This window comes from Setaria italica, chromosome V, assembly GCF_000263155.2.
Source record: "Setaria italica strain Yugu1 chromosome V, Setaria_italica_v2.0, whole genome shotgun sequence".
In the NCBI taxonomy this organism is placed as follows: domain Eukaryota; kingdom Viridiplantae; phylum Streptophyta; class Magnoliopsida; order Poales; family Poaceae; genus Setaria; species Setaria italica.
The window spans coordinates 15,220,016-15,290,892 of record NC_028454.1 but is presented as its reverse complement, the minus strand read 5'-3'; the positions used below and the strand labels follow the sequence as shown (position 1 = coordinate 15,290,892).

The following is a 70,877-nucleotide window of genomic DNA, read 5'->3' as shown; positions in this document are numbered from 1 at the left end:
TAGTTGCTTGGATTATCACAGATTGGTACGCAGACCATTAAATACATTAAGGTGACAACACATATGACTCCAGCCGTGTTGCCATACGCGCGACACACAGGTCACGAATGAGTTACACACATGCATCACACACACAAGGGGTCATACCGATCACAAAATCATAACATCGTGCAAAATAGAGTTAGGCGTTCTAACGTTCCAAACTTCAGAGGCCCGAAAGTCCATCTTCCAAGCCAAATTTGGGAAATCTAATTTCATCGTAATCATGTGTAACTTTTTCTGTAGATCAATTTTCATATAAAATTTGTCTCGATCCGAGATCGTACTGAAAAGTTACGGCTGTTTTACCGAAGCACACGCATACGACAAAAATTCAACCCGGTAGTAGATCCAATCTACTATTGCGCATCACATGCACCTGGCGTATGAACTTGGGTTTCGATTCGATCAATCACATTGATCTTCGCTCACTACAACTAGCATTACGTGTATCACTTAACTCCGATGGCAGAAATCCGACCGGTAGGAGTATGTCGTTACACAACCATTGCAGCAAGAATATGAAACCAGGTCATAGATCAATCTGAAACTTGCATATCTCCATATGCACACATCCCGAATCCATAACAAAACAGCTACAGCTCTGATACCATTGTAGGACTATGAGGTAGGCTATGTGTGGCGGAACCGCCCAAATTAACCTGACTAAAATGCATTAAAGTCGCCTGACACGCGATTATGCACTTTAAGCAAGTCAACTTGGTCGACTGTCAGATTTCGTCCGATAAAACCACGTAAACAGGATCGAGAAGCATCGCTCGCGTGAAGGTGAGTAGCACAGAGATTACAACATTCCATACTGACAACATAGTTCAACAATTTATTACATCAGAGTTTTTGGAAATTCAAACCGAAATTTTTGCAGGGTCCGAAATCACATTAAAACTAGCGGAAGCTTAAACGTCGAAACAAGACATCATGACGGAGCCGATCATGACATCAAAAATTCCTTCCCTCGCCGTCCGAGGAAGGATCCCACTCGACGGTCCAGCATGAAGGAAGCTGGGTCGGCCAAGTGGTACCAACTCCCAAGCTACTGACATTACCTGAAAAAGATTAGCCACAACAAGGCTGAGCAACTAGTACTCAGCAAGACTCACCCGTCGGAAGGACGCGACCGAGACTTAGACATGCAAGGCTTTCTGGCTCTGGGGTTTTCTTGCCAAAAGCGTCTAAAGTTAGTCCTTACTTTCAACATTTTAGCTCATGTTCTATGTTCTTCACCCATTCTAGATTAGCAACTTATACTAAACAAACATAGTTTCCAAACAATTATTTAACAACATCAAGATTAAAATCATCATCCGGTTCCATCTTTACTCAGTGCAGAATAGCGATCAAGTAGTCCCAAACTGTGAGAGGCAGACGAATCGATTCGAATTTATTAACCATGCATGGCAAACCTAATCTCGCGACATCCGCGCACCACGAAGGGTCGCTTCATTTGTCAGCCGTCCCCATCGATCCCTTAGGCACGTGTCAAGGCCAACTTCCTTTGGCATGCAATGCTCCACAGTCCCGGCCTAATGCTGCACTGTGACCGCACTTGCACCCACATGATGCACCATGGGAACAACGTTCCAAGGACAGCTGGAAGGTATGCCACGCCCCAGTTCAATCAGGTACTAGGCTTCCCCATCCCATACTAGGTATGAGATTAGTACTTTCAAACACTTGATCACGAACGCCGACACGTTTCGACCTTAGTTCATTTTCATTTAGATAGCCGGGGCAATCCACCCTGTACCAACACAAGCCTGACCCCGTCCGTCGTCCTTATAGTTTCGGCAAAACTGAAACATTCAACTCCAATAACTCGCGAGTGACCGGAAATCACTCGACTTTTACCGAAACCTATTAAGCAATGCAACTATACGGCCTTAGCAACTAGTATTCAAATCAAGGTACTAAGCTATGCAGCTAAGGTTCCATTACAACTCCTCGAAATGTAAATGCGCAATCAAGTAATCCATAAGTGATATGAAAGTAAAACAGGGGGTTCATGCATCGGGGCTTGCCTTCAGAAAAAGCTTGTGGGTCCTCGGGGTCTTGCGCTGGCTCGGGCTCTCCTTCGCCGGGATACAGCTGTTCCTCTGCGGGGTCTTCTTCCGGTGCTGGATGAAGCTCGTACATCCCGTCGGCGAGATTCAACTCTACACGGAATGCAATGCAGGGTTAAACATTTTAGATGGTTATTTTGACACACTCATGTTTTAACACGGACGCTTGTAGCAAAGCTACAGAGAAGGTGGGGGAGTTTACTTCAGTTGGTGGAGAGCAAGCGGATAGGGTCGGATTGAGGAAAACTTAGGGTCTGACCCTCAGGTTTAAGGAAAAACCGTACCGAGGTCCTCAGACTCAACACAGAGGAAAACCCGAAAACATTTCACCTATACCCTCGGATCAAAGAAAAAGAATTACAACCGAGCCCTCGGGCGAGGCGGAGAAAGGGTTGGCGAACTTGGCAGGGTCGGGCGAGGCGAACGGGAAAAGGTCGGGCGAGACGAAAAGAAAAGGGGTCGGGCGAACCGAAACAAGGGTCGGGCGAGACGGAAAGACAGGGGTCGGACGAACCGAACGGACAAGGGTCGGGCGAGACGGAAAGATAGGGGTCGGACGAACCGAACGGACAAGGGTCGGGCGAGACGGAAAGACAGGGGTCGGACGAACCGAACGGACAAGGGTCGGGCGAGACGGAAAGACAGGGGTCGGATGAACCGAACGGACAAGGGTCGGGTGAGATGGAAAGACAGGGAGGTTAAGTAGCTTACCTCCAGGTCTACCGGTGAAGCCTTAGGGCCGAGCAGGAGCAGGCTGGGGCGGGAAGGTTGTACGCACGAAGGCTTGGGTGGCGGCGAGACTTCGACGGTGGTCCGGCGGCGGCGGTGCTTCTGGTGGACACAAGCAAGCTCTAGTACCGCGCGAAGGAGCGGGCGGCGGGTGTGTTGGAAGGAGCGGCTTGCGGGTGGCGGCGAAGTCGTCGGAGTGTGGGGGTGGCGCAAGGGGGTGAGCTCCACGGAAGCTTAGCGGCGGCGCGGGGAGAAAGCGGTGGCTCAGAGGAGAAGGCAGGGCGCAGAGGAGAAAGCGGCGGCGCAGGTGCAGGCGGTGGCAAGAGGTGGCATTGCCGGTGAGAGGGTCCCCTTTTATAGGGCCGGGGTGGCGCGGAGGGTCGAGGCGGGGCTCCGGTGGGGAAAGGATAAGGTCGGGAGCGGCGAGTGCTCGGGCGAGGCGGCCATTGGCCGACGACGCCATTGGGCAGAGGAGGCGGAGCTCCGGATGGTCTTCGGCGGCGATTGGCCTTGGGCGGCGCGCGTCTGGGGCTTCCGGTCTGTCGGGCGGGCAAGGCGGAAAGGCTACCGCGGGGGTTGGACGAGCGGGCGGAGACACGGGACGTTGGGGGCATCTCAGCTTTCTCGGCGAACGGGTGGAACCGGGTTGGCGGAGTAGAGCCGTGGCAGGCGGGAAGGCGACTTGCGCTCGGCTGGCGATTGGCTGGCCCTGCGCTTGCTCCGTCCTGTCGCGGGTGCGGGTTGGGCGCCGTGGCTTTCGTCCGGTCGCTGTCGCGCTGGGGATAGGGCGACGGCGAGCTGCTGGTGGCCGGCGGCCACGTGGCGTGTGGCGCGCGAGCGAACATGCCCGGGCGCGCGGGCATCGAGGCTCCCTTCGGGCAGCAAGCCAGACCAGCTTTGGAGCGATCCTTCTCCGAATCTTTCAACACAACACCCGAAACTCCCTTAAACAAACTTGTTCAACTCTGGTAGTTCTTCAAACTTTGTTTAAGGTGTCGGTTCAGATTGTGAAAGGATTCAAAGATAATTCCACGCCAAAGTTAGCCAAAAATCTGGAATTCCAGACTTTGGATTTCTAAGCATCCGGGGTGAGTTGACCGGTTTACCTCACTTTGACCGGGATTTTGAACAAGCTCGGGTCCGCTTTGGATCTGGGTCAGAGCAACAGGGCTGGAACACTCTTTAGGTATTACAACTTCTATTAAGGCTTTGACTCGAGCTCAGATAGGAAAACGGGAGATGAAAGCTTGCAAAGATGGAGGAAACTCGAATGCCAGGACTTAAGAAATTTTTAGGGTCCTTTAGGAAAACCGGTTTTGGTTGTTGTTTTTGACTGCTTTCCACTCTGAAATAGAGGTGCTTTTAACAAAAGTTGTTGTAATTTAAAAGTTTTAAAACTCTTATTTGGGCAGAAACGTGAGTTTATATAGAGAATTTCAAGCTTTAAAAACAAACTCCAAAAGAGAGCTCCTTAGGTTTAAAAAGGTTATTTCAATTCTTAACTCAGGGATTTCTCACTGGTTTAGAGTTAAAGCACTTAATTTAGGTAGAGTTGTTACACTATGCTAGCACAAAATAAAAATTTTCTACCACGTAAACCAGGAAAACTACCATATATGGATCACAGGATTACCACTCGACGCACTAGTGCGGAAGATGTAGAATCGTGTCAAGGCAGCGAAGTCGATCAGTGTAGTCGAACACGTAGTCGATCACGTCAATGTCGAGCAGCTCCTCAGCAGCTCGTCCACGTGCAGCAAGGTCATCCTCGTGCCGTGGCTCGTCGTCGGCTCGTCCATGTGCTGCAGATGCAACACCTCCAAGGTATCCACACGTGCAGGGAGGAAGCGTCGCAAGCCGGACTGCTAGGTCTGCGAGTTGCAACAGGGCGAGGGCATGGGATGCGCGGCAGATGTGTTTCGGCCAAAGGGATGAAACCCTAGGGCGCCCCACCCCTCTATTTATAGAGGTTCCTAACGGGCCTCTAGGTCTGAGGCCCATTAGTACTTCTAAACCTGATCCAACTGGAATCACATCCGAATTGGGCTTCCAGCCCCTTAAGTGTGTGACCCTATGGGTTCGGATACGTATAGACATGGCCCGAGTACTCCTACTCGATCCAATAGTCAGTAGCGGCCTCTAGCAAGACGTGCCAGCTCCTATACGCACACAAAGATCATATCAGACGAACCATCACAATATCATGTACATGCTATTCCCTTTGCCTCATGTAACAACTCTACCTAAATTAAGTACTTGTACATCTAAACAAGTGGTTAGTCACTAAGCAAAGAAGTGAAATGTCCATTTTAACCCTAAGAAGCTCTTTTTGGAGTTCGAAATAAAACTTGAGATTTTATATGCAAACTTAAATTTTTACCCAAATAAGAGTTGTAAAACTTTTAATTTCAAACAACGTTTGTTAAAGGCACTTTGTCTAATTCAGAGTGGGAGGAAGTCAAAAACAGGAATCAAAACCGGAGTATTAAAGAACACTATAAACCACCGAAGTCCAGGAATTCAAGTTTTCCTCCAACTTTGCAACCTGTTATCTCACGACTTCATATCTAAACTCAAGTTAGGCCCTTAATAAAAGTTGTAGTCCCTCGAGTGTGTTCCAACTTTGTTACACTGACCCAGGTCCAAATCTTGGTCAAAGTTGGGTAAAACAGTCAACTCAGCCGCTGGGCGCTACAATACTAAGTCTGGAAAACTGCTCAGAGTGCACCTCTTGGCGAGGGCGTTCCTCCAAATTTTTGAAGTAAACTCAAGAAAAGCCCTAAATAGAAGTTGAAGTCCTCAGTTTGGAGAGCAACTCCTTCAATAATGCTTAAGTCTAATTCAACTCAGAAGCTCCCCTAAAATCGAGTCAAATATAGCTAAACCCCTGAATTTCCACCTCGCCAGCTAAATTGACTAAGTCTGGATTTCCAAATTTTTGGCAAACTTTGGCTCGAGGTATCTCCAAATCCTTTCCAAATCTGAACAAATACCTTAAACCAAGTTTGAACTACACCCAGAGTTGAACAAGTTTGCTTAAAGGAGTTTTGAAAGTTTAGTTGAAAAAATCTAGAGAGAGGAGCTCCCAAAGCCGGTCGGGCTTACTGCCCGAAGTGACCTCGACGCCCGCGCGCCCGGGGCATGTTCGCCCGCGCCCCACGTGCCGCGTGGCCGCCGGCCACCATCAGCTCGCCAGCGCCCTATCCCCGGCGACACGGCGATAGGGCGAGAGCCACGGCGCCCAACCCGCGCCTGCGACACGACGGGGCGAACGCCGGGCTGGCCAACCGCTAGCCGCGCGCGTGCCTTCATCCTGCCGCGCATCTGCTCCGACCAACCCGCGCGTCGCCCGCCCACCGGAGAAGCCACCACGCTGTTGACGTCCCACGGCTCCGCCCGCTCGCCCAACCCAGGCCGTGGCCCTCCGCTTCGCCCGCCCGACAAACCGGAGGCACATGACACGCTCCGCCCGAGGCCAATCGCGGCAGGAAAGCGCCCGGAGCTCCGCGTCCCCAGCCCAATGGCGCCGCTGGCCAATGGCCACCTCGCCCACGCACCCGCCGCTCCCCGGCCTTATCCTCCTGCCACCGGAGCCCCGCCTCGACCCTCCGCTCCACCGCTGCCCTATAAAAGGGTCACGCTCGCCGTTAGCGCCACCCTTTGCCACCGCCCGCAACCACGCCTCTGCTTTTTCCTCTGCGCCGCCGCTAGGCTCCCATGGAGCTCACACCTCCATGCCACCCTGCACTCTGACGACTTCTCCACCCACTTTGCCACCCCTCCGCGCAAGTCTCCGAGCAGCCCGTGGCCTCCCCGACGCCACCGGTGTGCCGGAACGCCGCCTGCACCGCCGCTCGCCAAGCTCGGTCACCGCCGCCGCATTCGGACCCCCATTGACCATCTCCGTCGCCCCAACCCCACCAAATCGAGCTCAGGTGAGCCCCTGAGCCTCTCTGGCAACTTGTTGCCTCATCCCCACCGGCGAACCGCCGGGGATTTCCTCGCCGCCGCCGCGCGCGCCCCCGGGGACGACATTGCGTCTTCCCCATTCTTTCCAGGGGCCTAGGCGCAAAAACTCAGGGACCCCTGCGTGTTTAACCCGTAGACGCAGGGGGTAGGATGCAAGTTTGCCTCAGCTTTTTAGTTTAATAATAGGCAGAAAAAGGGTTAAACTTTGTAAATGCCCAGTAAATCGTAGAAAAATCATAAAAATGCCAAACCAATTTTGTTGGAATTCTTGCTCTGTCTAGTTCCTAAGAAAAATAAGTTTGCTCATGTTACTATTGTAAATAATATCCTATGCTTTTAATCATGGTTTAGGCCTTTTAAATCCTAATAAACAGAAGAAAAGTGAGAAAAATGTAAAACCAACTCTGTGATGCTTGTTTCCATGTGTAGAAGCTCAGAAAAATGATTCGGGCTCTGGTCTAGAACTTAATGTCACTGATTTAACTTTATTTTGGGGATCTAAGATTAAATCTCCCTTTTTGCATAAGTTTTGATCCAGAGCTCAGAAAAATGTGAAACCAGTTGGGTTAAGTTTGTTTTGTTGTATAGTTTGCAGGAAAAATATAAGTTGTGGTGCAAATCATAAAGAAAAACACCTTCCTTGTTAAGCATGTTTAATTAGAAGGAAAATAGGGAAAATAGTTTCCCCTCTCCAAAAATCATGAAAAATTCACCAAAGCTCCTGTAACACACCCTTAACATACTGGTAAAAGTTCATCCTCAGTTCCACTGTAACTTTGAAGATGGAAAAAGATAAGCTCATGCTACCTTTAATAATGAAATGCATGTAATTCCTTTTTGAGTCATCCAATGGCTTCCAAAATTTTACAGTAACTCATTGTTGGCTTAAGTAAGGTGCTGTTATTTTCTCAGTACCTTTAGCTACTGTTTGTTTATGAAATCTTTTTGGTTAAGTTAATCGACCTAAAGGAGTAAAAGGAAACACAAATCCTAATACACCAAATACGTGGAAATTGGAAGAGGTGCGTAAAAACATTCAGAAGTAAGTAACTATCCTAATGCACTTGAACCACCAAACACGACCTTTCACTCTCTTTATGCAACTCTAAGTTGTAAGAAACTATATATGTACACAATCGCCATCAAATTCGAACTCAAGTTTAAACCGACCACACTCGTTTGAAGTTAAAGAAAGTTAAACCTTGTTGAAGTGAATGTGGCTGTTGCAACTCCTTTTTCTTTAAGCCATGCCTTGCATCGTTGGGTACACACGCGAATACAACTAAACTCTTGCATGTGCATGTCGTATAGAAGCAAATCTCGCCGACGGAACCTACGAGCTCCACCCAGCACCGGAGGAAGAATCCACTGTGGAGCTTCATCACTTGGAGGGCGAGCTCGAACTGGATCAAGACCCCGAGGAACCGCTAACTTTTCCTGAAGGCAAGCCCCGGTGCCTGAATTCCCTGTTTTACTCTTATGACAATTGCGATGCTTATGATTGTGCATTTACGTTTGTAGGAGTTGATTGAAACCATAGATGCATGAATTTAGTACCTTGATCTGAATACTAGTTGTTAAAGGTTGAGTAGTTGCAATGCTTAATAGGTTTCGGTAAAAGTCGAGTGATTTCCTGTCACTCGCGAGTTATAGGAATTGAATATTTTATTTATGTTGCAACTATAAGGATGACGGACAGGTCGGGCTTATGTTCGATACTTGGTGGATTGCCCCGTCTGTCTAAATGAAATTGATCTAAGGTCGAAACGTGTTGGTGTTCATGATCAAGTGTTTGAAAGTACTAATCTCATACCTAGTATGGGATGGGGAAGCCTAGTACCTGATTGAACTGGGGCGTGGCATACCCTCCGGCTGTCCTTGGAACGTCGTTTCCCATGGTGCATCATGTGGGTGCAAGTGCGGTCATAGTATGGCAAAGGTCGGGATTATGGAGCATTGCATGCCAAAGGCAGTTGGCCCTGACACGTGCCTAAGGGATCAATGGGGATGGCTGACAAATGAAGCGACCCTTCGTGGTGCGCGCATGTCGTGAGATTAGGTTCGTCATGCATGGTTAATAAATTCGAATCGATTCATCTGCCTCTCACAGTTTGGGACTACTTGATCGCTATTCTGCACTGAGTAAAGATGGAACATGATGATGATATTAATCTTGATGTTTATTCTTTAATTGCTTGGAAACTATGCTTGCTTAGTATAAGTTGCTAATCTAGACCGGATAAAGAACATAGAACTTGAGCTAAAATATTGAAAGTAAGGACCTATTTTAGACGCTTTTGGCAAAGCAAACCTAGAGCCAGAAAAGCCTTGCATGTCTAGGTCTTGGTAAAATAGTTTACCCGACAGGTCAGTCTTACTGAGTATTAGTTGCTCAGCCTTATTGTGGCTTAACTTTTCAGGTGATGTTAATAGTTTGGCTGTTGGCACCACTTGGCCTACCCAACTCCCTCCGGGCTGGACAGTCGAGTGGGATCCCTCCTCGGACGGCGAGGGCAGGGATTTTTGATGTTATATCAGCTTTGTCATGATATTATGTATCAACGTTTAGCTTCCATTTGTTTTATTTGACTGTTCGAACCTTGCAAATTTGCTTGAATTTTAGAAACTCTGATATAATAATTTGTGGAACTAAGTCAATGTGATGGGAATGTTGTAATCTCTGTGCTACTCACCTTTGTGTGAGTGATGCTTCTCGATCCTGTGTAAGTGGTTCATCGGATGAAATCCGACGGTCGACCAGGTTGACTTGCTTAAAGTGCACAATCGTGTGTCAGGCGACTTATATGCATTTTAGTTAGGTTAATTTGGGCGATTCCGCCACACCTCACAATATTTTGTCTTGCTTATGCCGACCGCTCTCTCTCGATCCTATGATTCGGAATCCCTTTGTAGGTTAACTCTTAACCGTACGTAGCATGGCCATGCATTTTCTAATCCGATCACTCGAGGGGCCTAGAGATATCACTCTTAATCAGAGAGGGGCAAATCCCATCTTGATTGACCATGCCTCACAGCATGCTTCCTGACAAACCCGTAAGCTACCTTTTTAACTACCCTATTACGGTGTAGCATTTGATAGCCCGTAAGTAAGTCGATCCACATCTTGAGTAGATGCGACAATCTCAGGTCTAAGGACAAAGCGTACTTGTTGTGTAAAAAGAGAACTACTTCTCACGTTGGGTCAGTCCTAGCACATGTCTCTACATATGCCTACATTATTAGTTTGACATCTCCATGTCCATGACTTGTGAAACATAGTCAGCAACTAATACATGTACTAGTCTAATATTCATGTGTGTCTACACATGAACTCCAACTAGGGACAACTTTTAGAATAACCATACAAGTAAAGAGTTCCACATGCAATTCATATAATTGCAGATCAATTCAAGTAGCCTTTAATGGATATTCAATGAACACAGTATACAAATCATGGATACAATCAGATATCATCATCTCTATGATTACCTCTAGGGCATACCTCCAACAATTGCGTGGGTAATAAGATCAATGGACGCGATGGTGGCGAGAGGAGTACGATGGTGACGCGATTGAACTGCTTCAAACGCATTATCTAGGTTCATGATTGGTTGGTTTGCTACAAGGCGGCGGTGGCGCTCTGCTCTTGCGGCGTTTCTTGCTCACCGTCGAGTTCTTTGAGCTTCGGTCTCTTCTCTAGCAATGTTGGCTATGAGTTCATCTTGCGAGACATCATCCGGGTGAGGTTCATGCCATGGGTTTTTATCCTATGGCTCTTCTTCAACGTCCTCTTGTCCAGCGACAAGAGCGAAGAGTTCTTGTTCCAGAGGAGTAGCTTCTCGAGCTTGAAGTGATGACCTCCATGGTGCCTCCTTCTTTGTAGATGGGCGATAGAAGAGCTCCCTCCTGGTACGGGAGGGTGTCGAGGTAGGCGATAAGGTGTGAATCATCGTCCTTGGCGAGATCAGGTGGCTTCATGTCGGCCCAGTACACCAATCTACCTTGGGGAGTTGATGTATTCACCAGGCCCTGTTGTAGACCTGATAAAGGGGTCTCCTCATCCGGGTTCTAGTAGTAGTCGAAGTCCTCAATCATGTCCGTATCGGATTGTGATTTGGATAGGGCAACCTAATAAATAGTAGCCAGGTTGCAGAGTATGAACGGGAATCAACTCGGGTAGTGGTCCGACTTGCACGATGGCTTATGTGTCAGCTCGTGGAAGTCAATTCGCCTAGCGGGAGAAGTCTAGTTGTACTCGGACTTGTCTTCCCAGCCTCTGACTAAGTCAGAAATTGAAAATTCGTTGAAATTCTCGACGAGATCCTCAAGAGCTTGACGCTGGAGCTTCATGGTTTGCTACTTCTCCGAGGTTGACGCATTGTGGCAGTGGAAATTTCCAGCGCCGTCTGCGACGCAAACCCAGGAGTCAAAGATGAATGCTGCGCTTGCTTCAAACGCGATGATTGGTTTTATGATGACTTGTGCCATCGAGTTCGCCAGTGGATTCTCGGCGAGAGCCCTTACCTGGCGCACCAGCTATTGGTGTTTACACCCGGCAAACTATCAAGGGGGGTGCCCGAGGTAGTGTTTTGGTTAGTGGGGCTCGCCGAGATCAGGAACTCGAAGGTGAACACAGACACACGATTCAGATAGGTTCAGATCGCTAGATTGCGTAATACCCTACATCGTGCGTGTTGGTTGAATTGAATTGCTTTCAAGGGGGTCCCTACCTTGCCTTATATTGCCAAGGGAAGGGTTACAGGTCGGCTGATTTACAAGAATACTAGTCAGATTCGACTAGACGAGTCCTACTCTGATTGCTACGAGTACTTTTTCTAATCCTCGACTAGTTCCTATCTTGCCACGTAGACTACACTGTCCTGCACCATAGCCTCCATGTCAGATACATCTCTGTGTCCAGCCCTGTATTTAAGACTGTCCAAACCTTCTGGTGGGCCCATAAATGTATGTACAACACTACATACTCAGACAGCTCCGACGCCCATTTGGTGATTCTCCCCGAGGCTTCCCTATTGGTGAAGAGGTCATGGAGTGGCTGATTTGTGACCACCACTAATCTGTGGCCCTCGAAATAATGCCTTAGCTTACATGCTACCATCACTACAACATAAGCAATTTTTTCTAGCTCCGAATAGAAGATTTTTGAGCCTGACAGTGCTTCTGACACAAAATACACTAGAATTTGCCTTGGCTTTCCCTCGATGTGTTTCTCTTGTACTAAGGTAGCGCTGACTGCGGAGTTCAAGGCTAACAAGTACAATAACAATGGAGATTTTTGCTCAGGTGGACATAGCTTTGTCATATTTGTTAAGTAATCTTTCAATTTTGTTAATGCTTGCCTTTGTTTTTCTCCCCATTCAAACTTCTTGGAGCTTCGCAGGACTTGGAAGAAAGGAAAACTTCTCTCGGCTCCTTTTGGAATGAACCTGTTTAGTGCTGCTATTCAACCTGTCAACTTTTGTACATCCTTTACTGATACTGGCTCTTTCATGTCAATTAGAGCTTGAATTTTTTTGAGGTTAGCCTCGATGCCTTTGGTTGAAACTAGGCAACCTGGCACCTTCCCTCGCGGAATGCCAAACACACATTTTTTTTGGATTTAGCTTCAAGTTTGCAGCTTGGTTGGCGAAAGTTTCCACAAGATCAGCAGTGTGATCTTTTCTTTTGTTGCTCTTCACCATTATATCATCCACATAGGCTAAAATGTTCCTTCGAAGCTGAGTTCTTAACACCAAGGTGATCATTATTGTGAAAGTAGGTCATGCATTCTTTAGACCCTCGGGCATTCTCATGAAACAGAAAGTCCCAAATGGGGTGATAAAACTTGTCTTCTTCTCATCCTCCTTCTTCATTCACATTGATAACCCAAGCACATGTCCAATAATGACAACATTTCACTATTCGTGGCATCATCTACAACCTTATCTACTCTTTCTAATGGAAAATCATCTTTTGGGCATGCCTTATTAAGGTTAGTGAAATCTATGCACATTTTCCATTTGTAATTTTTCTTCTTGACCAGCATCGCATTTTCTAACCATTGCGGGTATTGAACCTCGCGAATGACATGGGCATCATACAACCTTTGCACCTTTTCTTTGATAGCTTGCACTTTGCCTTCTGACATTTTGTGAAGCTTCTGCTTTTTGGTCTTGCACCGTGTTTGATTTCTAGCTTGTGCTCAATGACATCTCTACCGACCCCGTATAAGTCGCTGGCAGACCAGGCAAAAACATCATTGTTATTGTTCAAGAATTCGATCAACTACTTTTCCTCGTCAAGCTCGAGGTTAGCACCGATGATAACTGCTCTACCGAGGAGATGTTCATCTAGCAATACTCTTCTGGTTTCACCGTTAGCACTCATTTTTATTTTCTCCTTGTCTCTCTTTGGTTCTACATATGGTAGTTTTTTCTCCAAGGGTTCACCCTCGCTGGAATTTGCTAAGTGGTGAACATTTTTCTACCCTGGGGCAGCACCCTTTTCAATGTCTCGGGCCGTCTGTTGATTACCATAGACTGTGATGACCCCTTTCAATGCTGGGATCTTCATACACAAGAATAGTTGTCTAATTGCAGCATCGAATATGTTGATGAATCCTCTACCAAGGATGGCAAAGTATGGGTAATATATTTCCACAACATCGAACGTTATGTGTTCCGTTCTAGCGTTTTCAAGGTTTCCAAATGATATTGGCAGCAAAATCTTTCCCAAGGCTCACATTGGTTTACCTCTGAAGCCAAGCAATGGAACCTCTGCTGGTTGCAACAGATGAGGGTCAATTTCCATTTCTCTGAATGTGTTCGTGAAAATGACATCCGCTGAGCTTCCATTATCAACTCATACTTTTCCAATTCTCCAGCCTACAATAATAGCCTCGATCACCATCACATCATTATGCGAGGCTGTGTTCAACTTGAAGTCTTCCTCGGTGAAGGATATTGGCATATGGGCCCATTCTGGCTTAGCTGGTGGGTCCATCGGGGATGATTGAGTGGACTTGCTTGAAGTAATTGCGCTTTTGCCTCTTGTTTTCAAACTCTAGCGATGATCCTCTTACTATTGGCATGATCATGCCGTAGGTGGGTGGAGCTTTGGGATTGTTGTTTTGGCTATTGTTAGGCTCGACCTTAGGTATTTGATTTGGCAGGTTTGGTGGTGGTAGCGGAATTTCTTGCAAGGGCTGTGGTGGTGCGAAACTTGCAATTTGTGAGGGTGTTCTGCTTTGGGAATGAAACTGTGGTGAAGGTCGCCACATCATAGTGGGCTGATAATTGAATGAAGGGTTCACAAATGAATTGGCCAGGGTAGACGCATGAGCAGTATTGGAGTTTGTCTATGGGTACACTGAGTAGTATGGTTGTTGTGGCCAAAATGAAGTATGGTTAATGGTTTTCGGTGTTGTTGCTGCTGCGGCTGCTCTTTTTTATTTAGCTATTGTCTCGAAGGTCCTTTTGGTCTCCGAACAAAAGTCTATCCCGTGATTTGTTTGCTTGCCATGGAAAGTGCAATAAAATATTTGAGGTTGATTGTTTTGATTGTTTGGCCTCCGAGGTCCTCTACCTCGGCCTCTTCCCCTGCCAGTGTGGCCTCCTCTCTTCCTGTTGCCATAATTTGTTTGTTGTGGTGGTGGTGGTTGATTGTTTGGGTTTTGATTTTGCTATTGTGGGAGTGGAGCACCCTCGATTGGTAGCACATGTTGAGCTGAAAATGGTTGCTGGTGTTGCGCAAAATTACACTTTGGTGGTGGCCAGTTCTGATCTCTTTGAGTTTGCGTAAGGTGATTTCTCTCCATGACCCTTCTCTTGTGGTCTTCATCTGACCTGCAGTATTTTTCTAGCTCAATAAACAAAGCTTCCATGGTCTTGGGTTTCTCCCTTGATAGATGCGAGGTTGTTTGTCCTAGGTTTAGCCCCTTTATGCAAGCTACTATTACTACACCTTCATCCACATATGGGGTTTGGGAGTTTAGCTAAACGAATCTTTTGACATAGCTCTCTAGAAGCTCTTTATCTCTCTGGATACAATTAAACAAATCTCCCTCATCTGTTGTTAATCTGTGGAAACCTTAGAAATTTGGAATTACCTTTGTTTTGAGGTCCACTCAGCTGTACATTGATGGTGGTAGGAGTAAAGAATACAAGTTCAAAGATTTGGCTCAGACCACATCGTATCCTCCTGCCAAGGCTATAGAGGCTTCGTGACTCATGAGGAACTGGCGAGGGTCAGTTTACCCGCTGAATTTTGGTCGCGTGACTGTCTTGTAATTTGGAGGCTATAGAGCTATTTGCAATCCTATGGAAAGTGGAGACTTTGTGTCAGTTGCTACATAAGCCCCTATCATTACTGGCACGTTGCACCCGATGAAGCTTGGGTTTACCAGTGCATTGTTTTGTTAGGTTGGCTATGTTTTGTTGCCTCGAGGATTGTTGTTGTGGTTGTGGCAATTGACTTTGCAAATATTGGAGTTCATCCAGCTCTTGTAATTCTGCTAGCTGTTGTTTTGCTTGATTCAACCTCGCTATTTTTTGGGCTGCTTCAGCAAGGTTTTCTTTTGTTTGTTTCATTTCTTCGAGTTGCCTCAGTACCATGGCCAACTCCTTTTTAGCTGCTCCGATTACGTCATTTCTAATGCTAGTCTCGGGTTGCTCTTGGTTTGCTGCCCTGGCGTCTGCTCTATTTTTCTCACTTCTAGTTCTGAGGTTAGCCTCAACTCGTTTCAACTTTTCTCTATCATTATTGTTCTCTTTCTCAACAGTGACAAGGCTCATTTCCTGAACCATGGGGTTCTCTCTCTCACCCTCCACGGTTCCCTAGGGTACAGTTTTCTTTCTCTTTGGTTGTGGCATCGTGGGTTATTTTATAGCTAAGAACACAATGAGTGCTACTGTTGGTCTCAAATGAATTTGATACTGAACAGATTTAAGTGGAAACAATGTTCTTTTCTATTGAAAAGTAATCTCCCTTTACAACAGGGTAGGGTTACCCTTTTATAGTGCCCAATGGCCTACTTTACATTCCAAAAATACCCTTACTCAACTACTACATTCCTGAAATATGCTGTACATAAAGGTCACTGGAGTACATGTGTTCAAATTGAACATCTCCACATGGTCACATTTCTCATGCCATCCGCCAGGTACCCTTAAGACTTTGCGTATGAATTCCTCCACGCGACATCCATGATGTCACCCCTTCCTGCAACGGCACCTTCGAGGGTCCACCTGCGGTCCTTCCACTGCCTGGCGATTCGATCCTCTGAGGCTTGCAGCGAACCCGGACGCTCGAGGTATCTCTTTCGCTCTGCCTTGAGGATATTATCCCCTTAGCTACCCTCGGAGAGTCCCACGCCGCCTTATTCTCTGCACACAGGACAAAGGAAACCAAACTAACAGTTGGTGCAAATTCAAAACTTCCAAGGGTTAGTGTGTGGTGAAACTCTTGATCAGCAATCATAACCCTCAGAACATTATTGGAGTTAAGATCATGCGAGGGTAAGCAGCTATCATTCTACCTCATTCTGCCTCTAACTTGCAAGGTTAAGCAACTCTCATTTTACCCCATTCCACCTCAAACTTGCAAGGTTAAGCTAAGGTCTTAGATCGACGTTCGAGGGTTACAGGGTTTTTGGTGATCTCCAACACAATGATCTGTTTGGACCTTGAAATCGCGCATCCAGAGGTATGGCTACCAGTGGCGAACTGCCTGGACGAGCCTGATGAGCTCCCGCTCATAAGCCGCAAGCTTAGCATGCTAGGGCATGATGGGCATGCTTAAGAATGCAACTAGACCATGTCCCTGATGCAGGATGGTGCCAAACCTGGTGCCTGATGCCTTGCAATCGACCACGAACTCCTTGTCGAAATCAGGGAGCTAGAAGACCGGCCCTGATGTGAGCGTCGTCTTGAGGTCATTGAAGGCGTCGGTGGCTGCCTGCATCTAGTGGAAACCCTCCTTTTTAAGGAGAGTAGTGAGCGGTGCCGCAATTATGCCGTAGTTATGAATAAACTTACAATAGTAACCAATCAAGCTAAGAAAACCTCTAAGCGCCCGGAGTGTCCGTGGTAGCAGCCAGTCCTGCACCGCAGTGATCTTCTCCTGATACATGGTGACACCATCCTCGCTGATCTCGTGACCCAAGTAGCCCACCTGGCGCTCGCCAAAGACACATTCCAAGCTGCAGTGTAGTCAGAATGGACCAAATGTGCTGCAAATGCTCCACCAATGTCGAGCTGTAGATCAAGATGTCATCGAAGAACAAGAGGATGAAGCAATGAAGGTATGGCTGGAGCACTTCGTTCATGAGCGCCTAGAGCATGGATAGGGCATTGGTGAGGTCGAACGGCATCACCATGAACTCAAAGTGACCATGGTGCGTTCGGAACGCCATCTTGGTGATGTCATCTACATGCATGCGTACTTTGGTAGTATCCACTGCGCAGGTCGAGCTTGGAGAAGAACTCGGCACCGTGGAGCTCATCAGCAACTCGTCAATATGGGTATGGGAAAGATGTCGCGCACCGTCTTGGAGTTGAGGGCCCGGTAGTCCACACAAAAATGCCAAGAACCATCTTTCTTGCGCACAAAGAGGACCAAAGATGAGAACACAGAGGTGTTGTGTCGAATGATTCCTTGGCGCAGCATCTCCTCGCATTGCTTCTCAATTTCATCCTTGAGCAGCTGCGGATACCGGTATGACCGGACCACTACTGGCAGCACGTCTGGTAGCGGGTGGATGTGATGATCCAGCCATCTGACCGAAGGTAGCCCCACTGGCAGCTCAAAAATGTCATGAAATTCCTCCAGCAACAGCGATAGAAGGTCGTGGGCGATGACAAGGGAGAGCCATGGCGGCGACGGTGCGCCCATGCCGAACCACTTGACGTGATGATCCAGCAGCCAAAAGGACATGGATTTGGCGTTGAACTCCTATAGAATTAGTCCTAGGGTGCGGAGCCATTAGCAACCCAGAACCATCTCATAGCCGTTGAGGGGGTGACGAAGATGCCGATGTAGAAATGCTCTTGCCCGATGATGATGGGACGACCGAGCACACGCCAAACGAAGGCACGCATTCGCTGTTGGCCATGCCCACAGTCAGCCCGGGGCGCGATGTTGGTGTCAAGCCTAAGTGGGCCGCCGTCACGGTGGCCACGAAGCAATGTGTGGACCTAGAATCCACCAGCGCTCGCACAGAGCCGGTCGTGATCTTGGTTTCTAGCTGGATCGTGCCCCCCGTCCGGATGCTAGCGATGGCATGGAGGGAGACGCGTAAATTATCGAGGTCAAATTCATCACCATCCTCGTCATCCACAAGCTCCAGCAAGTAGATGCCACCATGCATCGAGCACGTCTTGGTGTGGTCAGGGGTTAATTTCTCTGGACAGTTGAAGCACCCTCCCTCGAGGTGGTGCTGGGCCATCTCTTCCGGTTTTAAGCGTGTGAATCGCGGCTGATGCGAGCTGGCCTTAATTGGCGCCCCTAGCGTTGTTGGTCTAGAGCTGGTGGCATTCGCGGATGACGTCTTGGGGGTAATTGGGAACGGCGCTGGGTGGGCCAAGGAGCGGGGAAATGGCCGGGCCAAGGCACATGAGTAGTCCTCGACCTGAGCACGATGCTCATAAGCTCGGGTGAGGGACATGGCATCCTCGAAGGTCTCAGGCTTCATCATCTCGACATCCGTGCGCATGGGATTGCCGAAGCCTGTCGTGAATATGTTGATCTGCTACTGCTCGTTCATGCCATCACATCGGGCTTGGAGCTTCTAGAATTGATCCTGGTAATCGTCGACCATTACCGTCATACTTGGGAAAGCGAAGCTTGTGCACAGCATGCGGCGGCGGCGCGAAGTTGTGGTCAGAGGAAGATGCGTCAAAGCGGCCCTTGTTCGTGAGAATTTGCGTCTGAAGATTGTTGATGGCGGCGTTCATGGAGCCAATCTCCGTCCGGACTGACGCGACCTCGCACTCAGGCTTGGAGACGAGGTCCCTGTCGTACATACATCTATGGGCCCACCAGAAGGTTTGGACAGTCCTAAATATGGAGCTAGATACCGAGCATATCTGACATGGAGACTATGGTGCAGGACGGCGTAGTCTACATGGAAGGCAGGAACTAGTCGAGAATTAGAAAAAGTACTTGTAGTAATAAGAGTAGAACTCATCTATTCGAATTCAACTAGTATTCTTGTAAACCAACCGACCTGTAACCTACCCCCAGCAATATAAGGTGAGGTAGGGACCTCCTCCAAAGCAATTCAATCCAACCAATACACAGGACGTAGGGTATTGCGCTGTTCAGCAGCCCAAACCTGTCTAAATCGTGTGTCTGCATTTACCTTCGAGTTCCTGATCTCGATGAGCCCCACTAACCAAAACACTACCTCGGGCATCCCTCTCAGTAGGTTGCCGGATTTAAATACTGACAATCCCCGATGGTCTTAGCTATCCTGTCAACTACTTCATCAAAGGTGCCCTTGGTGACGAACTCGTTGCCGATAGTGTGCGTGTAGTGCGGTGGGGTTTAGCCGCGACAAGGGCAAGGATGCGGAGAGGAGAAAGATGGTGCCGAGGAAATTCCTAGCTGATACCAATGATGACATGGCTAGATTATTGAGATATATAGAACGGGTAGATTAAGGCAAATGGAGATCTCGCCCTCACGCAGGAGTGCCCTTTTGCAGATAACAGCCGTGCTTTATATAAGAGCCCGGTGCCAACAACTAACCAATCTTATCTCTAGCAAACTCAATCTCTAACATATTTCTTAAGAAAATCAACAAACTAACTAGATATGCTCAGCCACGATCGGCTGAATCCTTCCTCTTGCGGCGCTGGAACTTATGGCCAAAGAAATTGTCTGCATTTTCTTACACAAGTAGATCAAGACAAAGTTACTCAAACCAACTGAAATGAAACAATAAAAAGCCTTTTATTATTATTTTCACCTTTTTATTTCAGAAGAGGGATGACATCTCCTTTCGATCGTCAATCCCTCACAAAGGGGCAACATCAAAGTACATACAAAAAACAAAAGAAAAAAAAGAAAAGGATAGAGAAAAAGATGTGTGGGGGAGTGAGATCAACAGATCATGGAGCCTACCACAAATCACAGAACAGATATGCTTCTGACATGACCAGGATCTACGGTACGGCGAAACAGAGGAGAACAAAGAGGATGGAGTCATTAGGTAGGCACTAATCCAACCCCATCACAGGATCACAGAATCTTGAGATAGGGCCCCTCGCCTCCCTATCTTATCCTGGTGAAGATAAACTGAGAAACTTTGTATGGTTGGATTGGAATCGTTGGCTAGTGTATGTGTGTATGTACATCGTTGATTTGGAGTTGTAGGGTTCTTAGCCATGTAGCAATGTGGATGTGGGTGAGGAAGACAGGGTCATGAGCAACAACGCAGCCTCCTCCACACCCATTAGGAGCCTCCGTTTCTGCACCGCCTGCAAGTTGCTGCTCCCACTGCTACTACTGTTGCTACTACTGTCTTTTACTTCAGTTTTTGCCTCACCATTATGTTGCTGTCGCTGTTGCTGATTCTGCTGCTGCTGCTGCTTGTGGTCTAGGCCAAGCTCTTGCCTCCTCTTCTTTCTATACCGGATCCCGCAAGCATTGCAAAGTGACTGCGTAGATAATTGAAAGAGTTAAAAGGCCGAATTCGATTTATTTGCAGATTGGTGGAATTAAGCATAGCATGCTTCTTTTTATCCAAAACCGAAAAGTTAATCTTAGATCGGTTGGCCTCAAAAGTTTTAAGTATTGTCTTTGTGCGCAATTCGGTCACCGGAAACAAAATGTTGAAAAGGTGGAGGATAGAAATGAAGAATAATCAAAGCTATGAGAATCAAAGTGGATAAAGTATCTTTCTCCCGGCAAGCCATTGGCTCGGTGGTTAGCACTGTTGCAAGGAACAGCTCACCTAACGAACAAGTTGCAACCCAATTGAATAGAGAGAAATGTCAACAAGGCAAGTCATATTAGCACAATAGACCAAAACCCAACTCACCATCTCCTGTCCTAAATCCTGCAAAACGTCTTTGTAACTACAGACCGTGAAGAACTTTTTTTTTGTAATCCCTATCTTTTTTATAAAATACTTTCATAATTGTATAATCTTATGCTTTCTTATATTTTAAAATTATGTAACTAAATTAATATTTCCATGACAAACTAAAAGATCTTGTGCCATGCATCTGAATTGCGTGCTAGCACCCTCAATTATGACAGGTCTAATTCAAAAATAAGGGATAAGGCTATACGAATAAGAGGAAACTTCGTGGAATAGAATTCCAAAAGCAAAGCTTGTCTCAGACTCTCGATGATGGTACTGTCAACCTCTTGCGTAAGGAATTCAAAAAACCTGGAAGACCTGGGGCGCACAGGTTAGATTTGGTGGAATGTGGCTCGATCATTAGCTGTCTTTGATTAAACATGCTGCTAAGAGCGCACCACGTTGACTAGGTCCTTGCAGCTATTGCCTTGATCTCATCGTACTGTTCTAGATCGAATTTCAGTTCCGCATGCACTACAAGAGATATCATGCATCCAGCTTTTAAGAAACACAAAATCCCATCCGTACTTGTACCAAGTTGTTGAGAGTAACACATGGTTTTATTGATTAGATCGCATTCATAAAAAAGAAGCAGTTCGTAAACACATACGAGAATATCAAATGTATCACTAAACTGGCGCGTTTGACAGGGCAAAAAATCCATAATAAGAAGCTTCAGTAGATGATCATGTATATCCTATAAAAAAAAATAAGACAAGTAGTATTTGCAGGAGAAGCGAGTCTCGTATCTACAGCAGCGTTGGTCAAGATCAGCACCGAATTCAGCAACTAGGAATCCGAATCCCCAATCCGATCGAACCTTATCCTGACGAACAGTGCCGAACAGCGCAAAACAAGAACAGGGAGCCTATGATGATGATGCTGATGAACTCACCCTGGGCCCCGTCGGGCCGCTGCGCCACATGGGCGTGGTGGTGGCGCGGCATTCGACGCAGCTCCTCGCGCCTTTCTCCGCCACCACGACCCCATCGATCTGCGACAGCAGGACGCGGAGGCGAGGTCAGCCAAACGATCGCAGAACATGCCGCCAAAGAGAAGAGATAAGGGAGCCGGATGGATGTACCTCACTGCGATCGGCGGAGCCCATCGGCAGCGGCAGCGGCGGCGGCGGGAACAGACGGCAGCCTCGATCCGTGGCCGGATTGGCGACCGGATCACTTGGAGAATTTTGGCTTTCGGTCTGGTCTGCGTGGGTTGCTCTGTTTCTTGGAAGCGTGTAGTAGAGAGCAGAGAGTAGTTGCGGGGAAGGGAAGGGGGGATAGAGAAATGAATGAATTCTGTGGGTTGGGGATGGGGGAGGAGGAGGCCTGCATACGCAAGTATCACGTATGCGAGCGGGAGATAAGCAGGGGAGGTGACGTGGCTTTTGCGGCTGGCCAGGGAAAGATTTTGCTTGTGAATTTTGTCCGGTCGTGTTTGAAAAGCAGGATCCGGCTGCAGAGGCCAGCATCCTGCGATTTTCAGCAAAAAATGGTGGCTGGGGATAGCACCGTAGTGTGCTTCTTCCACAGGCCCCGCTGCCTGTGAGGGTTAAAGGATCGACAAAAAAAAAATATGACTGCTAGAGTCACATCTTTAACCTCCTTAAAGTAAATTATAACTCCTATTTGGGGAATGTCAGCATCAATATCGTGTGGTGATTGTCTCGCTCGATCACCTTTCGTGCAACACTTTACCAAGCTTTCAACGGAGCAAGAGTGAATATTTCAGGTTAACAAATATTGCAACTTTAAGTAAGATTTTTAGGTTTTAATGTAACTTCAAAACTCATAACCAAATTTAGAACTTTCGACTAAAAGAATTCGACATCCATTCAACTTTCTCTATCAAAGTTTCAAATATCATAACTCAAGAATTTGATGACGCACCAGAAAGTATACAATTTTCAAGAGAACAAACATGCGTGCTTGATGGTATTGTACATAGAGGAAGAAACATAGATGATAATATATAAATGAAATGGTACTGTACATTGTTAAACCTTTTTATTCCATTGATTTGTTTGACGGCACTTTTTGACATCTATCGAGTTGGTGGTTCTTAAAAAATTACAGGCCTTACAGCCAAATTAAAGTTTCGTTAGACATTATAGATAATGTGTATGAACAAGGTATATCTAGTGTCCTGAAGTCAACAGGCCATACATTAAAAGCAGCCTCAATTTTGGGATTGATCTGGATCAAAAAGGAAAACATCGATATCCGCCTTTATAAGTAGTTACTAATATGTTTTGTTAACCTTGCCAGCCAGCCACCACGAAATAATTTCCTATGTGCAAAAATCATTTCAACAACATTAACTCGAGAGCCAAATTCGATATCACCATAAAAGAATGTTTTGCTTTAATGACACAAATTTAATTGGAGGAACTAATCTGTTAACTCATCCATGGAACACCAGAAAATCTTAGTTTCAAAAAGCAAAGAAAAGGCACCAAGTACCTTGTCGTTTTTGTTGCAGTTATCCAGTTAATCAGCTTAAAAAACCGAAGCAACTACAAGGCGCAGGACCAACAGAGTAGGCCAGCAGTAGCCATGACTGGTAAAACCACTAGAAGGATGATAGTAAGATGACGTCATGGCTTACCGGTCATCACATAAGCTTGGGGCTTACGCTATCACGAGCTAGTAGATTTTATATGTTCCATAGACGGTCACTATCTCATTTACAAAACAGAAAGATGCTAACATATATTTTTTATGTTGGCATGCTGGTCTGGTGCTCTCATTTTTGTAGAGCTTTAATTTGCTTTAACTTGCGTGTAGCACTTTCATGAACCAATGGGATATCCAATAGAGCATGAAACAGAAAAGATAAAAATTAAAAGGTCACTTAAACATAAATAACAATCAGCTTGAGAAATTTTCGCACAAAAATGTTCAACTCTAGGATAAAGTTTGTTTGGAAACTTCAAGTTTATCTGAGTGGCTAAAAACTCAGAATTATTAGCATCAATAGCTGCAAATTAAGCGAGGTTTCAAGTTACTTTGTGCAAGCATGATATTTGAAGGAATCTGTATCAGTTTCAGAGAACCAGTTTCTTTTTTTCGAAGTCCTTGCTAATTCGAGGTTCTTGCTAATTTCTCATTCTTCCATGAGGAACACGAGAGCCTGTGAAGGAATCTCACCGTCCACTTGGGCGTGCTTCTTCGCTTTTGGATCAGCATGATGTACTATTTAGTCAACTCCCAGCAGTTCTCTGTGTTGATTGCTCCATGGAAACCACTAGAGCCTCTACCAGTGTGAGTATCTCCTCTTCCCCCAGGACATATTCTCTTTGATTTTCAGCACATATTTTCCTAGCAAAGGCCCTAATTGCAAAGTATGTTTGTCCTCGGAATTATTGCCAGGTGTACTATGGGTAGATTATATAAGTTGGATTATAGGTTATGGGTACTATAGTAAAATATCACTTTGAGATCACGTATAATCTGAAATAAGCTACCCAAAACTAGCTTATTTCAAATTATTTGTGGTCCCTAGTGATCCATGATGATCTTTTACCATCCTACCCTTAGATCGTAATCCTGCTTATATAATCTAGGAGGGAAACAAACACGCCCTAATATATTAGGAACTAAGTGGGGTGGGGGAGAATAGCTGCCTACAACAGCGTTTGCAAACAGTATCTTTGTGGCGACAACAAATCCACCAAAGGAGAAACATGGTGCCGTTTTAACAGGACCCATCAAATTCTTCCATGACACTAGCGTTATGCACCGGCAAATGGAGCATCCAAACTTTTTCGAAATCTGAACTATGGAGCATCGCGCGTTGGCGATTCATCTATCCATCAGACCCCACCCCTTCCCGAAAGACCAGATCAACTCTAAACCAAACAAGGCTTGAGCAAGAGCCCTCAGCCAAGAGATTTGATACGGCGGCAGAATCCAAAGGATAAGAGGATAGGATAGCCATCATCATCCATTAAGACACGAAGCTTAACCAACAAACTGAACAAACGCTACAGCTGGACCCTCCATAGGACCACCAGGTCCACCACTCTCACCTTTCAGGTGTATAAAATTAAAATGACATGTTGAGAAACTCTTTCCATTAATAAACACAGGTATAGTGATGACCCAGCCGTTTGTACTTCGAAGAGTAAAGCAAAGAAAAGCCATCGCAACGTACAAAGCTCCCAACTGTCAGCGGCCCATATGCGCGCCAATCATCCCAGCACGGGTCTCAGAGTTTTCTAAATTCCGGTGATGATTGGGCAGGAAGAAAGGAGATAAGAGATGGGAGATGCAGGTCAATAATGGGCACCATACCAAACGCAGTAGGGCAAGCCAGGGCACATATAACACTTCACCTCCTTCCTCCTGGAGCGCATGATGTGATTAGCACCTCTGGAGCACAAGAATCTTCTGAGAAACAGGAACATCCCCCATGATTGGGATCACGCTGGAAAGATGCATCGTGTTATTCTGTTCAGAAGGTGACTTTCTTAGCCTGACAAGTGATAATCAGCCTGGGTATTGCACTTTCCATTTCACACACCCACAAAGAGCAGTTTTAGGGTACATGGCTTAGAAACTTATTGCACTTTCCATTTCACACACCCACAAAGGGCAGTTTTAGGGTACATGGCTTAGAAACTAAGCAAAGCATCTAAAGAGCATCTAAGTAAATAAGAGCATATAAAGTAGTAATTGGTGATAAGGTGCATGTAGGCATGAACCACCCACGGATTCTAGTGCTCACAGGCACTAAGTGCACTAAGTCACTACTAATACATTATTCTATCACCATCAGGACTTAACTCTAACATTCTCCCCCTGAGTCCTGAATGGCAAATGACCATCCTAAGCCTGGTTTGGAGATCTTGGAACTTGACTCTTCCTGAGTGTTGATGTGACTACCTTGACGCTCCCTTCCTCTAAGCAGCCGCTTCATGGAAGACAAGGTTCTTCGCCAGGGCTTGAGTGGACTTGCTATCCAGCATCCATCTGCATCGCGGCGTGCCAGGCCGTGTGTCCCTCAGCCTCAGCCAGCGAGACTTGCTGTCATTGTGCGTCAGGTGAAGCACGACCTTGAGGTCGTGAGGCACCCGTCACGACACCGGCTGGTTGCCGAGAATGTCCACCATGGTGCGGTATCGCAGTGGCTTGCCATCGTCCTACGCGTCGACGCGGTCCTTGTCGTGAGGGAGCAGAGTGGCAAACTCCACCGGGCTGTGCTCGTCGTGAGCTGGTGCTGGTGCAGGTGTGCCCGGAGAAGTAGTTGTCGGTGCAGGGGCATGTGGCGTGGCTAGCTGTGGTGGTGGTGGTGGAGAGCTCGTCGCAGCCGGAGTAGTACTCGCCGGAGTCGGTGGAGCCCTCGAAGTGGACGTAGTCGCTGTATGTCGAAGTTGAGCCGCCATCCACCATTTTGCCCCGCACCATCTCCTTGGTGCCAAGCTGTGCCACCTCCACATAGAGGACGTAGAGGTCAAGAAGGCGGCAACGTCGATCCCAAATACGGAGCACTCCGCTGTCGATCTCCATGCACGATCCGTTCTCATCAAACTGCCCGAGGCTGATGATCGAGTTCCTTAGCGCGGGAATGTAGTAGACACCGGTGAGGAGCCGGTGCTCGCCAGTCTTGGCGACGAGGACAATGGAGCCGACACCCTTCATCTCCATGGCCGAAGAGTCGCCGAACTTGACGGAGCCATGCACATCGATGTTCAAGTCAGAGAAGTACTCCCGGCGCCCGGTCATGTGGTGTGTGGCACCACTATCCAGAAACCAGCTGTCGATCTTGTTGTCATCGGTACCGTCACCGAGGGAGACGTGTACACACGGCTCGTCGAGGTGGAGAAGAGCCATCGCGGCCAGTGCCGCGGGAAGAAGTTCGATGGTCCTGTGAGCTAGGAATAGAACCGGCTCCTCCTCCTCCTCCGCAGCTTGCGCAATGTGGACCTAGTCGTGCCTCGGTTGGCAGCACTCCCTGGCCCAGTGGCTAGTCCTGCCACAGTTGTGGCAGGTTTCATCTCGTGCGGCCGCGCGCTCGCCAGCGGCACCACCCTAGGTGCCTCCTCATGCGCCTCCTTGCGCCTTGGGCGCCTTGCACGGCTTGCCGCGCTTGTGGTCGCCTGTCGAGGATGAAGACTCCCCCTTCTTTTGCTCCTTTTGGCGGGTGAGCCAACTCTCCTCGATGAGGTGGAGCTAACCACCGATGTTGATCTCCCCACCAGAAGAAGCCTCATCGCAATCATCGATCACCTTGAGCCGCCCCGTCAGCTCCTCGATCGACAACGATGAGAGGTCGAGCAACGTCTCGATGGAGATAGCGAGCTATAAGAACTTCTTCGGAACAACGCGTGGAACTTCGCAATGACTTTCTCCTCGTTGATCTCGTCATCATCATACTGCTCCAGCCGCTGCATCAGACTGGAAAGGTGGAGAGTGAAGTCGTCGACGTCCTTGCCCGGCTTGATAGCCAAATGATCCCACTCCTGCCGAAACTTCTGTAGAGTGGACTTGCAGGTGCGGTCGCTGCCAACTCGGGCTGTAGTGATAGCGTCCCGGGTGGCCTTGGAAGTCGTCTTCCCCAAGAGGTTCGCCGCCATCTCCATCAGGACCACATCGAGCAACGCCTCGAGTGCTGGCCAATCCTTGTGGCTGTTGATGTCACCGTACTGTACCACGTCCCACATCTCTTGCACCGAGAGCTTCACCTTCATCACCGAGGACCACTCCATGTAGTTGGTCTTCGTCAACATCTACCACTACGTGCTGCTGACGGACTCCCGGATGATGGTCTTCACGACCCTCAGGGGTCGGTGCCTGGAGTCGGGGTTAGAGTCGGAGTTGGAGTTGAGGCCAGACTCGTGGACAGAGCTCCTCCTGCTCCAAGGACACCCATCGTCCATGCCTCGATGCAGGTCTTGGACCCACCGGTCTACCCCCGCTTTTCGTTGCTAGTCCACCTCCTCTAGCTTGGGATGGTCACCCTATGCCACACGCCTCAGCTCCATATTGTCGCGTCGCGCCATCTCACGTGTCACCTCCGCCTCCTCGTGCAGCCGGTCCACCTTAAGGCACCACTAGGTAGCGGCCGCCGCTGCCGCCTGTGCCTCTGCTGCAGCGAGGCAGGCTGCCTCTGCTGCGTGCGCCGCCGCGGTCTCCATGGCCGCTACGCGCGCTGCGCAAGCTGTCAGTGTTTTAGACCGGCAACCTGCCTAGGGGGTACCCTAGGTGGTTTTTTGTGTGGCGGGTGTCGTCGAGAATCAAGGAGTCAATGGTGATGCAAGGAACACGATTTAGACAGGTTCAGGCCGCTAGATCGCGTAATACCCTACGTCCTGTGTGTTAGTTGTATTGAACTTCTTTGTTGTTGTCTAGAGGAGGTCCCTACCCACCCTTATATAGTCGGGGGAGCAGGGTTACAGGGTGAGTCCTAGTCGAACATGGTTAGAGTTCTACTCCTAATCGATAGAGTAGTTTCCTTGTGCATTCTGACTAGTCTTCAGGAGTCCATGCAGGCTACGTTACCCTGCCACGTAATCTCCATATCCTGATCACGTCCGAGTACATCCTTAGGTGGGCCGTACAAGGCCTACTCGTGGGCCCGGGGATGTGTGCCCGACAAGCCCCTGAGTACTTTGTAGTCGAGAGGAACAGCTCCGAGTACTTAAGGACGCCGCCCGAGTTCCCCTTGGTGCTTTCTGAGTTGTAGGTGCGGTCAATCCCTCGAGTACTGGTGTTTTCCCATGACTGGAAGGTACTCCCAACAGCCCCCGATGTTTGCTTCAAGTAACCTTCACCTTGAAACTTTTTTATATGGTAGTGCGATGACAATCGCACTCCATATGGAGTAGCCCCCGAGCCTTAGGTTGAATCGAAGAATCAGGCTGAGGGTCGAATTTGTGATTTTGCTCTGACTTTGTAGTCTTTAGAAAAAATAAAACTTTATCCAATGGTTATGGTACCCGTAGCCCCCGAGCACTTGGGCGATTACTTGTAGTCGGTGAAGGGGTCAAACCTTTTGGCTAGAGTATCCGTTGGAAATTATGGTGGTAAATCTAATTTATATCTGACCATTGCTTGATTGACGCTTGGAATCCGGAGATGCCACAGATATAATAGGGGGCCTAGTGGTGATTAGCGGTACGTCGTTTTTAGCAGATCTGTAATTTGCGCCCCTTTTCTGTGCATCCAGTGCCGCTGCTCTTCCTTGCACCACTGCCACCATTGTTGCATTTGCCTGGCCTTTGAGAGAGATCTGCTGCAGCTCCTACGCTCCTCCATCTTTCTCGGGATCGACTGATACACGTCAAAAAGATGGGGAAGAAACCGGAGAAGACCCAGGGGGAAGCCGCGGCCACCAGTAAGTTGAGATCTAGATCCAAGAAGGGCAAAGAGCTTGCACTGCCAGCACCAAAGTGTGGTCCAACAAACCAGACTGCGCCGCCGCCCCCTGGGATCACCTGGGAGCACTCCGTGATGAAGGAGCTGACGGTCCAGGCTTTGGTCGACACGAAGCTTCTTCAACCAAAGGTTGAACTTGAGTGGAGGCCTGCATTTGGGAATGTGTGGCAGTTTGAAGAGCACCCAAAAGAAACAGTCATGCTTGCTCATTTCGTCGAGAGAGGACTAGCAGTGCCAACTTCTGACTTCTTCAGAGGTATCCTCGGGTACTACAACCTTCAGTTAGTTCACTTGAATCCGAATGGTGTGCTTCATATGGCTATCTTTGTACACTTGTTTGAAGTGTACCTAGGTGTTCCACCTAGTCTTGATCTTTTTAGAATGTTGTTTCGCTGTAAGCCACAACCCAGTGCAACTAGGATAGAGGTGTTTGGAGGGGCTGGGTTTTAGCTGAGGAACTCGAGTGCTTATCTTGAGTATGACCTGCCAGACTCCCATGGTGGCTGGAAGAAGAGATGGTTTTATATTGGTAACCATGATTCTATCTTGCCAGTAGTCACCGGCCATGCTCCAAAGTATGCGAACAATTGGGTGAGCGAGCCCGAGGACACCCCTGAGATTACTGACCTGCTAACTCATATTGCCGAATTGAGGTCATTGGGTTTAACTGGCATCAATGTGGCCACCAGTTTTCTCAAGCGGAGGGTGCAGCAACGAGCTCACTCAGGCTCCGAGTACTCGGGTTTTGATGACCCGTCGCGAATGTCCCCTGAAGACGTATCTGATGATGATGTGGAGGCGTTGTTGGGCAAGTTGTTCAAGAACTATCAAGGGGTACCGGTACTTCCGGGAGTTCTTCGTCAGTTTGATGGTTGGTATGGACCAACAGAGTTATGCTCCTTTCTTTGCTTAATTTGTGTAGTCGAGGGCATGGTAACACTTTTTCCAGTAACAATTGTTGGCTTGCAATCCTAGGTGCTTTTCGGCTTCTTGTCATTGACTGAGGGCAGAGAGATTGTTGTGGTTGATACTGATGATGATCCTTCTTTTCCTGCCAAGAAACGGTGAGTAGTTCGAAAAAAGGCTGCTGCTCAGCCTATTTCATCTTTGTCGAGTTTGATCCCCGAGGGGTCATAGAGTACCAAGGTACATAGTCGTATGTTGTAAAGTCCTTTCTTTGCAGAAATATTGATGATATTAATCGGTTGAAAAGGCCGACAACTTGACCATCGACGGTGACGAGGCTACTTCTGATGAAGTAGTCGCGTTTGCCAAAGATGCAGCTGTCAGTGTTGCAGCTGTTGAAGAGCTGCCAGTGGGGGTGCCACTTTTGAACTCGGAAACAGCAGCCTCCGAGCAGATAGCATCGGCGTCAGTAGCCCCCGAGCAGGTTACCGAGTCATCAGTTGATAAGGTTACGTCTTCTGAACTGGCAGATGCCATGAAGACACCGGTGGTGGCTGCTGGTGCCTTGTTGTCTGATGTTATCACCAGTGGTGAGTACTCCATTTATTCTGGTAGTCGTGCATACGTAATCTCAATCTTGGTTTTTTCAGGACTCGACGAAGGAGTGGAGGTCGTTCCTCCCATGGCCCCTGTGGTGCCGAGTATCCAACTGGTGGTAGTTGAGAAGAAACATGTTCAGTTGCCGCTGCGATCATCCCGGTGAGTTTTTATGTAATCTTTCCTTTTCATTGTTTTCGAACTCTAAAAAACGGATGATGATCTCATGTTTTGATCCAGGGATGCTGAAGATACTATTCCCGTGGAGATAGGGGTGGAGGATGGTATCTCGACTACGCTCTTTGGCCCCTTAGTCGATTTGTCGATGGATGATGCACCTGAGGTTGAAGACACAAGTCAACTTGGTGCCACTATATCCATGCTGCAAGAGGTTATCCGCTTAGTGGAGGGCCCAACGGTTCCCTCAAGTTCTGGAGGTGTGCCATCTTCGACAACTGCTTCCTTGGCTTTGGTTGATGCGACTAAAGTGGGTGAAGTTGGCGCATTAGGTATGTTGCTGGAGTATGAACACTTTTGAAGGGGAAATCCTTTGTATCCATTAATTACCCATGAGTTTTTGTTGTCAGGGGTTGTTGTGGGTGAAAATCTGGAGCCTCAAGTTGCTAAGAATAATGAGGGTCCGATACTCGAGCTGCCATCAGAGTTGGAGTTTCGAAGAGCTATCCAGAACTTTCAAGTGTGTATGAGCTATTTTCTTTGATTTAATTGTGTTTTGACAAGTTTTTATGACTTTTTTTGTGTTGCTTGCAAGACCTGTATGACAGAGCCCAAAGAAATACTCGGGCTCTCCAGAAGCACAATGAAATTGTGCAACGGGTGGTGCAACTGGAGCAAGAATGTAGCCGCCTTATAGAGTCCTTGAGAGTTCATGAGGAGGCTGCAAAGTCTTTTGCAGTTGAGTGGAATAATCATGAAGTGCTCCAGGAGCAATTGGAGAATCGCTATAAATCTTTGAACAAGAAATATCAGGGTGAATACTCATGATCTTTTGCATATGTTTGACTGTAATGGTAGGTTCTGATCTGTGATGCTTGACGCAGAGCTCAAAAGAAAAGAGGCTACTGCGAGTAGCCAACTGCTTGATTGGAGAAACACCCATGACCCGGTAGCTGATAAGGCTGCCCATCTCAGGGCATCACTAGCTGAGGCTCAGGCTGACTATGAGCATGAGAGGAGCAGGAAGAATCAGAATGGAGTAATGCTTGCTATGGCAATGGTGGCGTGTAGGGATCACGGTATAACTATAGGGAGACTGCAAGGCGAGCTCCAAGAGTTGACTAGTGCTGCGCAGGACGTAGTCAATGCCATCGCTCTGCTTGAAGATGACGCTGGACCTTGGTTGCTGCTCGAGAGACTAAGAGCTGCCCCGGGTAAAGTTGCTGGACTCGGTAAGGCTGTCTACAAACAAGTCCTTGTGGTGGTCAAGTCGTATTACCCGAGGGCGGATTTGTCAGCGGCTAGTGATGCAGTTGCCCAAAACTGCACAGAGGATGCCTATGTGCAGTATCTTGAGGAGGCTGAGCCGATTGCTTCAAAGATGTCTGAGTTTGTATCTTTGGAGGAGCCATAGTTGGAGTTGTAATTTGTCGAGTACTCATGGGAGTACTCGAACAATTCTCTGTAAATTTTATTGAAGTCCGAATTGTGATCGACGATCTTATATCTTGGCTGATCTTTGTAGTCGGGAAGAACAAGTCCAAGTAATCGAGTAGTCATAGTATCTATTGCGGTCGTCAATTATTGGTGTTGCTGTTGAAGGTACTCTGACCTTGCTTTGTACTTTGAGAGGAGTGCACGGGCGAACTGTTCACTTTTGTCTGTTATGGTTGAGTGCCTTCATGTGAGTGGAGTCAGAAAAGCACCTGGCTGACCCTTGTCAGCGTTTCAAGCTGATCGTGATGAGCGAGTAGTAACTTCTGAGTAGTTGGTGGTTGTGGCATTTGGCTATAAATAGGCCCCTGGGGGCTCGACCAAGGTCATGCTTCTCTGGTGTAGAGATGGACTGCTTTAGGTTGTTGTTGTTTGATAGTAGAAAGTTTTCAATGAATGCCCTGGTGCTAGAAGATTCCTCGTAGATTAGAGCCACCTTCCCTCCACATACTCTTCTGCTCGTAGGGATAGCCGCGATACTAGAAGAATCCTCATAGGAGGGTTTGCCGCATGCCTCATCTTGCAGCTCGTGATCCAGTTGAGTTCATGCTAGAACTCGCGAGTGATGTGTGATGAGTGCCGTGATCTTTATCTGACTCTCTGATTAGAGGTGGAGGTGTGACATGCAGTGTGGATCTATGCACTGAAGCTATCAAGGGAGCAGCTCGGGTAGTGTGCTCCATCATCTTGGTATTTTTCTCCCTTACGCTGTGTTGGGGATTCATCGTTGCCGCTGTCGAGGGAGCGGCGGTGAAGGAGTTCCTAGGGTTGTCAAGGAGGAGGACCAGGATATGGCTGCGTATTGTGCAGCTTCCTCGTGTGCAGGTCCTGCCTTTTGACACTTCTTGCACCTTGGTGATCTAGTAATCGCCAGGCCTGTGTATCCTTGTGATATAGTAAAAGCCTGGGACTTCTGTGCAGACTACCAGTAGGCAGTTGCTTGTAGTCGTTGTTGTGCCATTGTGTTGTATTTTGTATACCCTAATTTCATTGGGTAGTCAAATGTAACTCTCTGGAGTTTTGTTAACACAAAGGATGCGATTAAGCTTGAGTACTTGTTCGATAATTGCAAGTCTTGTGCTTTTTTGAGAAAAAAATGACTGAATGATGTGGTCGTGGCTTTGTGAAGCCGCTTTAGTCTTGTGGAGACAAGTTGGAAACTCTAGAACTGGAGCTTCAGTGGCTATGGGTAGCTGACGAGTTGTGATAACTCGGAGATACTTGATGAAGTCAAGTCGAGAGCAGAGAGTGGAGCACGAGGGCTCGAAGAGCTGGAGAGCTCGAGTGACTGTGAATAGCTAATGAGTTGTGATAACTCGAAGAGACTTGATGAAATCAAGTCAAACGGAGTGCTGAGGCTCGGAGAACTAAAGAGCTCGAGTGGCTGTGGATAGCCAAACAGAGGCAAAGGTGGGAGTTTTGCCAAAGAAATTTGTTATTTTTAATTAACTGGTATGAAAGCCCGAGTGTATATCTTGTAGTCTACTATGGATAATAGCGACACAGTTGTTCTATATTCCAAGAGTTTGATATTTCTTCTCCCGCGAGGTCTTGTAGTCGATACAATCTAGGTCTTGTGACCTTGGATATGATGTAGGGACCTTCCCATGGTGAGTTGAGCTTGTGCAGCCCTGTTGTGTCTTGAATGCGTTTAAGGACCATGTCCCCCAAGTTGAAGGAACGCTCTTTGACATTGCGGTCGTGATAGCATCGTAGTCCGTCCAGATATCTAGCTAACTCAATTAGTGCTGCACATCTTGTTTCTTCCAAACTGTCGAGGTCTAGGCATCTTGTTTCTTCTGATACTCCTTCGTTATATTATTCGACTGCAAGAGACTGCCACACGACGTCTTTGTGTTGCCGCTGTCGTGCAACCTTTTCTTGAGAGCTTCAAGTAACATGCCGTTGGCACACTCGACTTGGCCGTTGGCCCTTGTATAAGAGATAGAGACGTATCGTACGTCAATTCCGCTATTCTCACAGTATTCCCAGAAGTCGTGATTGATGAATTTGGATCCCAGGTCGGTGATGATCCTGTTGGGGAAGCCGCAGCGATGTACAATTTCGTCTAGGAAGTCGAGGAATCGGTCTGCCTTGGGGCAAGTAACAGGTTTAACTTCAATCCATTTGGAGAATTTGTCGATGGCTACGAGTACTTGATTGCACCCTCCTGGCGCAATTGGTAGTGGTCCTATCATATCAAGCCCCCAACAAGCGAAAGGCCATGTTGGAGGTATCGTGATGAGCTTGTAAGCGGGGACATGTTGTTCCTTAGTGAGGAACTGACAACCTTGGCATTTGCGGACTAGTTGTTTTGCATCGGCCAGTGCCATGGGCCAGTAAAAACCTGCTCTGAAGGCTTTGCCAACGATTGTTCGTGAAGAGGCGTGGTTACCATAGATTCCTTTGTGTATTTCTTCTAAGATTTCTTGGCCTTCTTCTCGGGTGACACATTTCATGAGTACCCCTGAAGATGCGCTCCTTCTGTAGAGCTTGTCTCCGACTAGAACATAGCTTTTTCCTCGTCGTGAAATTTGCTCAGCTTGGTTTTTCTCAGATGGTAACTTTTGTTCTTTGATGTAGTCGATGAATGGTGATCTTCAGTCAACTTCAATCATCATGATCATTCGATTGGGTTCTGGAGGTTTGGTAGTTGCTGGAGTGACTTGTTCTGATATGGATGGCTTGTAGAGCTCGTGTACAAAAATTTCTGCTGGAACTTCTGCACGAGTTGAGCCCATTTTTGACAATACATCAGTAGCTACATTGTTGTCGCGGATGACATGATGAAATTCCAAGCCTGAGAATTTGTTTTCTAGCTTGCAGACCTCCTTACAGTAGGCATACATGTTTTTCTTGTTACGATCCATTTCATCATTGACTTGTTTAATGACGACCAGCGAGTCACCATATACCACTAGTTGTTTGATTCTAAGTGAGATTGCGAGACGAAGACCATGTAGTAGTGCTTCATACTCGATTTCGTTGTTTGAGACTTCCCAAAAGATTTGGAGAACGTATTGAGTTGTTCACCTTTTGGGGAAATCAAGAGTACTCCCACATCAGCTCCTTCAAGCTTGAGGGAACCGTCGAAGTACATGACCCAGTGTTCTGGCCTTTCGACTGGTGTTGGTACTTGATTTTCCCTCCATTCGGCCATGAAGTCGACCAGAGCTTGGGATTTGATAGCTGTTCTTGGTTTGAAGTCTAGAGATAGAGCTCCGAGTTCTACTGCCCACTTGGAGATTCTATCCATTGCATCTCTGTTGTGAAGGATTTTGCCGAGCGAGAAGTCAGTGATGACGGATATGCTGTGTTCTTGAAAGTAGTGTCGCAGCTTCTGTGAAGTAAGTAGGATTGCGTAGAGTAGCTTTTGTACTGATGGGTACCGAGTTTTGGAGTCCGAGAGTACTTCACTGATAAAGTACACAGGTCTCTGGACTTTGTAAACGTGGCTTGGTTCAGACCGTTCGACTACTAATGCGGTGCTGACAACATGAGTGGTAGCAGCTATGTATAGGAGCAAGTCTTCGTTTGGAGATGGAGCGGTGAGGATTTGTGGTTTTCACAGGAAGTCCTTGAGTTGTGTCAGGGCTTTGTCTGCCTCCTTTGTCCATTGAAACTTGTCCTGGCGTTTGAGTAGCTTGAAGAAGGGTAGTCCGCGCTCTCCAAGTCTTGAGATGAATCGATTGAGGGCTGCCATGCAGCCTGTGAGCTTCTCCACATCCTTGATGCTAGCTGGAGCTTGCATATTTGTGATGGCAGATATTTTCTCCGGGTTGGCCTCGATGCCACGGTGGCTAATGATGAACCTGAGTAGTTTTCCGGAAGGTACACCGAAAACACATTTGGTAGGGTTAAGTTTCCACCGGAATGCTCGTAGAGTCGAGAAAGTTTCTTCTAAATCGGTGATTAGATCATCTCGGTCTCTTGTTTTGACGACTACGTCGTCTACATAAGCTTCTATGTTACGGTGTAGTTGCTTCTCGAAACACATCTGGATGGCACGCTGATAGGTCGCACTCGCATTTTTTAGCCCAAATGACATTGTTTTGTAGCAAAATGCTCCAAACGGGGTGATGAAAGCTGTTTTGGTTTGATCTTCTTCTTTGAGGCTTATTTGATGATAGCTTGAGTTGCAGTTGAGGAAACAGAGCAACTCACACCCAGCTGTGGAGTTGACTACTTGGTCGATCCTGGGTACTCCAAAGGGATCCTTTGGGCAATGTTTGTTGAGATCTATGTAGTCAACGCACATCCTCCATTCGTTGTTTTTCTTGCGAATGAGTACAAGGTTGGCTAACCAATCAAGGTGAAAAACTTCTTTGATGAACCCTGCTGCGAGTAGCTTGGCTAGCTCTTTTTTTATTGCATCTCTTCTGTCTTGGGCAAACCTTTGTAGGCGTTATCTTTTTAGGGTGGCTTTGGGATCAACATTTAATGAATGCTCAATCAGTTCCTTGGGCACACTAGGCATGTTAGCTGGCTTCCAAGCAAAGATATCTTGGTTAGCCCGAAGAAAACGGATGAGTGCGCTTTTCTATTTGGGGTCTAACCCTGTTCCAATTAGAGCTGTCTTGGATGGGTCACCAGTCTTGAGATCAACGGTTTTGAAGTCTTTCTCACTTCCTGGTTTGACTTTTGTTGATCCTGACTTGTTTTCTAGGATTTCGAGTTCTATGGGATTGAGTTTCTTTGAAGCCGAGAAGACTTGTTGCATGGGGCTGGGTGCTTGAGAAGTTGCTGCGATTTCCACATCTTTGGTGTCGCACTCGTATGATCGCCTTAAGTCTCCCAGTAGCGTTAACTCGCCTTTGGGTCCTAGCATCTTGAGTACAGGGTAAACGTAGTGTGGTATTGCCATAAACTTGGCCAGGGCTGGCCTCCCGAGTATGGCATGGTAAGAGGTTTCGAAGTCGGCGACTTCAAATCTGATATACTCGGTTCAGTAATGTTCCATGGTGCCGAAAGTTACTGGTAGGACAACTTGACCTAGCGGTATGGCTGCATTTCCTAGGACAATCCCGTAAAATGGTGAGACCGTTGGGGTGAGCATGTCTGTGATGTCGAGGCACATTTTCCTTAATTTTTTGGTGAAAATAATGTTGAGTCCGCTTCCGTCGTCAACGAGTACTTTGGTCAATCTTGAGCCTGCAACAACAGGGTTGAGTACCAGAGGGAATCGACCTGGTTCTGAAAAACTTGTCCATTAATCCTTTCTGCCAAAAGTTATGGGTACCTCAGACCATCTAAGCGGTGTGGGAGCAACTGGCTCGATAGCCATGATTTCTCTGAGTACTAGCTTGTTGGACCGCTTGGATGCAGTACCCGGGATTCCACCAAAAATGTCATTAACTATCTTAGAGGCCGTCTGGAATTCTCCTTCGCCTTCTTCATCCTTATTGATTTTGCCTTTACCCTTGTCTTTTCTCTGACCAAATTCTTCGGGAGGTGGTCGTGCGGGTAGGTCTTGCATTACTCGGTGCATGCTGTAGCAATCTATCGCTGAGTGTTTGCTGTTTGGATGCCATGGGCATTGTTTCTTGAGTAACTCGGTGAAGGTGGGCCCTTTATAGCGTTTGCGGGACCCTTTCTTCCCTGAGTTTGTCATAGTAGCAACAATGTTGTCGGGTTTGCGCTTGCGGTTTGGATTACCCGAGTAGTTATTTTGAATATCAGTATTTCGGTTCCTATCTTGTTCATGACTATTGTTATTGTTGTCGCGACCGCGGTTGCGATGGGAGCCGAATCACTCACGCTCTTTATCTTCTTCATCTGCCCATTGTTGTACCATGACTTTGAGATCTTTGACGGTGGCTGGACGACATCTGCCAAAGTCTTGGTATTTTCGACGATCGTAGAGGCCATTTTGAAAGCACTCAATGACGTCTGTTTCTGAGATGTCGACTATTGTAGCCTTCTTTTCGAAGAAATGGTGCACATAGTCATGGAGTGTCTCACCTTCTTTCTATTTAACTTGGCTTAGATCGATTTTATTGCCTGGTCGAGACATGGAGCCTGGTCGAGACATGGAGCCCGCGTAGTTATTGGTAAAAGCTTTTGTCAAATCCTCCCAAGAGTCAATGGTTCTGTGCTTGAGTGACTCAAGCCATGTTAATGGTGCGGGTTCCATGCATATAGGAAAATGAATGACCTTTGTATCGTCGTTTCCTCCGACTGCTTGAACTGCTAGTAAGTAGCACCGTAACCATTGAACTGAGTCTTGCTTGCCATCGTACTTGGTGATCCCTGTTGGCTTGAACTTCTTGGGTAATCTAGTCTTCATTACCCGTGCGGTGAAAGCAGGAAAATGGTTATACTTGTCGACTTCACATTCGCGTTCGCGGCGACTATTGATTACTTCCCTTAGATCACTGAAAATTGTCGCTTCGTGATCCTTTCTGCGATAGCGAGGGATTTTCGCGGAATTGGTGCAGCTAGCGTCTCCAGCGTCCTTATTTCGTCTTGGGGCCTCGCGTTCATCTTGCCTTGGCTGGTTGACTACTTCGTTGCTTTTTCTTTGAGCTTCACGATGGCCACCATGGACCGCGACATCTCTGCTGCCGTCTTGATGGGCCGAGTTGCGAGGAATAGATGGGATTGAGGATTCTTTATCGAGTAGTTTGTAAGCTTGCTCTGCGAGTTGCGCAATTAACCCATTGCCTCGCTGCGCGAGTTGAGCTGTTAATTCGTTGTCTCTGTCATGAGGTATGAGAGTTGATATAAGATTGATTGAGGCAATTGCTGCGAGTGGAGTGTTGTGTTCTCTAGCTTGCACTGTGTCGAATGCTCTTTCGAGGTTCATGATAGGGATGTTTATAGCTAGTAGTCGGCGACGATCCACTCGGACAGCATTACGTGCTCTTCATCGATACCTTTGTTTAGAGGTTTCATCTTGTGGGGCGTTAGCTGATGACTCACCGTCCGAAATATTATCGGGTTGTATAATTTGTCTAGGGGTTCTTTAAAAACTGGTACCCACGTTATCGTTTGGTGTCGTGATGACAAAAAATTCCCTGTCTGGGTAGTAGCTTCCAGAGCTTGATGTTGCAATTTCTGTAGTGCTTTTTTCGTGGTTTGAAGTAAGTGGGACGCCTTCTTGATAGGGAAGGTTGTCTATGTGAGCGACAAGGTGCGACTCATAATCTTGAGCAAGGAAGGATGGCTTCATCCCAGGCCAATAAACGAATCTGCCTTGCGGGGTTGAAGTAACTACCAAACTTTGAGCTTGGCCTAATAAAGGAATTTCTTGGATGTAGTTCGAGTCGTAGTCGCAGTCCTTGACTGCCCCGAGTTCGGGTTGGGTTCGAGTGAGGAAACCTTGGTGGACCTCGGCTGCGTTGTGGAGTCCGCACGGGAATCGACTTCGAGTTGAAGCCACCTCCCGCCACTCGGCGTCGCACAACGTCATCGCACGCCACTGGTCCTCTCGCCTCGCGGCCTCCGCCCGCGACTCCTCCTCCTCTTTGCGCGCTACAGTCGCACGCCGTGCCCGGCGCCGCTCTGCTGCTGCCTCCTCAGCCGCAATGCGCCACTCCACCTTCTCCTCCTCCTCACGCCGCTCCTCCTCCTCGGCCGCCGCCCTGCGGCCGCGCACCGCTCGTGGCCGAGCGGTAGGAGGAGGTACGGAAGGAGCCCTTGGAGCTAGCCGGGAGTGCCAGCACCACGCCGGCCGGCAGTGGCGCACCGACCACCAAAGCCGCGGCATCCGCGGGCCTCGCACTGCCTGCGCCCTACGTGCCGGCACCGCCCGCGCCACCCGCAGCCGATGCTCTCCTGGAGCTAGCCATGGGGAAGGTGAAGGAGAGGTGAAGGAAGCCGCCAAGAAGAAGGGGAGGGACCCGCCGCGAGCACCCGCGCGCTGCCGCCTGCCGCCCGCGCGCGCTGCTGCTCCTGGCCGCCACGTGCCGCCTTCCGCCCGCGCGCGCTGCTGCTCCTGGCCGCCACGTGCCGCCTACACCCACGCGCCGCCGCCGCCAGGGTGGGCCCACGCCGAGCGCGCAATGGGGAGCATAGGAGAGAAGGGAGCTCAGGTACGGGGAGAGAGGAGAGGGGCAGATGGGAAGGAATTAGGCTCTGAATATCAATTATTGACCCAATAGATCACTTTCCATTCCACACACCCATAAAAGGCAGCTTTGGAGTACATATAGGCCAACCATGGGTAGGTGGCTTAGAAGCTAAGCAAATCATCTCAAGAGCATCTAAAGCAGTAATTGGTGATAAGGTACATGTATGCATGAACCACCCATGGATACTAGTGCTCACAGGCACTAAGCGCACACGGGTACTACTAATACATTATTCTATCACCATCACCATCAGTACTTTAACAGGTATCGTTGAAGCAACCGAGAAAGCGGTCACTCTGTGTCTGTGACCCAAGTCCGACACTCATATGAAGATTAGAACATGTTTACCATACAACCAGGTTACACTTCGACATGAACTGTTTTGCTCCAGCCTGCAGCCACGGTAGATCGCCAGACGAGAGCCAGAAACTGCCTGGAACTGGAATCACATGTGCTAAGGAAAATAATAGACTGCCATAGGTGATCGGGCTCACAAAACCCACTGGCATTTTTTCGATCAATGACTTCAGCTAGTGAACATAATCTTTTACAGAAGCAAACCAACCTTCCTCTTGTCTTCACAACATGGAATGTATAACCATAGCTCATGCTACAGGCTAGAGGTCAAAAGGAGTTTTAACATCAACAACACACAGTTCTCTCCAGCTCCTCATCTAGAGAGCCATAAAAGCCAGATGAGTCAACTGCAGGACATAGACACCAAGGCGCAAAATAGAGGTGCAGCTAATTCAGGAAAATTTTGGCTCTACTTTCATTGTGACCACCGGCCAACCATTACAGACAGACTGAATTCAGGCTGACAGGACCCAAACGTGACTGAGTAACATGATTCTTCCCCAACCTGAAGCTCCAATCCAGATATCTAGGGCACATTTTCCGAGTAATCATGTGACCATCTGTGTACAAGAACAGTACAAAACATCACTTTAGTGAAAACATAGCAAGATAGGCATACCTTCAGTTCAAACTACTAGTGATTAGGAGCATACCTTCAGGTTTCAGCCAAAGTCGCAATCCCCTGGTCCATCAAAGAAACTGAAATTAGGAGTGTTATCTTCCGCTAACCATGACACGGGATCATCCCAGGGCATGGGCATGGCTTTATCTTCATTTGACCAGTACGACTCGAGCAAACAAGCCGCCATCTCAACTATCCTGCTGTTGTCATGGTTCTGGAGATTCTCAATCTTGTCCAGCCATTCATTATCTTCAATCATTTGCGCATACATGTTGACATTGCAACCCCATGGGGACTTGTCGGCCTCCCCAGCCTTCAAGATATCATCAAGGCCCTCCAAACAAACCATTAATATACTAGTGTCAGAATAGCTAAGCAAATCACAAAACGCCTTGATGCAACCCTGGCTCACAAGATACCTAGCAAACAAAGAAAGTGTTAGTAAAGGAATGGTAATTGCTTGCATTAACGCACAGAAGCACAAAATATGATGGAGAACAACTAGCATACCTTTTCTGATCATGTGTCCCACCAGATGCTGCATTAGCGATTGCCCAAGCAGCTTCATACCTGACACCAAACTCAGCGGTATGCATCAGATGTACCAAAGGACCAACCATGTTCCCATTGATCACACTCTACAAGCAAAAGAATATGTATTAAACCTCAGGAATAATATAAGCAGCGAACAGGAGATCACTTCAAAAATAACATGTTCACATCCAACAAAATAAGAACTAATATAAAAGGTTTATTCCCACTAGGAAGTTATACTACACAACAAAAAGGATATCAGCGTTTGAATCTATATGATCTACCACCGCCCCTATCCATTCGCAGTATAGCAATATGTTGGCTCAAAGTTTACAACCTGAATCTGCTCCTTGTTTCCAGCCATGATATTGGAGATGATTCGACAAACTTCAGGTTTTATGCCTTTATTTCTATTTGTTGTCAGAAGATTCAAAAGATAGGGAAGTGCTTGAAGATCAATGATACACTGCAGCAAGGTGAACCATTAATAAGCGGGGAAAAAACACAACCTAGGTTAATCAAGGGAAAACAAAAGGAAAAAACAAATCAGCAGATTACAAATAGCAACACTATCATTATATTCGGGAGGTATACGTACACATAAGTAATCTTCCAATTTTAGAATTACAGATAGAAGTTGGATGAACATAATATGAACATTAGGAGGAAATGGTCAAATGGAAACAGATGCACATGTGATTGCTAAAACAATTTTGTTCTAGCACAAGAAAATATGGGAAAGTTCTCATAATGATCAGAACCCTACTTCTTTAACGTGAAGGAGGTTAAGATAAGTACATAACAGTGAATAAATCAAGTAGAGGTGATTATTTAAACTTTAAATTTGAACTGTTACCATAACATATACAGCACAAAATATTAATGTCATAACAGTAAACAATGGTGAACATTACTAATAAGTTGCAGATAGTAATAACACAGGAATGACCGGTTTCTAGACGTTTTTGAATGCATGTAATACCATTATATCAATAATATCAGAATATATAAGTTAGCAATTCAATGTTACTGGCACATACAACAGGAAAATATCTGTTAGAAAATAATGAATACCTGAATCTGGGCATCATCCCTACTGACAATGTTACCAATCACATGCAGCACAGGAATGAGCACCGAAGGTGAAGAATGGCTAATAAAAAAATTAGTAGCTTGAGAAACAGTTTTTCTTTTTGTTAATGCTCAAAGCAAAAAAAGAAAAAAGGGAAAAACTTACTTAAGGAGCTCAACAAGCTGAGGGCATGCTCCAGCTTCAATCACAGCTTGGATATTGTCATTACCACCATCAGACAAGTAAGAAAGGGCCCTGCATGCATTACTTAGGACCTCAACATCTTGAGAGTGAATGAGTTGTCGCAATACTGGGAGTGCTGGCTTCACCTGCTCAATCACAAACCAATCAACCAAAGTAGAATAAAATAGCATATATGGCCACTGTGATATCAGAGAACCACCATACATGCTCAAAGTCGGCCTGTGACAAGCCATGGCAGATGTTTAAGAGGGCCCAGCTGGCCTTGTGCAGCATTGAGAGTTTGGCATGTCCGCAGAACTGCTGAAGCACAGGGAAGAGTGCACCATGTGCAAGTATCAGGCCACGGCATATTGTGGTGTTACTAGCCATTTTTCCCAGGGCCCACACCACCTGCAAAATCAAAAGAAATAATCCATTTATAAGAATTCCAACTGCTACTAATAATATGAAAAGTATGCACATTACAAACTTCAATAGTTTGATTCTTTACGTGCCTGTTCACGGACATCCTCACTTGGTGAGCTGAGAAGCTTCACAAAGATAAGCATGGCAATAGTATCATCTGCTGTGCGCAAAGCAATAGTGGTGAGAACCTGCTCTACCTCAAACTGCAGCCACAAGAAAACCAAAATAAAAGGTTAAAAAATTGTCTCAAAGTGGTTTCCAATTAACACCACAAAACAGAATTTAATGTGAAATAGACCAGATAACATTGTGATCAACAAGTAAGTAAATCCACATTCTTAGGCTTGCAAAGCAACAACAGTACAACCTATTGGAAGTTTCAAACATAATTCTCAGTTGAACACAGAGTAACTCCCATTTTCTGGAATGTGCAAATGCAATTTTAAAAGGCCAGTAAAGAAATCTTAAAACATGGTGCCAATCGAAGCCACAGTCATGTTATTCTGACCTGGAGCTCAGGGCAGCCCTCCCTAGAAAGCAACTGTATAAAGACAGGCACCAGTCCAGAGCTGACCACCTCTTCGGTCGGGGGGTTCTCTGTTAGTGTTACATGAATATATTGCTAACGATCAGAGCAGCTTAGCATATACATCAATTGCAAAATGTACATATGCATTTTTTATTGGGGGTGGGTTGTTACGATGCAATTTGGATTTGGACAGTTACACGAAGCAACAAAAATAGGAAGCAAATTCATTAGAACCAGATGATCAATAATGTTATAGCATCGCAAGGACGCCCAAAAATTTCATTTCAAGAGAGCAAACGGCAGGGGCAGGAAAACCGAATGGGAAAATAGCAACGAACCGATCGAGAGCAGCTTCCTGAACTCCCTGACGGCCTCCACCTGCACGCTGATGTCTCCCGAGAGCAACCCTTCTGCCAACTGCGCCGGGATACTCCCCAACTACACCAAGGAAACGAACACGGAATGAGGAACAATCATGAGACAGAAAGGGGAAAATCCAAATTGCAGAACCGCCAGATCACAGGATCAGGAAGACAGGAACAGCCCCCAACGAGAAACCCACTCACCCTCGTCTCGGGGACCGGCGACGGCTGCTGAGACCGCGCGAGCGGGGCCGCCTCCCCGCCCGCGGCGGCGCGGCGGGTCTTCTGGAGCGCGCTGTCGCGGCTTCTCTTGCGGATGTCGACCGTGAAGCCCACGCGCCGCCGCCGCCTCTCGTCCAAGTCCGCCGACGGCTTGAAGCTGCTCCGGCGCAGCTCCGTCCGCTCGCTCGGTCGCAGCGACATTGCCTCTCGCCGGAACCCTAGCGGAAGAAACCGGTGGGCGCGAACTGCGCAACCCGGCGAAATGAGGAGGGGAGCAGAAGCGCGCCGTTTTGATTCCCGAAACGGACGCAAGAAGGAAGGAGGAGAAGCGAGCCAGGAGAGAGGCAGGCGGGCGCCGGTGCTTCTGCCGTTGACATGGTGGGCCCGCGGAGACTTTTATATTTCACATTTTCACCGGTCACCGCATACTGCTTGGGGGCACAGCTACCGGAAGCTGGTTAAGGTATTGAACTTCAAAGCCCAATAACGCTCGGCAAAAGCCCAAGGAGAAATCATGCCGCGCCCACGCGAAGACAAAATAATATCCTGGCGCCGCGAAATTTCCTATTCCGTTACAGCTTGGCTTTTCTGACTTTTTATTCGTGGCACGCAATGTTGGTGGCTTCCAAATTGACTTTTTTGCGGGGCATGTTTTGGAGCATCTCTCCAAAAATTTTTCCCCAAACTATTAAGGGTTCTTCTAAAATTTTTTTTCCCCAAAATCATATCATCCCACAGGAGTTCACCAATACTAACTTCCCCATATTTTAAATCAAGCCACGTCAGCACGATGGACCCTCAGTTGGGCGGCCTCCTGGTTAACCACGTTCCATGCCTCCTCATGCACCAGCCCTCCTCTTCTTCCCCATACCGCTCCCCTCCATTTCCACCGAAACAAGGTCCAGCAGCCGGCCAAATTCGCCAGACTTCGGCCATCCCCGTTCAATAGCCGCCGGCCGCAGCTCCGTCAGGTACACCTTCTTCCGCTCGCGCGCCTGCTGCGCCTAGACGTGGTTCTGCAACAGGCATTTCAACCGGTTTCTGCTCCTTGTCCCCCACATTAAGCCTGTGATTCTTCCCTGCCACCGCCGGCTACCCCTGCGCTCCCGCGGGCACCATTAGTTCCTCTACTTGCCGTCCTCCTTGGGGCGCTCATCTACGCCCGCGCCCGACGAGGCCGACGCCGACGCGCAGCCCATCTTCGGCGCCCGCCGTATCTCCTTCCCCCTTCTCACTGTTGTCATCCTCCGCCGCCTCACTCGCCCAGTTTGCTGCTGACGCTTGCCTCCTTGCCACGCCGGTGCCACCCCCTCCTCCACCGTCGGTTCGAGGCCTGGATCTTTGGCCTCAAGGCATTGTTGCGGATGCGTGGGGGTTCAGAGCTGGCGTAGGAGCTGCTGTGATTCACCAGGGGCGCTGCGGGGAATGCTCTACCTCAAGCTGTCGTTGGGGGATTTAGTGTTCCGTCTAGGGGCAATGCGGCAGGGATCCGACAATGGCGAGGCCTGAGGTGGCGCGAGCGGGTGATCTGGCGGGGGCGGCCATGGCGGCGGTGTTTGCCACGATGGAGTAGGAGGCGGAGGCCACCTGCCTGCAGAGCTTCGAGCTTCACGAGAGCCTACCAATGCGCTGGTTCAGTTCGGGGGGTGGAGGGAGGGGAGGATTAGGGAAGGACCGGACTCGCGCAAATACGTAGGGCGACGGAGGTGGTTTTGGCGCCACACATTTTTACAGGAAGGATAGGAAGCTGTTGGAGGTAATTTTTTTTTATTTTCCCCTAAATAAGGTTTTTGGGCAATTTTAAGGAGCTTTTGGAGTAGCTCTATTAAGAAGGGGAAAATAACAGGTGGGCACGTACATATTGATTTGAACTTACAAGTACTGATTTGAACTTTCAAGTTAACAAAACGATATTTTGATGTGCTTGATTACTGCGTTACATGCAAATTTGATATGCTACCATCCAGATCATTTGTGTATAATACAAAATAATGTGCTCAAAAGTAACATCAGCCATCACGTGAAAACTTATGAACAAAGAAGCCAATCATATGGTATCAGCCATCTGTGAGGGTTGTAGTGAAAAGACGGCCGGACATAAATTTTTGGGAGTTGGTTCCGCTTGAAGGAACTTCGAGCTATCGGCTGACATAAATGGTTTCACGAGAAGAGGTTTACCTATCATATGGTATGTCCAATTTTTCATGAAGGGTGGATGTAGCACTCATATTGAAGAACAAGTCGGAGGTGATGAAGTTGAAGCGGAAGAAAATGTGTAGAGTAATGCGGGTGGAAATGAAGAACTCGATTACGAAGAACAAGAAGGTGGAGATGCAGAACATGATGTAGCATCTTGGGAACCAAATGGAGAGGCTGATGAGGGGAAGAAATTCCTGAGTTAGTAGAGTAGATGGAGATGGAAGGAGAGACGGTCAATGGTGCCGTGGATAATGACTCCTCTGATGAGGAAGATGGTTATCCTGTACCGCAAAATTGGTCAAATTATGACCATTCCGCCCTATGGGTGAATACTGAGGAAAATGTTCCTTGGAAGTACGGGGAGAATGAGGTACGCGTGGGGGCTGTCTACCAAAGTGGGGATGAAATGAAGTTGGCTATTAAGAGATGGTCCACTTTGTGTTTGCAGCGTCAGTTCAGGGTGGAAAAGAGTAGTCCGAAGGTGTACGATGTCCGGTGTGTGCGAAATGATTGCCCATTCAGGGTGTATGCATACAAGGGCAAATGGAAGGATTACTGGGAGGTCACTAAAGTGGTTGAGCACCAATGCTTGCTAGCTGAATTGGAAGGAACACACCGCAACCTCACTGCTGAATTTGTTGCTCAATACATGTACCCTCAGATTGTGGAGAATCCAAGCTTCGAGCCCAAGTCCATTATCTGTGCCATAGAGGAGAAGTTCAAGTACAAGATCAGCTACAACAAAGCTTACCGTACTAAGCAAAAGGCGCTTGAGATGAAGTGGGGTACATTCGAAGCATCCTACGACAACCTCCCTGCCTTGTTGCACACCATTTGCCAGGGAAATCCTGGAAGCTTCTATGACTTGAAAGCATATCCAGTTCTTCAGTTTCTAGGCAAACAGGTCCTACAGCGGTCATTCCTTGCGTTGGGTCCTTGCATTCAGGCTTTCCGACTTTGTTGACCAGCCATTTGCATTGATGGCACATTTCTGACTGGAAGGTACAAAGGGACAATATTGACAGCTATTGGGACCGATGGCAACAATCAGGTGTTGCCACTTGCGATTGTTTTTGTGGAGAAGGAGTCTGGAGATAGCTGGTACTGGTTCCTCGAGAGGGTGAAAAACATGATTGTGTTGGACGTCCAAGGGGTCTGTCTCATTCATGATCGGCACAAAGGCATTATACAAGCAATTGACGACCTACAGAATGGAAGTCAAGAGTGTTTCAGGGCACCGATATGGCCGGACTTGAAGAGTAGGTGGTGCATGAGGCATATGGGTACGAACTTTCACAGCCAATTCAAGAACAAGACCCTTACAAAATTGTTCAAGCACCTGTGTAGCCAGAATCAGGAGATAAAGTTCAACCTGCTGTGGAAGAAACTTGAGGACCTCATAAAGAAGCAATGCGAGGAACTAGAGAAGAGGGCAGTCAATAGTGAGGCCGACCAACCTGTATCTCTGGAGGACATCGGGCTCGACGGTCCAAATGTCAGGCGAAGACGGGGAAGATCCATCAAGACCTTCTCACAGTGGATTGAGAATGAACCGAAGGAAAAGTGGGTATTAATTTTTGATGACGGAGGTGCACGGTGGGGTATAATGACGACAAACCTGGCTGAGGTTTACAACTGGGTCCTGCGTGGTGTTCGTGGCCTGCCCCTTGTTGGTATTTGTGGAATTTTACCTTTACCGCACCATGAAGTATTTCAGGGAAAGGTACCAATTGGCTGATAACTCAATGCGCGACAACCACATAATATTTGGGTACAAGATGACATAGTACATGGAGGAAGCAATTAAGAAAGCTCATTTGCATCGTGTGAAAGAAGTAGGAGCCGTGGAACGCCGGTTTGAAGTTGTTTGCAGGGACAAAGTTCGAATGGGCGGGAGGCGCGAGAGACACACACATGAATGCATCCTCAGGAATGAAGGAGTGTGTTTGCTCTTGCCACAAGGCATGTTGCTTCACAGGCATTGCACCCATGTCATTGCTGCATGCTTCGAGGCAGGGGGCCTCCAACCCTATCGTTTCGTGCCGGACTATTTTCTCAAAGAAACCATATGGCAAACTTGGAGGAACGAGGTTTATGGATATCGTATATTGGGAGACTTTGTCAATAATCCTGGGAACGCCGCCCGCTACATTCCTGATCCTGATCCAGAAATGTGCCAAGGATTGGGGCGACACGGGAACAAACGTATTCGTAACAACATGGATCAATCTGAAGCAAGTCCTGATGTCCTTCTATGCTCCAAGTGCCACGAAGCTGGTCACACCTACAAGAACTACCCGGCAATGACGTATGGAAGTGCGAGCACCCAAGCTGCATCTAATAACTAGTAATGTAATGTACTGTCTATCTTGAGTTGTGTTATTGTAACTTGAGCTATCGTCCTTAGGTAATGTAATGTAATGTTTATTTGTCGTTGTGGACAAGGACATAACGTATTTTAATATTTATCGTGGACCCTTCTATTTGTAATGACTCGTATGTGCCGTAAAGTTATGCTGTTTATTTGCAATGTAATGTAATTCAATGTTATATTTCCTTCACATGTTCAGTTCCTTATTTCTTTCAATACTTGTGTTGCAGGTATGGCGGCACACCCAGGTCCACAGGGGTACCAGACTCCTGAGTTGCTCGACCCTGTCTTGGACGGCCAGCACAAGTCGTTCCAGTCAGCCGTAGTTGGTACCACCCTAGGCACGTTTCGGGCTCGTATCCCGCTTGCGACCATGCTGATCGACCGATGTTGGATCCCGAGGTACATCATACTTAGTAATACTTGTGTGTTAAGTTCAACGATTAATTTGTGTAAACTAATTAATTTTTTCGTGGTACAGGTTGAGTGCGGCAGGCCTTCTCCATGTGGCTAGGCTTGTGGAGGGCGACATGGTCGACCATTCAGTGCGACGTGGCCGCGAGAGACCTACACAGTTGCAGTTCGACATGTCATTGCTAGCAGCTCTGCTGGACCGGTGGTGACCGGAGACGCACACCTTCCACCTCCCGATCGGTGAGTTGACCCCCACACTAGAGGACGTCTCAATGCTACTGGGCCTTCCCTATGCAGGGGCCGCCGTAGCCGCGATGGACGTCCCACCTGCCTGGCGCGACGAGCTGCTGGGTCTGTTTGCGGATGTTCCCCACGTTGATGGTGCCCCGCAGTACCACACTTTCAGCAGCTCCCACGGCCCAACAAAGGCATGGCTCCAGCAATTCAGTGTAAGTATTTAATTAGCAGCAAGTCTAAATAATTTTTGTCAATTTTTCTTATTGTTGACACAAGTCTGAAATTGTTTTGCAGGCCGAGTACATGAGAGAGGATGCAGATGAGGCCACAATAGCGCGTCACTTGGAGGCGTACCTGCTGTGGCTCTTCGGCTGGACCCTCTTCTACACATCGCAGGGGAACTCGGTGCTTAAGCACCTTCTTCTTTACGCGAGGGCTATTGCGGAGGCCTCGCTCACCGAGGTTCCATAGTACAGCTGGGGTTCAGCTGTGCTGGCGACCACGTACATGGGTCTCTGCGCGGGTTGCGTGAAGGTGACTTCGGTGGAGCCAATCTTCCTTGGCTGTCCGTTACTGCTTCAGCTTTGGGCCTACGAGTGGTTCCCCATAGGGCGACCTCATGTCGAAATGTCACCCTACCCTGGGGGTTTTGACGAGGACGACGTCGACAAGCCCACGATGGGGTCGTTGTGGTGCCTAAGGAGGGTATAGTTCTTCTACTACTATTTTTTGATTCATATTACACTTTGGAATTTTCGAGGTCCTAACTGAGAAATTGTGATTATATTTGTTGTAGGCGGTTTGGACGGGAGTGCAGACAAAGAAATCGTACCCGGACTTCGTCGGTATGTTCGACGCTCTGGTGGACACCGACGTGAGGTGGAGACCCTACAACTTCGAGGAGGTGGAGGCTCGTGCCCTACATGGCCTGTCTTTGCTATGCCATCGGGACATGGTGTACTGGAGGACGAGGAGACCAGTAGTCTACGACATCCACATCGAGGACTACGCGGTTCACCGTGTGATGAGGTAGTTCGGCCTGTACCAGCACTCCCCACTTCCGACAACGTCAGCCGTTCCGGCTTCCGTTCATAGGTACAATCCAGCATTTTCATTCTCCTTGCATTAAGAATTTTTTGTTTATGTAACTTGTGTAACGATGGTTCCATTAGGGCTAGCCGTCAGGGTGGTGGTGGTGCTGGGCTTGGAGTGCTATGCGCTCCGAGGATGGTTCCCTTGGTCGCCCTGTGGGCGACCGCACTAGACGAGGTGGTCCAGGAGGCCCGAGCACACGATGCTGATGCTTTCGCAGCGTACCTTTGCTAGTTCTTACCGAGGACCAGGACACGGGTGCTGTTTGTTCCGGCTGAGCCACCGACGGAGACCGCTCCAGTCACGCAGATGTACCCTCGCGCGAGAGACGTCAACTACAACTGCGCGGTAAGCTACTGTAATTTTTGTTGTTACTAAACTTGCATCATTTGGTGTGACTAACTTCAAATTTTTTCACTCCCCAACAGATTGACATCATTGGGGATTTGGACAGACAGCTGACGTACCACATCGTGCACTTCCACGTGATGAATTTCGTTCAGCAACGTTCATTGCTTACGAGGGCGAGAGATGTTTGCAGGAGGTTCATCAGTGCCGTCAGTTGCCGTGGCGGGCACGGGGACGTCTTCCTTCCACCACGAGCTCCCTACCCCCGCGCGTCCTCTCCAGCTCCTACTCAGGAGGCTGGTACATCCTCTCACCCACCCGTTCATCCGCCAGCAGCTGGGACGTCCTACGCCACACCACCACCACCACCGTCTTGGCACGCCACAGCAGCGCCGCAGATGCAATCCGCATGATCCTCTTGTCCATCTTTAGCTACACCGGAGATATGACCAGTAGGTGCGTGATGCATACATTTTTTATACTCCATTTTAAGTACGCAACAAAACTAACAGAACCATTTCCTTTGTGATTATAACAGGCTACGCAGACCAGGGATGGCTTTCGGAGGACTCACACGACGAGGCAGTGAGGTCCAGCGGCCAGGCTTGCTTCGATGACCTTGTGAGAGTGGACCCCGACCTGCTTGGTCCCTCCCAGCTGGCAGACGCCCCGCAGGGTCCTACATAGGGTGCGACCCAGTACCTCGGGACACCATAGGGTCCTACACAGGGCGCGACCCAGTACCTCACGACACCACCTGCGGAGGGAGCGGGAGGACGTCCGACTCACGACATTCACCCGCCGGAGTCCTGGACGTACGACCGGTAGCAGACCAGAGCAGCGCAGCGGGCAGCGAGGCGTGGTCGTGGTGCCGGCGAGCCTCGTTTCAAGCAAGGACACATTTAGTGCGTAGGATGACTTGTTATTTTTTATCATTTGTAGGATTATGATGTGTACGATTATCTTTATGTGCGAGGACTGCTCTATCTAGATAAGAAGTTAAATGCTTTTCATTGTTCACGTGCGTTCACTATACAAGTCTAAACATTTCCCAATTAAGAAAAAAAAGCACACAATTAAAATAATCGATCACTACGAATGAAAATTGTGCGGCAAATAACGGAGTACATGACCTAAGCACAACACAATGAAAGGTCCAACGGTACACAACATTATCCATAAATAAACTATGGACACACAACGAAAGGTCCAACCACACACAATGGAGTACTAGCCAATAACAGAGCATACTGAGTACAACGAGGCCACTTTCCCTTCCTCAGGGCATCAGGGTTCTCCTCGATCGCTGCTTTTGCTCGGCATGCACGCTCAAACTTCCTCTCCCTCTCCACAGCAAGACGCCTCCTTTCCTCCTCTTCCTTGTGCTCCTTCTCTGCAGCCTCCTCTCTGAGCCTCTTCTCCATCCTCTCCTTGTTCTCTGTCTCCCAACGCAACATGTACTGCATCTCCTCCTTGTCCTCAGGCTTGATCTCAGTGTCAATCCACTGCTCAAAATCACAGAGCGGTGGAGGGGTCTGCAACAAACGGAATAGTTACAAAACAAAAAAAACATGCAGGATGTCATAGGACAGTAAAAAAATTAACAAACAGCATCGATTACTCACCAGCTTGTTGATCCAGCACTGATGAAGCGTAGGCTCAAATTGAAAGTTGGAACACATCCAATACCTCTGCCTATACGTGTCCTCTTCATCGGACTTGGCTACCTTGCAAAGATCGCTGCAAAAGCACATGGGCACTAGAACACCACTAGGCAGAGGCAAAGGGTCGAAGGCATTTCCGGTCAACGAAACACCACTCCACCTTTACCATTTTCGTTGTAAGAACCGGAAGTAACTAAGATTAAATCATACGACTAGCAGTTAACGTAATAACGTACACTGAGATTACCTTGGTTTCCTAGCTTTTCCACGCCTTGGCATCCTACGGTTGTATAATAAAAATATTAAAATTTTATGAAACTATACTACTAAATACTTCTAGATCTAAATACTAAGGCCCTGTTTGGCACAGCTCCACTCCTAAACTCCAGCAACTCCATCAAAAAATTCAGCCAAACACCCCAACTCCAAAACTCCATGGAGTTGCCAACTCCATGGAGCTGTAGTGCAAATGGAGGTGGAGTTTTGGAGCACCTCTTTTGCTGCTCCAGAAACCTCTCTTTTAAACCTTCTCGTGGAGTTGGTGGGTAATTACCCATCAATGCCACTGGTTACACAAAAAAACATTTCATTCTATTCTCCCTTCTATTCTCCCGAGCCCCACTCGCCGCCAGAGCCCTGCCCGTCGCCGCGCCCGTCGCCGCGCCCGCCGCCCGTCGCCACCCACCGCCGCGCCTGCCGCCCGTCGCCGCCCGCCGCTGCCCTCGCCGCTCGTCGCCCGTCGCCGCCCGCCGCCGCCCGCTGCCGCGCTCGTCGCCCGTCGCCGCCCGCCGCTGCCCGCCGCCCGTCACCGCCTGCCGCCGCCCGCCGCTACGCTCGTCGCCCGTCGCCGCCTGCCGCCCGCCGCCCGCCACCCGTTGCTGCGCCCGTCGCCGCCCGCCGCCCGCCGCCCGTCGCCACCCACCCAGCCGCCTGTCGTCGCCCGTCGCCACTCGCCGCCCGTCGTTGCCCGTCGCCGCTCGCCTCCTGTCGCTGCCTGCCGTCGCCCGTCACCACCCGCCGCCCCGTCGCTACCCACCCCGCCGCCCGTGGAGGGTCTCCCGTGTGCGGCACAGTGCAGTGGAAAAGGGGAAGAAGAAGATGGGATAGAGAGGATGACAAGTGGGGCCTTAATTGGGGGGCAACAATGGCAATCCACACTGAAATCGATCTTTTTTGGAGCTGAGAGCACCCATCTAGCCAAACACCTCATTTTTGTTCTGGAGTTTTGGAGCGGAGCTGGCTCCATGTGGAGTTCTGGAGTGGAGCAGCTCCACCCGGAGTTGGAGCCATGCCAAACAAGGCCTAAATTATGAACTAAAAACCGAATCTACTATACTAACTAAGCTACATTTTTAAGGTCTAAAAGTGCACAACATATCTATAGATCTAAATACTAAACTATGAACTAAATATTGAATCTATTATACAAACTAAGCTAGATTTTTAGCATCTAAAAGCACAAGATATTTTTAGATCTACTAAATACCGTATCTACTGTACAAACTAAGCTAGATTGAAAAACTTACCTGATGATTAGGAGGCTTCTTCCCCTTCTTTCCTCTCTTTCTTTCTTCCTTCCCTTCCTTCTCTCCCTCTCTGTTTCTCCTCTCAAAAACAACAGGTCTGGCTCAAGAGTTGGGAGGCTTCAGGCCTGGCTGCGGGGGTGTTTTATAGGAGGAACCCCCACCGGCCCAAGCAGTGGTTAGGGGCCTTATCGCTGGCCCAGGCGGCGGTAAGGACCCTTACTGCCCGCGCGCTGGTCGTACCACGGTGGTGCAGGAGGCCAGGTCCTTACCGCCAGCCCCGGTGGCAGTAGGGATTAATCGCCAGCCCAGGCGATGGTAAGGACACGCGCCCGCGGTGTCAGCGCCTTACCGCCGGCTGAGACAGTGTTAAAGCCTTATCATCGGCCCAGCCGGCGGCAATAGCCTTGTTGGTGTCAAGAATCATGGGTCGAGACTACCGGCTTAGTAAATTTGTTTTCTCCGCGCGTTAGGTTCGGATGGTTGTACGGGAGGACACGAGGATTAGACTGGTTCGAGCAGGAATAGCCCTACGTCCAGTGTGGGTGGCTTCTCGTGTTACTCACACCAAGTTTGCAGTAGGGGCTACAAACGGGCGAGAGAGGGAAGCTGGTTCCTAGGTCTCTGTGGATGTTTGCCGATGCTCAAAGTGTCTAGAGCGCTAGGGTTCTACCAGAGCTGTTGTGTGCACTCAGTGTTGTTTTGTTGTCCGGGGCTTGCCTCGGGCTCCCTTGTCCCCCTTTTATAATGTAAGGAGGACATAGGGGTTACAAAATGAGTCGAGAGTAAGAAAGGTAAAAAGGTAAAACAAGAGAGGGGGAGTAGCTACTGGAGACGCCGTCTTCCTTTCTTGTCTCTGCGTCTTGTTGGTACTGCTACTGGGAAAGGGTGGTCGTCTTCCTTTCTTGTCTCTGTGTCTTGTTGGTACTGCTACTGGGAAAGGGCGGTCGCCGTTGGGTCCCATCGATGATTCGGCGGTCGGGCATTGTAGCCGAGCACGCGAGTCGCATATGGCGGCTGACCACTGTAGCCGCGCAAGTTGGTGGTGATGACCGGCCACTGTGCCGTGTAAGTGGCAGGAGGCGACCGACCACTGTAGCCATATGTTCTGACAGGGGGGTGCGGTTGATGTGCACTTCTTGCCAGGCTGCGCAGGAAACCAGGCGGTTTGCCCTCCTTTGTTTAGATGGTATGGACGATGAGTGCCCTATGACAGGTGTCGCAGAGGGATAAGGTGGTGTAGTCGTAGTCCCGTGCTGTCGTGGTAGCAATGTGCAGCCCATCATTCCAACAGGTCACGTTGAAGAATGCGGGCGCCTCTCCATGTGTCAGAAACATATCCTGGAGCATGCGCATCCCATCGGTTATGTTTTGGCGAGATCGGGGGGACCCACAAGACCTGTACCTCCGTTTGATGGCCTGCACATGCCTTCGGGCGAGGCAAAAACTTGCTTCGAGGGGTCGGGTGCGTCCGACCCCTTGTGCGTAGGGTCGGGCGAGGCGAAATCTTGCTTCGAGGGGTTGGGCGCGCCCGACCCCTTGCGCCTAGGGTTTGCCTTCAAGCGGGGCAGTAGCGAACTGGTCTTCGGCGTGCACGGGTTTGACTCCTGCAGGCGGCGGCGCAGCTACGGCTCCTTCTTCGGGCACCGAGCACAGCTCGCACGTGCCATCAACGATGTTCAACTCTACACGAGATGCAATGCAAGGGTAAGACACTTTGACGGTGATTTCAACAGTATTTGCAAAGATTTAAACCCAAAACTATAGCAAAAACTATAGGAAAAGGTGCAAAACCCACTTTATTGGATTCTACTCAGAATGAGGATTCCAACCGAAGTGATTTCACATTTTTCTGATTTTTCCTCGATTTAAGATGTAATTTCCAAATTTCTGTCAATTTCATTCGAGTTAAAAGAGTCAGATCGGGAAAAACTTACGATCTAACCCTTAGACTTAAGGAATAACTTTATCGAGATCCTCAGATTTAACACAGAGAAGTCCTCAAAATTTAACACAGATACCCTCGGTCAAAAGAAAAAGACACAACCGAGCCCTCGGGCAAGGCGGACAACACTCGGGCAAGGTGGATAGCACTCCGACGGTGCGGACAGCACTCGGGCGGAGCGGACAGCACTTGGGCGAGGAGGATAGGGTCTGGTCGCTTTCGCGGATGATTCAGGGTCGGGAAGAGCTGGAGAGGGGTCGGCAGCTCACCTCCGGTCCTACTGACGAGGTCTCGTGGTCGAGAAGAAACAACCTGAGGTGGAACGGCGGAAGGTGGTAAGCTTCGGGCGGCAGCGATCCGGCGAGACAGGGCCCTCGGAGGCTCCTTGAGCAGGTCGGCGAGCTCTTCGAACGGGTTGGCGAGCTCCAGGCGACCAAGGCGAAGCTGACGGTGAAGGAGTCGTTGCGCGGGGCTAGCCGGAGTGGCAGCTCCAAGTGCGGTGGAGAAAAATAGAGCAGGTAGTGTGGCAATGGTGCTGGTGGCAAAGGGAACTCCGGTAAGAGGCTTTGGTACCCTTTTATATATGCGAGGAAGTGTTTGGAGGAAGGAAAAGGAGCTCGAGCGGGCGAGAGGATAAGATCGAGGGAGAAGGAAGTGCTCTGTCGCGGTGGCGATTGGTCGGTGCCTCCATTGGCGAGCTCGGACGCAATCTTGCCTTGGTTGGGTACCAAGGATTTGGGGCTGGGGGCAAAGCGGGTTTGCTGGGCATGAGGATCTGCTAGGTCTGCGCGCGTGTGTGGTCACGGCCATTAATGGCGGCGGTGCCATTGGCGAATAGGAGGGACGGAAGGGCACTGCAGGCGAGGGCGCTGCAGGCGAGGTAACAGGGCGAGCAGTGTGACACGAGCATGCGCGGGACTAGCGGCTCTGCCGGGGCATGCTACTAGCGAGGTGGGGGAAGGAGCTGTCACTGCCTGCACGACGGTTGGCGGAGACGGCAGCGTTGCGGGGCGTGTGCGTGGGCAGCGCGGTCTGGGTGTGACGGGAGGGCCGGAAGGCATTGGGGCGCGCGGCCGGGTATCCGGGTGGGGCAGATGCGCGTGGGAGGCGAGGCGGTACCGGCGCGGCAGCGGCCGGCCTTCAGTCGCGGAGTGGCCGGGGCGGCGGCGAGGTCACGGGTAGTGCGCCTGGCGCGGCCGGCGAGGCCTCGGGCGGGACGAGATGGGACAGAGTGGAGGACCGCGGGTCGTCGTCACGCACGACATGGGAGTGAGGCGTGTCGAGCCATCTTGTCGCGACCGGTGACTGGGTGAGGCGGTGCTTCGCTAGTGAGGTCACGCTACGCGGTGGCAGTGCTCTGGAGCGCGGCACATACGCGCTCTAGCGCTGTCTGGCCGACGAATCTGCGAGATCCTTTGCCGGGCCCATCTTCAAGCCTCTTGATCTCCCGGTTTTCAGACCGCGCCACGTTGACTCCCTTTACAAGAGTTGTAGTACACGATCAAGGTCCAACTTTTGTAATTTGACCGAGTTCAAAAACATGGTGGATTTGGAGATGCAAAGCTCCAAAGTTTGGAGGAACGCCGGTTCTCAGGAATTAGAGAAAAAGCGGCGGTTTTGACTGGTTTTCAGGGTTCTGGGCTGACTTGAGCTGCAGATTTGGGAAGCTTCAGAGGTGAATTGGACCAAGGTCGAATTAAAAAAGTTGTTGTAGGATCTTAGTTCTCCAACTTTTAGGAAGGGATTTTCGGATGTTCTGCTCAACTTTTAAAAGATAAACCCGCCCTAGGCACCAGGTCGGGCTGATTTCCAGACTTAGCCGGAATTGCTAAAGGAGGCTGAGTTAACCAAACTAGAGGACTTTGACCTGGATTTTGGACAAAACAACACAGATTGGTATACCGGGTTTTCGATGGGCTTCTTATGAAGGGAAAAAGGGTACTTCCACTTGCCTGAAAGTTGCCAAAGCTCTTCTTTAAGCATGAAGGACTTGTCTTAAGATTAAAACACCGTTTAATTAAGCTTAGTTGTTACAGCCTACCCCCCTTAAAAAGAATCTCGTCTCGAGATTCGAGTGCAAGGACAACTAGTGTGGTTTGTGGGTCTTACCTCCTTGGCTGAAAAGAAAACCGCGGAAATGTTTATTCAGAGATTCCTCTGTTTCCCATATTACTTCATCTTCTGTGTGGTTACTCCATTGAATCTTATACATCTTCACAACTTGCCGTCGGGTGTACCTCTCCTAACAATCGAGGACTTTGGCTGGGTACTCCACATAGGATAAGTTGGGTTCAATTTCGAGTTGCTCTTGCTCCAAGATTTCGGTCGGGACTCAGACACATTTCTTCAGTTGGGAGACATGGAAGACGTCGTGAATAACTGAGAGCTGTTCGGGTAGTCGGATCCGGTATGCAATGGGTCCGTATATCTCCATAATCTCATAAGGGCCAATGTAACGGGGAGCCAACTTCCCCTTTACCCCAAACCGTTGTACACCTTTAGTTGGGGAGACTCGGAGGTATACATGATCACCAATGTCAAACTGCAAGGGTCTCCTCCTTTTGTCGGAATAACTTTTCTGTTATGATTAAGTGGCCTTGAGATGTGCCTGAATCACTTTTACTTGTTCTTCAGCTTCAATCACCAGATCGGGTCCGTAGGTTCTTCTATCTCCTGCTTGTGACCAACTCAATGGTGTTCGACACCTTCGGCCATACAAGGCCTCAGATGGTGCCATTTTTAAGCTAGACTGGTAGCTATTGTTGTAACAAAACTCTGCTAAGGGTAAGCATTTATCCCAATTCTTGTCAAAGTGTATGATGCAAGCGCATAGCATGTCTTCTAGGATTTGATTTATCCTTTCTATTTGGCCATCAGTCTGAGGGTGGTAAGTGGAGCTACGAATTAGCTTGGTGCCAAGTGCCGATTGCAGTTGTTCCCAAAAGCATGCCACAAACTGAGCACCTCGATCGGAGATGATCGTCTTCAGAACACCATGTAAGGAGACAATACGGTCAAGATACAACTCTGCATATTTTTGAGCTGTATAGGTAGTGTGAACGGGAAGGAAGTGTGCTGTCTTAGTGAGGCGATCCACTATAACCCAAATAGAAGCATGGCGCTGAGAAGTAATGGGTAATCCCACAATGAAATCCATGCTGATATCTTCCCATTTCCAAGATGGAATAGTTAGCGGTTGCAAGGTACCTGCTACCTTCAAATGGCTTGCCTTGACACGTTGACATGTGTCGCACTCCGAGACATAGCGCATGATTTCCGGCTTCATTCCACTCCACCAAATGTTTGCCAGAGGTCATGATACATCTTATTGCTGCTAGGATGAATCCAGAACTTGGAGAGATGTGCTTCATCTAGGATTTTCTTCTTAAGATCGGGGTTAGATGGAACAACGAGTCGGTTCTCATAGTACACTCTCCCATTTTCATCTTGTCAGAAATGCTTATACCCCTCATTTCCCTGTGCCAGTTTCTCTTTGATTAGCTTTATTTCCTCATCCTGTAATTGTGCCAGCCCAATTTGGTCCTCTAAGGTAGATTCAATGGAAACATGACCTAAGGTGCCATGGGAAATAATTTTCAAACTACGTTTTCCCATCTCATGACATATGGTTTCTGCGAAATTAGTTGTCGATAAACAATTGCAACGGACCTTGCGGCTGAGAGCATCTGCTACTACGTTGGCTTTGCCGGGGTGATAATGCACTTTCAAATCATAATCTTTGATCAGCTCTAACCATCTTCTTTGGCGCATATTAAGGTATGCTTGAGTAAAGATGTACTTGAGGCTCTTGTGATCGGTGTAGACATTGCAGTGAGTGCCCATCAGATAGTGTCTCCATATCTTTAGAGCGTGGATCACTGCTGCCAATTCAAGATCATGTGTAGGGTAGTTCAGTTCATGAGGCCGTAACGTTCGTGAGGCATAGGCAATGACTCGGTTGTCCTGCATAAGAACACATCCAAATTCGGTGCTGGAGGCGTCATAGTACACGTCGAACGGCTTAGTAGTATCACGTTGAGCTAAAACTGGGGCAGAAGTCTAGAGTCTTCTTAGGGTGTGGAAGGCTTGTTCACATTTATCACTCCACATGAACTTGGCTCCTTTCTTGAACAGTTCAGTCATAGGCTTGGCTATTTTTGAGAAATTCGGGATGAATCACCGATAATAGCCTGCTAGACCAAGAAAACTTTGGATCTGATGAACCGAAGTGGGTGGCTTCCTGTCCATGACCCCTTGCACTTTGCTAGGGTGAAATGCTATTCCATCCCGAGAGATCGTGTGTCCCAAGAATTTAACACTTTCTAACCAGAACTCACACTTGGAGAATTTGGCATAAAGCTGATGATCCCTCAAACGCTGAAGAACCACATGAAGATGCTCGGCATGTTCTTCTTCATTCTTCGAGTACACCAAGATATCATCAATGAATACCACGGCGAACTTGTCCAACTCAGGCATGAACACCGAATTCATGAGGTACATGAAATAAGCGGGTGCATTAGTGAGCCCAAAAGACATAACTAGGTACTCATAGAGTCCATATCGTGTGGAGAAGGCAGTTTTGGGAATATCGCATGGTCAGATCTTGATTTGATGATAACCAGGGCGAAGGTCTATTTTTGAAAACACTCAGGCTCCAATCAGTTGATCAAACAACACATCGATGCGGGGAAGAGGGTACTTATTTTTCATAGTAACCGCATTGAGAGGTCGGTAGTCCACACACATGCGTAGACTCTCATCCTTCTTCTTTACGAACAATGCTGGGCAACCCCATGGTGAAGTACTGGGATGAATAAATCCCTTTTCCAAGAGTTCATGCAGTTGGGTTTTTAGTTCTGCTAGCTCGGCGGGTGGCATCCGATAGGGCCTTTTTGATATGGGTGCTGTGCCTGGCTGTAGCTCAATAGCAAACTCAATATCCCTATCTGGTGGTATGCCGGGCAGATCATCCGGAAATACATCGGAGTACTCACAGACAACAGGAATTTCTTCTAGCCGGGTTTCTGTCACAGGATACGCACAAGGATTTACGTACTCGGGGTGGGACAAGTGTATGATAGAGTCGTCGTGTAGGGGTGAGTTTAGGTGGACAGCTCGAGCTGAGATGTCTAGAATCACCTGATGTTAGGTCATCCAGTCTATACCCAAAATGATGTCGATCCCTTCTAAGTCAAGGATGATGAGGTTTTCCTTAAGAAGGATTTTGTCTAATTGGATGGGTACAAGATTAATTATTTTGTCTGAAGCTATTTTCCCTCCTGGGGTTGAGATCATATATGACCCTTTTGTGTGACCAATGCTCAACCCACATCTCTCACCAGTCTTATTCCCAATGAAACTATGGGAGGCTCCCAAATCAAACAAAATAAGAACAGGTTGATTATGGACAAGGAATGTACCCGTCATCACTGGCGCACCTTCTGGGAGTTCTGTCAAACTAGTGAAGTTTAGTCTCCCTTGTCGGACCTGCACCTTGGGCTTCTTTCCCTTGTTGGCCATGGCATTACTCTGACCGGGGCGCTGATTTCTGTTTTTGGGGCAGTCCTTGGCGAAGTGCCCTACGTTGCCGCAGGTGAAGCAGCGGTTACCATTTGCAGGGCGCGGTGGTGGTGGGATGGGCCGGGGCGCCTGCGGCTGGAAACTAGGGAAACGAGGTGCTGTCGGTGCTGGAGGGCGAGCAACCCATCTCCCAGGCTACGCGGGCCTACGAGGTGCTAGAGGGGGAACCATTCTGAACTTCCGAGCTGGCTGGCTCGGTGGTGCCATGGGAGTTTTTCGCTTCAGGTCGGCCTTGAGGGCCTTCATGCAATCTTCTTGGGAGATGGCCAGATTTACCAGCTCATTGTAGGTATCTACCTTGATAGGGTTCAACCTTTCCTTGAGCTCAAGACTCAAGCCCCTGCGGAACCTATCTCGCTTCTTCTCATCCATGTCCGCATGATAGCCGGCATAGCAGCACAGATAGTTGAAGGCCTGCGCATAATGCAGGACGTCGCGGCTTCCCTAGGTGAGAGCTAGGAACTCACTGAGCTTACACTCCAGTAGGCCTTCCGGGATATGATGGCCCCTGAAGGCAGTCTTAAACTCATCCAAGCCGACGATGTGATCGGCCGGCAGCATAGCGTGATAGTGGTCCCACCAAAGATGGGCGGAACCATGCAGCTGCTGTGCTGCGAACCGGGCCTTATTCTGGTCGGGGCACGAGGCGGTGAGGAGCTCAAACTTGGATTCAATCGTATGAATCCACGCATCAGCATCCCGCGGATCATTCGACTTGTGGAAGATCGGGGGCTGCGTGCCTAGGAAATCCTCATATTGAGCAACCTGGGGCTGCGGGGGACCTCATCCTCCCTGTGATGGCTGCTGCTGCTGCTGCTGCCCCTAGACCAAGTGTCGCAGAAGTTCGGCTTGGGCAGTCAGGACGTCCACGAGCGATGGTGGAAGGGGCGGTGGTGGTGGGGGTGCCTGGTTATCCCCACTACCACTCGGAGCCGATCCGGAGCGGGTAAGGTGCACCATCTGCAAGAGTATACTTTTCCATTAGCCACATAATCCAAAGCTTGCTCAGTCATAAGGACAAGGTTATGTGCAGAATTATAAGCATCTATCTTGCCAATAGTGAGAAAGATAGCAGTATTATCCTTCATCGGGTAGATGCACATCTCTTCTTTGCCATCTTAGTCAGCACTTAGCTTGTTCCTGTGCTCACCAACTTTTGTTTTAGTCTTGCTAACCGAAAGGAAGGAGATTGTGATCGAACGCAAGATGAGCGCGTTGCTAAGTGGCTGTTTTTCAGCAACTGGTCAGTGGAAGACTGGTTGTAACTCGAGTTTGACAGATCCAAAAGAGTTGAAATTTTACGGGCGGTTTAAACGCAAATTTTTGCACAACTTTGGTATTCAAAGCGCATCTCAAAAGTGGACAGAAGTGGGTGTAACAGTGAGATGAAAACAGGAATTGAATCTGCTAGGATTATCGCCACCACACTCATTTCATGACAAGTTTCTTAACACAAGAGGAGTACTCAACTCAAGGCTAACCTATTACATCACCATCCAAAATATAGGTTGCCGAGGAGTACAACAAAAGACCAACTCACTACATCCACAATCTAAAAGTCATCTAGGTTGCCAACAGAGGAAACACTGTGCGTCGGAGAAGGGGCGTCACCAACTCGGGGTAGAGACTGAACCACCTCAAAGTCCATGCTCGAGACTCCCTCTATCTCCTCGGGGTCTTCCTCCTCCTCCTCCTCCATGGGGTCATTCTCCCCCTGCTGCTCCTGCACATGGATGGCATTGAGCTCGGCGTGGTGCTCATCCAAGTGCACATTAGCAACATCGAGCTCCATCTCAACCTCTAGCTTCTCCTCTGCGAGCAGCACCATGTCGTGCTCCATGTTGGTCACCTCCTCCTCTAGCTCGGTAATCCGGGTCTCCATGTCGAAGATTCGTATACCCCTTTGGATCAGCTGATACAACTGATCCACCAAATCTCTCTTGGTGGTATTGAGATGCTCCTGGGTGTCTACAGCTATCCGAGCCAAGACAGCCATAGCTCAACCAGTCGGTACAACGCAGTCATGCACTGCGTCGCGGTGGAAATAGTGACCAGCGGGTGTGAGGTTACTAACTGTTGGGGGGAAATATTAACGACCTCCTAATGCCCCTTAAAGCAACAATCATGAAGGCCCAGGCCCACCTGCGGTAATGACGATCGCTGCCGACCCAACACAGGCAGGGAGCATCCCAGTCCGTCTCGCCCGACCCAGGACCCCGTGGTCGAAAACTCCCGACCCCTTGATGGCAGGACTCCGCCTCGCCCGACCCGTGGTCCCAGGGTCGGGAGCGCCCGACCCCTCGCCGCAAGACTCCGCCTCGCCCGACCCGCGGTCCCAGGGTTGGGAGCGCCCGACCCCTCGCCGCAAGACTCCGCCTCGCCCGACCCGCGGTCCCAGGGTCGGGAGCGCCCGACCCCTCGCCGCAAGACTCCGCCTCGCCCGACCCGTGATCCCAGGGACGGGAGTGCCCGACCCATCACCGCAAGACTCCGCCTCGCCCGACCCCGGGCGTAGGGGGTCGGACTCATCCGGGCCTACAAGATAAGTATCCGCCTCGGGCGCAGGTCGGCGGACGAGGGCGCCAATCTTGTGGGCTCCCTACTGATCTCGCCATAAATGCACCACGGCTCTGGCGCGCAGAAAGCCGTCCGCGCCCCTCGACATGACCCGCCACAAGTACCCGAGCGAAACACTGTAGCCACGACCGCGCAAGCTACAGTGGCTGTGGCTCCCCCTGATTTGTCATAAGGCACTCATGGCATGCGCCGCCTGGCACAAGAGGGAGCTCCGCCCGTTCTCGCGCCCCGTGTATCCGGCAACAGGGACACGACGTCCATGTCCCACGGGACATAAGCAGGACAACAGGGTCAGCCGTCACCCCCCAACGTGCACAGTTGCCACGACCAAACACCATCATCATGCTTGGCGGCATCGGTCGCCAGGAAGATCGTCGCCAAGATCCAAAGACAGCCGCCCTCTTCCGGTGGACGCGCTGACATGAGTCAAAGGTCGGAGCAGGAGGCAGCGACCCGGGGACTTGGTCCTTCTCCTTGTATTTTACTTTACTTAGCTTATCTCTTTTACTTCTCCTCACACCTAGCTCATATGTAACCCTGAGCTCTCCTTGTGCTATAAAAGGAGAATCGGGGGTCCTGAGATAGGAGGACTCTCAAGCCAACAGAACACACACACTCACCATTAGAGCATTAGTGCATACCTAAGAGACTTGGGACCGGCTCCCTCTCTCGCTCATTTGTACCCCCTACTACAGACCCCGCGCGGGCAACATGAGCAGCTCCTCATACTGGACGTAGGGCTTTCCTTGCCCGAATCAGTCTTACCTCGTGTCCTCCCACGCCACCATCCGAAGCCTTACGCGCATAAAAGAAATTTACTAGCTGTAGTCTTGATCCGCAAATCTTGAAAATGACAGTTGGCGCGCCAGGTAGGGGACCTTTGCGCATACATCACCGACTTCAGATGGCTAGCCATGACGCCAGCTTCGCTCCGGGCTCCCTCATCTGCTTTGGGAGCTTGGACTTCCTCACCACGGGGGAGGGGATCGAGCTGATCCCTCTCCTTGTCTTGCCCGCTCGCCCCATCATCTCTGGCTCCGCCGCTGGGATAGTGGCGAGCGGTCGGGCGCGCGCCGTGGGGCCTCCTTTGGACAAGCGTCCCTTCGGGCTGTGCAATGCCGCGGTAACCTACGGTCGTCCCCTGGTGCGGTCCATGACCGTGCCGCCCATGAGCAACGAGCTCGTGGGCATGGTAAGGACAACTTCCGACGCCGGCTCCAACAACGGGAGCCACCACCTCTCACGCGAGTGCTTCATGGCCGACGCGCACTCCAAGGGATCCAATGATGACGGCGCCGAAGGGAGGCAGCGGATTCCCCCACCACGTGCCGCGGCTACAACTGGGGCCCTTGCCAGGGGTCCGGTGTGGCCACAACAGCCGGAGGCGTGCGCGGTGCCCCGCCAGGAGGTTGAGCGCCCCCGCAACGAAGGCGGGGCATGACAACGGGCGCGCGACGTCCAGCAATGCATCTGCGTGGACGAAGATTGCCCTCAGCTCTTCGCCCGTGCCAGCTAGAATATCGCCGCAGCGGCGGCCCTACTCCGACGACTCCCCGAGCCGGTGATGCCTGAGGAGCGTCAGGCGTACCAGGAGGTGTGCAACCTGCTCGAGTGCGTCGCTTTCCAGCAGGCGGAGAGCTCCGTGTCCCGGCGACGCGGGCAAAATGTTAGCAGGGTAGCGCCCACCGCACCTCCCGAGAGGCGGGGGGAGTCTGTCCACCAGCCTCCCCCAGGGCGAACTAGGCCGCGCCCGCTCAGCAGACCCCGCCGCCCGCAGGAGGCGGGGCTCAATCCGTTCACCGGCGTGTCAGTCCCGTCCGCGATGCCCGCGACACTCTGGACGCACGGAGGTGCTCCCGTGTGGATAGGGAGGTGGGCGTGGACTGCAGCTATCACGTCCACTGTGGTGGCTGCTACGACAGCAAAGAAGATCGCAGCCCGAGCCCCGACCCAGCGGGGCCCAGGGCCTTCTCCGCGCGCATCCTGAACACGCCATTCCCGGTGCGCTTCAGACAGCCTATGAACGTGGCCAAGTACTTCGGGGAGACGAACCCCGGGCTGTGGCTCAGCAACTACTGGCTCGCATGTCAGGCCGGTGGGGCGGACGATGACCTATTCATCATCCGCAATCTCCCACTCTTTCTGGCCGACTCGACGTGAGCCTGGCTGGAACACATCCTTTCGGGTCGGATCCGTAGCTGGAACGACCTAAAGGAGATCTTTGTGGGGAACTTCCAGGGCATGTACATGCGCGCTGGCAATTCCTAGGACCTGCGGAGCTGCCGCCAGGGGTCACACGAGTCCCTCCGGGACTACATCCGGCGCTTCTCCAGGAAGCGCACCGAGCTCTCCAACGTCGTAGACGCCGACATCATAGGAGCTTTCCTGGCAGGAACTTCCTGCTGGCCCCTTGTCCACGAGCTGGGACGTCGGGGCCCGCGGACCACGAAGGAGCTCCTCAACATCTCCACCAGCTTCGCTTCAGGCGAAGAAGTCGTCGGGGCGATCTTTGACCACTCCAAGGGCAAGGTGAAGCGGGAGGAGGACGCCGATGAGGGCACCTCCAACCGTCAATAGAAGAAGAAGAATAAGCAGCAGCGCGAGGCTCCCCTCATGGCCGTTGCTGAATGCAAGCAGGGACAACCGCCCCCAAAGGGCACCCCCGGTTTCTTCGACAAGCTGCTCGAGGGGTCGTGCCCGAACCACGAGTTCCATGCGAAGCACGCCTACAAAGACTACAACCTCATGAGGAGGTATTTTGTAGGCAACCCAGTAAAGGGCGACCGGAGATGGAAGCCCGACGAGGAGAAGAAGGACGACTAAGAGAAGGAAGATGGCTTTCCCAAGGTGGACGGCTGCTTCATGATCTTCGGCGGGTCGGCGGCTTACGACTCCAAGCGCCACTGGAAGCTGGAGCGCCGCGAGGTCTATGCGGCCGAGCCTGCAACACCGGCCTTCCTCGACTGGTCGGGATCCACCATCACCTTCGACCGGTCCGACCACCCGGGGCGCGTTCTGCAGCCAGGACGCTACCCGCTCGTCGTCGACCCCGTCGTCGGCACGACACGCCTCACCAAGGTGCTCATGGACGGAGGTAGCGGCCTCAACATCCTCTACGCCGAGACTCTTGACGCCATGGGGATTGACCACGCCCGCCTCCACCCTAGCGTAGCGCCGTTCCACGGCATCGTGCTGGGGAAACGGGCGATGCCTCTCGGGCAGATCGACCTGCCCGTCACTTTCGGGACTCCTTCCAACTACAGGAGGAGACCCTCACCTTCGAGGTGGTGGGTTTTCGTGGAACCTACCACGCCATCTTGGGGAGGCCGTGCTATGCCAAGTTCATGGCCATCCCCAACTACACCTACCTCAAGCTCAAGCTGCCGGGGCCCAACGGGGTCATCACCGTCAGCACGTCTTTCCAAAAGGCGTACGAGTGCGACGTAGAGTGCTGGGAATATGCCGCAGCCATCACCTGCACACAAGACCCTGCGGTCCAGCTCGTGGAGAGCGCCGAGGACCAGCTCGACTCCAAGCAGTCTGCCACCTCCTTCGAGGCCACCGAAGACGTCAAGGAGGTCCCCCTCGACCCCAGCAGCTCTGACGGCCAGACCGTACGGATTGGCGCTACCCTATCTCCTAAATAGGAAAGTGCGCTCGTCGACTTCCTCCATGCGAACAGCGATGTTTTTGCGTGGAAACTCTCGAACATGCTCGGCATCCCAAGGGAAGTCGCCGAGCACTCCTTGAACATCAAGGCCGACTCCAAACCGGTGAAGCAAGGCTTGCGTCGCTTCGACGAGGAGAGGCGCAAGGCCATCGGCGAGGAGCTCCAGAAGCTTTTGGCGGCCGGACTCATCAAGGAAGTGTACCACCCCAGGTGGCTAGCTAACCCTATTCTTGTACAAAAAAAGAATGGGAAATGGAGGATGTGTGTTGATTATACCGGTCTCAACAAAGCATGTCCAAAGGATCCGTTTCCTTTGCCACGTATAGATCAAATAGTCGACTCAACTACCGAGTGCGAAACCCTTAGCTTCCTTGACGCGTATTCCGGCTACCATCAAATCGTGATGAAAGAGTCCGACCAGCTTGTAACCTCTTTCATCACCCCCTTCGGCCCCTATTGCTACATTAAGATGCCATTCGGCCTCAAGAACGCGGGGGCTACGTTCCAGCGATGCATGCTTAAGTGTTTCGGGGACCTTATCAGGAGAACCGTTGAGGCTTACGTCGATGACATCACAGTCAAGTCCAAGAAGGGCGACCAGCTCATCCCCGACCTCAAACTAGCCTTCGAAAGGATGAGAGACAAGCGCATCAAGCTCAACCCTGAAAAGTGCATTTTTGGGGTTCCGAGGGGCATGCTGCTGGGTTTCATCATCTTCGTGCGAGAAGACCGACTGCCATCAGCGACATGGGGCCAATTCGAAACATAAAGGGAGTCCAGCGCGTCATGGGATGCCTAGCGGCCCTGAGCCGTTTCATCTCGCGCCTCGGCGAACGGGGCCTCCCTCTCTACCGACTCCTGAAGAAGACCGACTGCTTCGTGTGGACCGCTGAGGCCCAGGAGGTGCTTGACCGGCTCAAGAACCTCCTGACGAAGGCCCCGATCCTGGTCCCACCAACCGACGGGGAGCCCCTCCTGCTCTACATCGCAGCGACCACCCAGGTGGTTAGCGCGGCTCTGGTGGTGGAGCGAGAGGAAGAAGGACACACCCTCAAGGTGCAGCATCCGGTGTACTTCGTCAGTGAGGTCTTGTCCGAGTCCAAGGCTCGCTACCCGCAGATCCAGAAGCTCACTATGCCTTCCTCATCACGAAGAGGAAGCTGCACCACTACTTCACCTCCCACCCGGTGACGGTTGATTTGTCGTTCCCCCTCGGCGAAGTGATCCGGAATCAGGACGCCACGGGACGGATCACGAAGTGGGCACTCGAGCTCATGGACCAGGGCATCACCTACGCCCCCCGTACAGCCATCAAATCCGAGGTACTCGCTGACTTTCTCGCAGAGTGGACGGAGATCCAAACACCATCCGCGCCGAAGAAGCAGGAGTACTGGACAATGTACTTCGACGGGTCATTGATGAAGGCCTGCGCCGGAGCGGGTCTGGTCTTCGTCTCTCCTCTCGGCGTGCGCATGAGGTACATAATCCGCCTCGATTTTCCTGCATCTAATAATGTCACTGAGTATGAGGCTCTCCTCAACGGGCTTCGCATCGCCATCGAGCTAGGCATCCGGTGGCTGGACATCCGAGGCGACTCTCAGCTAGTTGTCGAACAAGTCATGAAGGAGTGGAGCTGCCACGACCCCAAGATGGTGGCGTACTGCGACGAGGTCCGCAAACTCGAAGACAAGTTCGATGGATTGGAACTCAACCACGTCGCAAGACATTTCAACGAGGCAGCTGATAAACTAGTGAAGGCGGCATCCGGCCGAAAGCCTGTCCCCGACGGCGTCTTCGTCAGCGACCAATACAAGCCCTCCATCCACCACAAAGAGCCGGGAAGGGTCGGCGACGCGCTACCTGCCCCAAACTCGGACGCCGACCCGGGAGAGGTCGGCAATGCGCCACCTGTCCTGGACTCGGGCGCTGACCCTGAAAGGGTCGGCGGCTCTCCATCTGCCTTGGACCTGGAGGCCGACCCCTCCGACCCCGAAGTCATGGAGATTGACGCGAACCCAGCAGAGGGGCCCGACCCCCCGCCTGATTGGAGAGCCCCATACCTCGACTAGCTCATCTGCGAGACACTCCCGACGAACAAGACGGAGGCACGTAGGATTGCGCGTCATGCCAAATCCTTCGTCATCATTGACCAGGAGCTCTACAAATGGAGCCACACCGGCATCCTCTAGCGCTGCATCCGGATCGAGTAGGGAAAGGCATTGATACAGGACATCCACGCCGGAGCCTGCGGCCACCACGCCGCACCAAGAACCCTCGTGGGGAACACCTTCCGACAGGGCTTCTACTGGCCAACGGCAGTAGCCGACGCCACCCACGCGGTACGCACCTGCGAGGGGTGCCAATTCTTTGCGCGCCAAACCCATCTGCCCGCACAGGCACTCCAGAGCATCCCCATCAC

General features: G+C 49.7%; 3 protein-coding genes across 3 annotated transcripts; all 3 read right to left on the bottom strand.

The window, feature by feature from the left end:
• Window positions 1-15,729: 15,729 nt before the first annotated feature.
• LOC105914457 lies at window positions 15,730-18,838 on the bottom strand. Its single transcript, XM_014805202.2, has 2 exons — window positions 18,637-18,838; window positions 15,730-18,542 (listed from the first exon to the last, which is right to left on the bottom strand). Exons 1-2 carry the CDS (start codon window positions 18,836-18,838, stop codon window positions 17,818-17,820), a joined length of 927 nt encoding a protein of 308 aa, XP_014660688.1. The 3' UTR covers window positions 15,730-17,817.
• Window positions 18,839-19,745: 907 nt separating this feature from the next.
• LOC101773676 (GATA transcription factor 23) lies at window positions 19,746-22,232 on the bottom strand. Its single transcript, XM_004968645.3, has 3 exons — window positions 21,989-22,232; window positions 21,800-21,898; window positions 19,746-20,476 (listed from the first exon to the last, which is right to left on the bottom strand). Exons 1-3 carry the CDS (start codon window positions 22,010-22,012, stop codon window positions 20,198-20,200), a joined length of 402 nt encoding a protein of 133 aa, XP_004968702.1. The 5' UTR covers window positions 22,013-22,232; the 3' UTR covers window positions 19,746-20,197.
• An 18,777-nt stretch (window positions 22,233-41,009) lies between these two features.
• On the bottom strand, window positions 41,010-45,194 carry LOC101773268 (importin subunit alpha-1b). The gene is made up of 11 exons (XM_004968644.4): window positions 44,818-45,194; window positions 44,590-44,689; window positions 44,231-44,319; window positions 43,812-43,925; window positions 43,522-43,707; window positions 43,279-43,442; window positions 43,116-43,194; window positions 42,379-42,507; window positions 42,018-42,145; window positions 41,539-41,926; window positions 41,010-41,445 (listed from the first exon to the last, which is right to left on the bottom strand). The coding sequence occupies exons 1-10, from the start codon at window positions 45,034-45,036 to the stop codon at window positions 41,548-41,550; spliced, it is 1,587 nt and encodes a 528-aa protein (XP_004968701.1). The 5' UTR covers window positions 45,037-45,194; the 3' UTR covers window positions 41,010-41,445; window positions 41,539-41,547.
• Window positions 45,195-70,877: the final 25,683 nt, after the last annotated feature.

Bases quoted from the DNA above. Each gene is read 5' to 3' on its own strand.
- LOC101773676 (XM_004968645.3), bottom strand. From the start codon at position 22,012: ATGGGCTCCGCCGATCGCAGTGAG. The intron at 21,899-21,988 runs GTACATCCATCC...CTGCTGTCGCAG, and splicing joins GCTCCGCCGATCGCAGTGAG to ATCGATGGGGTCGTGGTGGC. The intron at 20,477-21,799 runs GTGAGTTCATCA...TTATCTACGCAG, and splicing joins GCGGCCCGACGGGGCCCAGG to TCACTTTGCAATGCTTGCGG.
- LOC101773268 (XM_004968644.4), bottom strand. From the start codon at position 45,036: ATGTCGCTGCGACCGAGCGAGCGGACGGAGCTGCGCCGGAGCAGCTTC. The intron at 44,320-44,589 runs GTTCGTTGCTAT...TAACACTAACAG, and splicing joins CAGGAAGCTGCTCTCGATCG to AGAACCCCCCGACCGAAGAG. The intron at 43,708-43,811 runs GCACGTAAAGAA...TTGATTTTGCAG, and splicing joins GTGAGGATGTCCGTGAACAG to GTGGTGTGGGCCCTGGGAAA.
- LOC105914457 (XM_014805202.2), bottom strand. From the start codon at position 18,838: ATGTACGACAGGGACCTCGTCTCCAAGCCTGAGTGCGAGGTCGCGTCA. The intron at 18,543-18,636 runs GTAATGGTCGAC...TATTCACGACAG, and splicing joins TCGCTTTCCCAAGTATGACG to GCTTCGGCAATCCCATGCGC.